The sequence below is a fragment of the Rutilus rutilus genome (genome assembly GCF_951802725.1).
Source record: "Rutilus rutilus genome assembly, chromosome: 23".
Taxonomy (NCBI): Eukaryota; Metazoa; Chordata; class Actinopteri; order Cypriniformes; family Leuciscidae; genus Rutilus; species Rutilus rutilus.
In genome coordinates, this window is record NC_140233.1 from 19,521,791 (window position 1) to 19,582,738 (window position 60,948).

The 60,948-nt window shown below is 38.3% G+C and overlaps 3 protein-coding genes and 3 long non-coding RNA genes across 7 annotated transcripts; 1 reads left to right on the plus strand and 5 right to left on the minus strand.

The window, feature by feature from the left end:
- Positions 1-6,541: 6,541 nt before the first annotated feature.
- On the minus strand, positions 6,542-7,930 carry LOC311283309 (dynein light chain roadblock-type 2; the record flags this gene model as incomplete). Its single annotated transcript, XM_084397662.1, has 5 exons — positions 7,879-7,930; positions 7,499-7,539; positions 7,283-7,358; positions 6,653-6,820; positions 6,542-6,558 (listed from the first exon to the last, which is right to left on the minus strand). Exons 2-5 carry the CDS (start codon positions 7,499-7,501, stop codon positions 6,542-6,544), a joined length of 264 nt encoding a protein of 87 aa, XP_084253788.1. The 5' UTR covers positions 7,502-7,539; positions 7,879-7,930.
- A 4,872-nt stretch (positions 7,931-12,802) lies between these two features.
- On the minus strand, positions 12,803-15,605 carry LOC311282924. The gene is made up of 3 exons (XR_014625993.1): positions 14,284-15,605; positions 13,564-13,623; positions 12,803-13,461 (listed from the first exon to the last, which is right to left on the minus strand). It is a non-coding gene; the product is annotated as an uncharacterized lncRNA (long non-coding RNA).
- Positions 15,606-21,625: 6,020 nt separating this feature from the next.
- On the minus strand, positions 21,626-22,713 carry LOC311282926. Its single transcript, XR_014625995.1, has 3 exons — positions 22,592-22,713; positions 21,859-21,918; positions 21,626-21,756 (listed from the first exon to the last, which is right to left on the minus strand). It is a non-coding gene; the product is annotated as an uncharacterized lncRNA (long non-coding RNA).
- A 4,377-nt stretch (positions 22,714-27,090) lies between these two features.
- Positions 27,091-28,196, minus strand: LOC311282925. Its single transcript, XR_014625994.1, has 3 exons — positions 28,065-28,196; positions 27,332-27,391; positions 27,091-27,229 (listed from the first exon to the last, which is right to left on the minus strand). It is a non-coding gene; the product is annotated as an uncharacterized lncRNA (long non-coding RNA).
- An 11,415-nt stretch (positions 28,197-39,611) lies between these two features.
- Positions 39,612-41,441, minus strand: LOC311282922 (dynein light chain roadblock-type 2-like). The gene is made up of 4 exons (XM_084397038.1): positions 41,329-41,441; positions 41,145-41,220; positions 39,822-39,989; positions 39,612-39,727 (listed from the first exon to the last, which is right to left on the minus strand). The coding sequence occupies exons 1-4, from the start codon at positions 41,329-41,331 to the stop codon at positions 39,684-39,686; spliced, it is 291 nt and encodes a 96-aa protein (XP_084253164.1). The 5' UTR covers positions 41,332-41,441; the 3' UTR covers positions 39,612-39,683.
- Positions 41,442-42,648: 1,207 nt separating this feature from the next.
- Positions 42,649-59,947, plus strand: fbxo31 (F-box protein 31). 2 transcript variants are annotated; one of them, XM_084397036.1, is made up of 10 exons: positions 42,649-43,153; positions 44,998-45,069; positions 48,757-48,843; positions 50,392-50,468; positions 51,383-51,550; positions 51,626-51,700; positions 53,743-53,852; positions 53,981-54,134; positions 56,584-56,909; positions 59,021-59,947. In XM_084397036.1, exons 1-10 carry the CDS (start codon positions 42,745-42,747, stop codon positions 59,241-59,243), a joined length of 1,701 nt encoding a protein of 566 aa, XP_084253162.1. In that variant the 5' UTR covers positions 42,649-42,744; the 3' UTR covers positions 59,244-59,947. The 2 variants fall into 2 exon arrangements, with proteins under 2 accessions (XP_084253162.1, XP_084253163.1); XM_084397037.1 differs by lacking the exon at positions 48,757-48,843 and having other exon boundaries at positions 42,650-43,153.
- The last annotated feature ends 1,001 nt before the right edge of the window (positions 59,948-60,948 follow it).

Here is a 60,948-nt window from a genome sequence, read left to right on the forward strand (position 1 = left end):
CATGCCTTTAGTCTGGGACTGTGTGCTGATAAGTGAACCTGTGAGGGTGTCACTTGTCTTATCTAAAGTCAACTAAAGCAAAGTCCTTTTAGGCAAGTCGTGCCACTCGGCCGCCATCTTGGCAACGCCTCCGGGCAGCTATTTCGGACTAACAAGACCAGGCTCCTATCTAAATGAATGGGCAGAGAGTCAGAACTGCACTTTAACTGGTCACCGGGACATAGAAACTGCATGTATAGAAACAGCAGTAAAATATGATAAAAATCGCTGAAAAAGTTTGATGACTTTGCCCCAAAATAAGGTTTAAAATGCCTTTTCCCCCACAGGTTATACTTTACTACGCATGCGCAAGAGTTTACGACACCAACTTCATTTACGTCTCTATCCAGAATGCCGGTGTTGTGCAATAATCAATGTCAATATTGTTCTCCATTATTTAAATATAAGCAGGTTTGCACTTTATCAGTAATAACAATGTATTGTATAGATAAATTGTTTTAACTATTCATTTACATGAATCGGTTCAAAAGAGTCATTAGTTCGCGAATTGGACGTGTCATACGGTTGTGTGATTATCTCATCAGTTAGGACATGGACATCCCACAAGGTTAGTGTCAACACAGAAAACATTACATCACTGGATAGGTTTTTTCGTTTATTTAGAGAGTAATTTTATGTCAGCTGAATGTGCGGAATGCATTTCAGAGAAGATAAGGCAACGTATTTAAGCACAAATCACACCCAGCGGTAATTCAGGGAAAAAAAATCTCAGAATGCTTCACATGAAACTTTGGTCTTCCGACCTTTTACCATAATGTCGTTTTATTTTGATTAATATGCGTGCGGGAGAGAGAGCAAGACAGCGCTTAATTTGGAGACGGTGAAGTCTTGTTTATGTTTACACTTTTGCCTGGCTCTGAGGAGAGAGAGAGAGAGAGAGAGAGAGAGAGAGAGAGAGCGCGCGCGCGCGACCGGGGCGCTCTCTCTCTCTCCGCTGTCGCAAAACCTCAACTGTGCGCATGCGCCAGTGGAACCAGACGATAGGCTTAAATGTTTCCTGGCTTGACTTTTAAAAGCAGATGATTGGCTTACCAGCGGGAGGGGCGGGACATGTGCATACAACCGCCATCTTTGCCGTTACGGGTTTTCCTTATATAGTTGTATTCATAGCTATATGATGTCTATGGTTGTATTGAGGATTGAGGAAGTGGCATGTCTCATAATAAATAGTCTCTGACTAAAGTCATCACAGAGAATCCTACACCCCTCGCCAGAAGGGTCAAGGGTCATTGCTTCTATTCTCAGAGCCATTATTCATGTTCTGCTTGTTGTTTTATCCATTTGAATACTGAAAATACATGTCTACATTTTCTGTGACAAGCTTTTGCCTGAATTTGGACAATTGTAAGTCGATCTGACTTAGTGATCTACTAAGTAGGGTTCCACATTACTTTGAGTATCATTCAGTGCGTTACACAATGAAGTTTAATCATTTTTAAAAATGAAAAAGTAATCATTACTCAAAAAAATAATAAAATAAATATAATAACAATGTAATAAATAAAATAATATAATATTTAATATGATTGACTAACTACATGATTACACAGTTACACAATAAAAGGGTCAAATCATTTTATTTATTAGATACATTTTTTATTATATTATTATTATAGAAAGAATAATATAAAATAATACAATAAATAGAACAGAATCTGACAACGCCAATTCATTTTATTTGATAAAACATTATAAAAAATATATTATACATTATATTATAAACAAACAAATGAAATGTAATATAATACATAAATAATATAATATTATAGTTTTAATATGACTGAATATTTCTACATTAGGTCACACCAATAAAAGTCACTTTAAGGGTCAAATTATTTTATTTATATACAGTATACATAATTTAAGGTAATAAGTAAATATTATAAAGAAATAGTTAATGTGACTGAATGTGACTACACTAATATAAGTAACAGAGTCAATTCATGTTGTTTACAAAATGAACAATTTATTACATCATTTTTATTTTAGAAATACATTAAAAATAATATAAAATAATAAATATTTAACATGACTGACTACATTAATAATACTTTTTTAATATGACTGAATCATAGTCCTATTTATTATTCTAAATTGAAAATCTAGACTAGGCTACATTAAGTTAGGATAATTAAGAAAGTCACTTTAAGCTTCAAATCGTTTGATTTATAATTCATTTAATTATTTTATTTTAGAAAATAAATGAATAGTATAAAATAATATTATATTCGATAATATTTAATAGTCACTTTAGTGGTCAAATTAGGTGCAAATTAGCTTATCCTTAAGCTAACAACTGCACTTGAAAATAACTTTAAACCAAATAAGATGTAGATAAGACGCTTTAAGACTCTGAACTTTCAGAGGAGGATGGAAACTTCATTATAATATGTACACTGAACTGAACTCCGAATACTTTCGGAGAAAGGACATAAAATACAAAGCCTTTGGTGGGATGATATTATACCTTCACACCAAGTCCACACAGAAAAAAACAAAACAAATTTGTTGTCTTTCAATGAAGCCGCGTCTAAAGCAGGCTTGCTTTTAAGTGCTGATATGTGACACACAAACAGACAAGGCCCCGTGCTGAGAGTGCCAATTGGCAGCGCTGGGCATGTAAAGCGGACAGATGGAAGCCGAGCGGAGGTCAGGCACTCCGGCAGTGGGGAACGCAAGCATCTCCAGAGTCTGACTCCATCATCTCAGGTAAGCTAGAAGAACCAGATAAATATACAGATATCAGTATGCAAAATAGGGCCTGGAACTGTTTCAAAATAGCCAAAAGTCATTAAAACACAGTATCATCACAAACTCAGTAAACTAAATATTAGGCCTATATATATTTATATTATATTTTTGCCGCTTCTTGCTTCTTCTTACTGGCCAAAAAGGACGGAGGTTTGAGGCCCTGCATCGACTACCGAGCGATCAGTGCTCAGACTGTTTAGTGCCACTGGTCCCTGAGGGGTGCACGCGTGTTCACTAAGTTGGGCCTGCGTAACAGCTACAACCTCATTCGGATACGGGGGGGGGTGATGAATGGAAGACTGCTTTCTGTGGATATCAGGTTAAGCCGTATACGTGCTGTCCAACTCACCCTCTATATTCCAGGGATTGATGAATGAGGTGTTCCGGGAGCTTCTCCATAATTCCGACGGCATCCTGATATACTCCCGGAACCGGGCCGACCATCGCCATCACGTTACGCAGGTCTTTCAGAAACTACGGGAACACCAACTCTACTAGAAATAAGCATTTCATCAACTTCTACAACTAATATTCTATTATACTCATTGTTGGATGCCATGAAAAGGACAAAACACAAGAGCTCTATTTAACTTGCTGGTTTTCATACCTCATTTTTGTGTTAGACAATTACTCATGAGAACATGAAATTTGTGCATTATTTATTTATTTATGTCATTGGATGCCACCCTATTCATAGAAAGTGCCTTTTATAGATTTCATGGGGTAAAGACCCGTAGAACTGCAACCATAAGGAAATGATTGTGTTAGAGTAATTAGAGCACAAACGTTCTGGATACACTGTTCCTTTCAGAAGACAACACTGACCCTCAGGCAAAAACACACACAAACACAACACAACAGCAAATCTGCTGCATGTAATGGAGCTTAAACATGTGAACCAGCCAAACCTGTAAATCCACCACACTGACCAAACTGAAGAACCATTTTTATCCAGCATATATTTCTATTAAATGTGCTTTCTGTTTTAGCACGGATGGTGTGATGTAGAAGATGCGCATAATACACTTAATTAGCTTAGCACTGCAGAAGAGCACAATAAACCAGACCACAGCTGTCACAAACCATTAAAGCAGCCATTTATCAGAGAAACTAAATGAGCAGCAATACAAAGCATCTACTTGAACTACTGCCATCTTCTGGAAGATATATAACTACATTTTGAAATAATAATAATAATAATAATAATATCATTTTATTATATATTAATATATATTTTAAATAATTAATTAAAATTTTTTTTGAATTAAATTAAATAATATTACATGGGCCTATATATAGTAATTAAAATACAATTTGTCATTATTATTATTATGTCACAATGATGAAGATGATGATGATGATAACAGGTTCCAGTATGAAATGTCTTTTAATAATAAAGTAAACTTACGTACAGACAGAAGGTGTAACAGTGTGTGCTTGCAACAATACAAACACAAACAACGAACGACTCACACAGAGAGAACAGGGAGGAACTTAAATACATGGTGACGAACTAAACGATGATCAGCTGTGATGATGAGGAGCGTCCATAGAAACAGATTAGTGCCATATTAGTAGAAGTTACTATATCAAATAATAGATTATATTACAATAATTTTATAAAATATAATATTAATTAAATCATTATTTTCATTATTAGTATTAGTAGTACTATATAAAATAATAGATATGTAATATAAGTATTGTATGAAATATATTATTATAAATAATATTAATTAAATAAAATGTTTCATTATTTTTATTAGTAGTAGAAACTATAAAAATTATAGATATATAATAATAATTGTATGAAATACAATAATAATATATATTATAAATAATATTAATAAATACCATTTTTCATTGCTATTATTATTAGTAGAAATATTACAATATAAAATAAAATATATATTATATAATGACTGTATAAAATATAATAGTTTTATATATACATAAACACACACACACACACATTTATACAGTATATATATATACACTCACCTAAAGGATTATTAGGAACACCTGTTCAATTTCTCATTAATGCAATTATCTAATCAACCAATCACATGGCAGTTGCTTCAATGCATTTAGGGGTGTGGTCCTGGTCAAGAGAATCTCCTGAACTCCAAACTGAATGTCAGAATGGGAAAGAAAGGTGATTTAAGCAATTTTGAGCGTGGCATGGTTGTTGGTGCCAGACGGGCCGGTCTGAGTATTTCACAATCTGCTCAGTTACTGGGATTTTCACGCACAACCATTTCTAGGGTTTACAAAGAATGGTGTGAAAAGGGAAAAACATCCAGTATGCAGCAGTCCTGTGGGCGAAAATGCCTTGTTGATGCTAGAGGTCAGAGGAGAATGGGCCGACTGATTCAAGCTGATAGAAGAGCAACTTTGACTGAAATAACCACTCGTTACAACCGAGGTATGCAGCAAAGCATTTGTGAAGCCACAACACGCACAACCTTGAGGCGGATGGGCTACAACAGCAGAAGACCCCACCGGGTACCACTCATCTCCACTACAAATAGGAAAAAGAGGCTACAATTTGCACGAGCTCACCAAAATTGGACAGTTGAAGACTGGAAAAATGTTGCCTGGTCTGATGAGTCTCGATTTCTGTTGAGACATTCAGATGGTAGAGTCAGAATTTGGCGTAAACAGAATGAGAACATGGATCCATCATGCCTTGTTACCACTGTGCAGGCTGGTGGTGGTGGTGTAATGGTGTGGGGGATGTTTTCTTGGCACACTTTAGGCCCCTTAGTGCCAATTGGGCATCGTTTAAATGCCACGGCCTACCTGAGCATTGTTTCTGACCATGTCCATCCCTTTATGACCACCATGTACCCATCCTCTGATGGCTACTTCCAGCAGGATAATGCACCATGTCACAAAGCTCGAATCATTTCAAATTGGTTTCTTGAACATGACAATGAGTTCACTGTACTAAAATGGCCCCCACAGTCACCAGATCTCAACCCAATAGAGCATCTTTGGGATGTGGTGGAACGGGAGCTTCGTGCCCTGGATGTGCATCCCACAAATCTCCATCAACTGCAAGATGCTATCCTATCAATATGGGCCAACATTTCTAAAGAATGCTTTCAGCACCTTGTTGAATCAATGCCACGTAGAATTAAGGCAGTTCTGAAGGCGAAAGGGGGTCAAACACAGTATTAGTATGGTGTTCCTAATAATCCTTTAGGTGAGTGTATATATATATATAGATAGATAGATAGATAGATAGATAGCCTCTCTCTCTCTCAATATATATATATATATATATATATATATATATATATATATATCAGCCATACCAAAACTGTCACTTTACATTCAGAAGACCTTAAAGACTTAGATACTCCATAATAAAGACAACAAATCTCTTATTTATTGATGACTTGACATGCAATCGATCACAATGCAAAGTAAATTTCTCCCTTCTTCCTCAAGATTTCGGACTTCCTTTCGGTTTCCGATGATATCTTTGGTTATGAGAGAACATTCTGCCTGGTTAATTGCCGTGCTGGCGGCCCACTTACGGCCAGATCTTGTTCTGACTCCTGCTTCCCTGGTGAGTTGGTCTTGAGAGTCCCTATATGTCAGGGACAGTCTGCATTTGGCGACTTTAAACTCCTCCACTACTGAAGACAGGGAAAGCTGGAGCTGGCCCGACCTTATGTAGAGCCCCAAGAATGTAAAGCTCGGGGGTATTCCCAACCATCTTCTAATGGAATTCTTTATCTGGAGGAAAATGGGGAAAAGGTGAGAGCTACAGGATATGAGCGTTAACAGCTTGATAAGATAAGTAAGACGGGCTGATAATGCGCTGACCCACCTGGCGCCACCATGATCTCGTGTTTCTTGGACCTGATGCGCAGAAACGTCAGGTCGTTCTGGGGGTCGATGTCTCTGATCGTGCTCCTGGTTTTCATAGTCAGCTGATGCAGCAGTCCCACATACTGCACCGTCGTCGAGTTGTCTAGTGTCGTTCTGATGGGAATGCCTGAAAATGACCAGGTTAAGATCAATGGAACTACGGCTTCTAGAAAACAAACTAGTTTCACACTTATAGCATTTATCATAAAAAAGCAGCTTAATTCTAATAAAACCTCATGCAAAATCAGTTTCTTCATCACTATTGTTGATTATTTAGTATAATTCTACCATATTATATTATATTTTATTATATTATATCCATTCTCTATACCAGTTTTGTAAAATATTATATTACATTATATTATATCCATTCTCTATACCAGCTTATCCTATGTAGGTTTGTAAAATATTATATTATATTATATTATATTATATTATATTATATTATATTATATTATATTATATTATGTCCATTCTCTATACCAGCTTATCCTATGTAGTTTTGTCAAATATGATATTATATTATAAATATAACAGTTAATATAAGTACAGTAAAACCATGGTAAATTGTGATTAGGCCTAAGGTTACCTTCTGCGTTAACGACTATTGAGCCAATAACACCATTATAGCCTTGAATCCTCTTTAAAGTGTCTTCTACTTCAGCCTTCAGAGATGAACAAAACAGTTAGGCAGATTAATACACGAGTCTAAGACATAAATATAATTTGTACGAATAATTGAACAAAAATATAAATCAATACAAACTACAATAAATACAAACTTTACTATGGTAAAGTAGTTTACCATATTGCAGCACAGGTGAGTCTTCCATTTGTTCCTCGTTGCTACGGAAACAGAAGTAAATAAAGTTGAAACATGATCATGATGAACTATATAGTTGGGTCATATATAGCAATTCCGTGACCGTGGAGAGGGAAGGTTCGTTTCTCACTGGATTTGTCATCTATAAAGGTTAAAGAAAAAAATTAGTCGCGGTGCCCCTGGAGAGGTATGATGATATCTGCAACCTCTTCCGAGAGCATGGCACGGCAGTTGATTAACGCATGCTTACGTTTAATCAGCAGATCACCTCTGACTTGCTGCGAGACGTAAGCTGCTTGGACATACACATCTGTGTCCTCGCAGTCTAGAACAACAGGCCCAGTGTACTTACTGGCTCTCACCTTTGCATAGGCAGAGAGAAGCATTGTATCTGCTTCTGGATGTCTGAAGACATAGTCCCCATTAGCCACACCAGTTCTCAGGTTGGTTGACGTTTCTCTCTCGTCTATCATCATACCTCTCCATGTGATCACTGGTAGTGACCACACCTCAGGGTTCTATGGGCATGGGAAGAAGAAGGTGTTGGAGAAGGTGAAGATCAATTCTGAGGCAAGAGAGCTCCTGGGACGAGTGGGCGAGAGTCTGGAATTAAAACATGAAGTCAGAGCAGATATGAAGGCATTTGTCCTCTCCATCATTTATGATGAGAGTGCAGATGTGAGCTGCGGGCAGGCCAGACTTTCCAAATGGCACAAACTGAAGAATAAGTATACAATCCGTCTCCCACTTGATGAGGATTCTTTGAATCTTCATATGGAAAGGACAAACTACCTTACATATACACAAATCCGGCGAAACACGGAAGTAAAGCAGTGCCGCCATTACTGCGTGCCTTGCTGCTAAGGAAGTAGTGTTGGTCCCGTAGGCGGCTGTAGCTGTACGAAATGTTATTTTTATCTATTCATCTTTAATTTTGTACAGTAACCCTGCTGTATGGCTACAACACTTCCCTCGGCTGGCCATGCAGTCACACACTGCTTCGAGAACTTTGCAGTTTTCTCTCTGTATTGTTACTGACACATTATGGTACGAGTTCACTGCCTGTGAAAACCTCACGACACCTTTTAATGTGATGAGCTCATCTGCGAAGGTATGCAGTATCTGGCCAATCCATACATGTAATTCTGACCTTCAATCAATGCCCTGTAGTTCAGGGTTCTGAAGCTCGCATGCCAGATGATTAATAAAATAATCTTGAATACCTGTATGCTGCCAACTCTCACGCTTTCACCGTGAGACACACGCAACTTTTCACACGCTCTCACGCCACACATCCATTTTCTCACGCACAGAAAAATCGCGAGGCAAAGAGGACACGGAGACCGACAGACTAGACAGAGCAAATTAGTTATGATATAAAAAAGCTCAGCTCTCAGATTCTGTCAATTTTATTACGAAATTCAAACAATAAATACCGTTTTGGTGTTTGTAAATGTGACGTGACGGATCTCTAGCGGCACGTGAACCTATCATCTCTAGCTAATAGTAAATAAACACGAATGAACAATGTTAAAAGAAACAGTACAACTTACCGAAATGTATATGCATCATACATAATATCGATCAATCAGTGTTTTTTTTAACCGTGGAAAGGGTCAATAAAACAGCTGGAGAACAATTATGTGCTATAACATTTACCTCAGGAAAGCCATTTAATGACCATAATGGGCTATAGCAGGTTAGTTGGCTATAAAAAAAAGAGCTATAGAGAGTATTTTGCTAAATATGTGTACTATATTACATATTTATTATATTTTTACTCATATCATTAAATAAAGTTGTTATTATAATAAAAAAAACGCATTATATTTAATTTGAGTAATACTATAAGGCTCTCTGTATGTTTAACTTACAGCATTAGGTGAGTTTTTTTTTTCTTGAGAAAAATTATGCCCATCTTGTGTACCTAATATTTATCCAAATTAGTCAATATTAAATCAAATCACAAGAATTGAACTGAATTGAAATCCTGAAATTTGTTTCAAGCAATAATAAAAAAAAACGTAGCTTACCAGAAATTGTACCATATAATATAAACATTGCAACATGTTGTCACTAAACCTAATAAAATTCAGTTTAGTTTCTAAAATGTTTTGACAATCACAATATTTAAGCCCCAGGATCCGCTTTCATTGAAATGTCATTAGAGGGCACCGGCAGGTGTCACACCGCCGTCACTTCGCAGGCACGCAGTAATGGCGGCAGGCAAGATGGCGGCGCCCATAGAGATCGCGGCGGATTTGTGTATTGCCAGCTCCATTACAACCTGCAAGAGCATCCTTCTCCCATTGGTCACGGCTGGGAGCAGTGAACGGAAAGTGTCGACCAGTGCGTCACACCCTGCCCCCCTTGCCCCTGCAGCTCACACCTCATGACTGCTCAGATGAGAATACGCTGATTTCACGCAGCCGTTATTTTGAAATCGAAAGCGAGGCTCCGGTGGGAAGAAAACCGGAAGTGTCGCCTTTAATCATAGGAGAGTCGTGAATGCGATGGCGTATTGTTGTGTTTAATGATGTTGTGTCAATTCTAAAACTGTACATACATTTCTTTCATACTTTAGACTATATACAGTGAAATTTATTTATAAATAAAATAATTTTTTTTATATATAATTCAGAGAGTAAAAAATGAAGCAGGAATGAACTATATACATATCCTATATTGAATATTATCTTCCAATAGTGTAAATCGCGGCAGCAGCTTCAGGTTGGTAGTCCAAGGCATTGTTGTTTATCTGTACTTCCGGGGTTCTTCCCACCGGAGCCTCACTTTCGATTTCAAAATGGCGACTGCGTGAAATCAGCGTATAGCAGTGATGATGATGAGAGGAGTCAGTGTGGAGATTCAACAGATTCAGATGAAGAGTCTTTTTGTTAAAATGTTAATAAAAAACAACTCCAAGCTAAATAATCTCCTTTGTCTTTTATAGGTGAATATACATACACCAAACTTTACAGTTGTATTCGCAACTATATTGTGGTTTATATGATTGATATGACATTTTATGGCTAAAAATAGAGCCGAAATGAATTTAAGGCTATTGGCAGTATTTTCTGATTTACAGGGTTCAAAAGGAGATATTCTTGTAATGTATCTTGTAATGTCTTTTCATTGAATATATCAACAAAATGCACAAATCATTTTGAACCTTGTTTTTTTCAATGGTCAGATTCGTCACTTCAAAATATATGCAAATTAGCGCATATTTAATTGGATATAGCCTGATTAGCATATTTAAACAAAAAATTACAGAAAACTTGCAATACATTTTTTCCTCCTATTCATGCGAGTAATCAACTGGCAAAGTTTCATGGTGATATCTGCAAGTTAAAAAATGTACCCTATACACCTGTAGTGTCTCGCCTTAAAGAGCTAAAAATTGGCGGCCATCTTGAATTTGAAAGTCAAAATAGGTCAAATCAATAAGATAATTTATGAATTGCATGACCCAAATAGCCTCAGAAACCATGTATTATGCAGAACTGTGGCCAAAACCATTAAAAAGTGTTTTTTTTTTTTTAACTTTAATTTAGCCGACAGCTAAATAATTTAGCCTACAGGATAATAATACAGTACTTTTAATCCCATTCGGTCTCAATCTCAATCTCATCAATTTTATTTCGCTATGACCGAATAACACACAAAAACAACGAATGCGTTTTAACAATTTAAAACTGATATCTACACTGTTATAACCTGTTAACTGCTTTAGTGTTTACTTTTTTTATAACTTAGTTGAAATCCAATCGTCTGATTTCTGAAGGATCAAGTGACACTGAAGACTGGAGTAACGATGCTGAATATTCAGCTTTACATCAAAGGAACACATTACATTTTAAAGTATATTCAAATAGAATCGTTATTTTAAATTGTTATAATATTTCACAATATTACAGGTTTTTTTTCTGTATTTTTGATCAAATAAATGCAGGCTTGATGAGGATAAGAGACTTCTTTCAAAAACATAAAAAATTAATTATGTTTCCAAACTTTTGACCGGTACACACTTACCGGTAGTTATAATCTTGATTTCCTCCCCAATGTTTACATTTCTGATAATCACAGTTGCGCACATTTGACCAGCAGATGTCGCTAGAATGCGGTTTTTCGAAACAAAATATCACGAGAAAAATATTCTTTCTTTTTAATATATATATTTTTGTCATTGCTTTTAAACCTAGCTTTAAATATTAAAAAAATATATTATGTTTAATGTAAATATTCTTGCTAACCTTCTGTAACCAATGACGTCAACAATGCAGCGCGAAGGCGTCACGTGAAGACGCGGATTTTATAAAGTAAGTATTATATATTAATATATATATATATATATATATATATATATATATATATATATATATATATATATATATATATATATATATATATATATTTTTTTTTTTTTTTAAATAATTAATTTAAAAAATTTAAAATACAATTTTTATTATTATTATTATTAATTTTAATTTTAATTTTCAGTCATTATTATTATTATGTCACAATGATGAAGATGATGATGATGATAACAGGTTCCAGTTTGAAATGTCTTTTAATAATAAAGTAAACTTACGTACAGACAGAAGGTGTAACAGTGTGTGCTTGCAACAATACAAACACAAACAACGAACGACTCACACAGAGAGAACAGGGAGGAACTTAAATACATGGTGACGAACTAAACGATGATCAGCTGTGATGATGAGGAACGTCCATAGAAACAGATTAGTGCCATATTAGTAGATGTTAGTAAATCAAATAATAGATTATATTACAATAATTTTATAAAATATAATAATATTAATTAAATAATTATTTTCATTATTAGTAGTAGTAGTACTATATAAAATAATAGATATGTAATATAAGTTTTGTATGAAATATATTATAAATAATATTAATTAAATAAAATGTTTCATTATTTTTATTAGTAGAAACTATATAAAATAATAGATATATAATAATAATTGTATGAAATATAATAATATATATTATAAATAATATTAATAAATACCATTTTTCATTGCTATTATTATTATTAGTAGAAATAGTACAATATAAAATAAAATATGTTATATGACTATAAAATAGAATAGTTTTATATATACATAAACACACACACACACACACACACATTTATACACTATATATAGATAGATAGATAGATAGATAGCCTCTCTCTCTCTCTCAGTATATATATATACAGCCATAGCAAAACTGTCACTTTACATTCAGAAGACCTTAAAGACTCAGATACTCCATAATAAAGACAACAAATCACTTATTTATTGATGACTTTACATGCAATCAATCACAATGCACAATCAAAGGTTTCAATTAAAAAAATTATTTGGATTATTTTAAAAGCTATTCACTTTACGAAATTTTATACTTGTTTAGGGCAGTGTACAAACAAATTTACATATTTTAAAGAACATAATTTAGTGAGTATGCCATCTAGTCAAGTCAAGTCAAGTCACCTTTATTTATATAGCGCTTTTTACAATACAGATTGTCTCAAAGCAGCTTCACATTGATAACATGAAAATAATACAACAAAGTTTGTTTCTAGAAGAAAATTGCATCATCGTCCACCCTAAATAAGGCAGATCAATAATATTGTTGAATATTAAATGTCTCCAACTAAGCAAGCCAAAAGCCAAGGCAACAGTGGCAAGGAACCAAAACTCCATCAGGTGACAGAATGGAGAAAAAAAACCTTGGGAGAACCCAGGCTCAGTCGGGGGCCAGTTCTCCTCTGGCCAACGAGCGAACAGTGTATGATTATGATCCAGGCAGCGTTACAGGTCAGAAGTCAGATTGGACGTGTTGATGAGGCCTTCACAGGGCTGATGAGGCTGGCACTTCAGGGATGCGTCATGGTTAGGTCCAGGTGCAGATCCACCATCTGATCTGGATACGGCCTGGATCCGGCGGAAGAGGAGAGACTTTATTTATTTATTTATTTGTTTATTTGAAAAGGGACAATGTACACTAATCAACTTTCAGAACAAATGTAAGCGTACCTGAGTTAGCCACAGGCTAGTTTTCATCGGCAGTCCCCTTGCCAGATGTTATTAGGCATCCTAAAATAGTAAACTGTTATAATACAATACAATTCTTTATACAATAAACAAAAGGTAAAAACTGTGACTTAGACTGTGTTAAAATCACAACCAATCGAGTAAACAAGATGAACAGATAAAATCAAAAAAATAGATGATAATAGATACAGTTATTGTTGGTGGATGGGACCAGCGTCAGTGTTGACAGTGTTGATTTTCAATAAGCCATTTCTTAACATTAATCTCAAATGAGTAATAGGATGGAGACTCTCTAATTAATGGTGGTACTGAGTTCCATTGATGTGATGCTGTGAATGAAAAGACGGCATGACTAAATGCAGTTTCTTTGAGTGGAATTGTGCAGTCCCTCCTAGCTGCACCTCTTGTAACTCTGTTTGCATTCGATTTAAAATTGATAAGGCCAAATAAAGGCGGAGGAGCTAAACTGTGCATGATCTTATAAACTAAACAGACATTTCTGTATTTTATGAGGTTTTCCCAACTAAGCAATTTATAGTTCTTTAGAATATGGCAATGATGGTAACGAATTGGTTTTTTGTCTAGAATTTTAAGTGCTTGTTTGTATAATTATTTCAGTGGTTTTAAGGCTGTAGAGTGTGCGTTGGACCAACTTATCAAACAGTAAGTGATGTGGGAGAGAACCAATGAGTGGAAATATACCTTAGCTGCCTCAGTTGATAGGAGGTTTCTGACTAGTTGACACTTCAGGACTGCGTTGTCGTCGCGTCCAGGCGCAGGTCCTTCATCGGATCTGGATACGGCATGGATCCGGCGGACTGTGGTAAACCTCGGTATAAACAGAGAGACTAATATTAGCGTAGACGCCATTCTTCTTAAGATGTAACGAGCAGTGTTGTGGGTAACGCGTTACAAAGTAACGCGTTAGAGTACTCTAATTACCTTTTTCGTGAAATGTGTAACTTAACGCGTTAGTTTCTTGCGTTAAGTAATCAGTAACTTCGTTATTTTTTTTAAAAAGTAATCCGTCATTTTAAGGAAAGGAAAATCCCGACTGCAGCCTGCTTTTTGTCAGACAGTAGGCTTAGGTCTACTTTGCCACCTGCGGGTATATCAGCGGAGCCGAAGCGCTGTGATCGTAAAGTCAATGGCTGTGATACGTCTGTGCCCTGCATGCGCCTGTGAGTCTGACCCTGTGTGTGTGTGTGTTTTTTTTTTTTTTTTTTTTTTAACTCCCGGCAAGATGGCAGAGAAGACAGCGTTTGGATTATGGAAGTACGCACATCATGTTCAATTTGTCAACGAAAAGGAAAAGAAAATGCACACTCTGCGTTGGTGAAAAGCTTCTGTCGACCGCCAAAAATTTAATTCGGTTTGTAATCATTTTTGTTTGACAGCCAGCTGTTAATTTCGGTTAGATCGACTGGTTGTTCATTTCTAAATGGATTTAAATCTGCAAGCCTGTTTACCTCAGGTTGTGTTTACAAGTAAGCACACTTGATACACTTTGATAACTGCATTAGATTTAAAGAAAAAAATCAGGAGTTATCTTGTATGGTGCTCATATACAGTAGCCTAGGCTACCCGGGCTGGGTAGGTGCGAATTTTGATTAATATGTTCTGTGATAATAAATAAATAAATAAAACGCCATGTGGAATAGCCTATTGCTGACTGTCTTTCCTGTTATTGTTATCCTGCAGTGTTAATTTAGTCGGATGACTGACGTTATTCATTGTCAGGAGTCACGACTTCTAGGTGCATTTAAAGGGGCCGGGGGCTGTGTCTGTCATGTGTGAGCCGCTGCAAACGGCTTTTAATTTTTGGTAACGCATGAGTACTCTAACGCGTTACTTTTATGAATAGATAACGCTGTAACGTAACTGATTCCTTTTTATTGATGGTAACGTTGTAACCTAATTAACTACTTTCCAAAGTAACTATACCCAACACTGGTAACGAGTACATCAGGATTTATGGGAAGTCTTCCCGGTTCCGGCTGGCCTAATCTATGCAGCCTAATATGGAATTATAAAAGTCTATAATGTGTATGCTAGGTCAAAGAGATGTTTTTAGTCTAGCTTTGAACTGACAGAGTGTGTCTGCTTCCTGGACAATGTTAGGAAGACTGTTCCAAAGTTTTGGTGCTAAATAGGAGAAGGATCTACCGCCAGCAGTCGATTTTGATATTCTAGGTATTATCAACTGGCCGGAATTTTGAGATCGCAATAGACGTGAAGGACTATAATGCGTTAAGAGCTCGCTCAAGTACTGCGGAGCTAAACCATTTAGTGCTTTGTAAGTAATCAGCAATATTTTAAAATGTATACAATGTTTAATAGGCAGCCAATGCAGTGTTGACAGAACAGGGCTAATATGGTCATACTTCCTGGTTCTGGTAAGAACTCGAGCTGCTGCGTTTTGGACCAGCTGTAATTTGTTTATTAAGCGTGCAGGGCAACCACCCAGTAGAGCATTACAATAATCTAGCCTTGATGTCATGAACGCATGAACTAATTGTTCCGCATTTGTGAATGAGAGCATATGACGTAATTTAGATATATTTTTAAGATGGAAAAATGCGGTTTTACAGATACTAGACACGTGACTTTCAAATGAAAGATTGGTATCAAAGAGCACACCCAGGTTCCTAACCGACGGCGAAGACTTAACAGAGCAGCCATCAAGTGTTAGACAGTATTCTAGGTTATTACGCAAGGACGTTTTTTGTCCAATAATTAGAATCTCTGTTTTTTAAGAATTGAGTAGTAGGAAATTACTAGTCATCCAATTTTTTATATCAGCTATGCATTCCGTTAATTTTGTGAATTGTTAAGTTTCGTCTGGGCGTGAAGAAATATAGAGCTGAGTATCATCAGCATAACAGTGAAAACTAATGCCATGCTTCCTAATGATATCTCCTAAGGGTAGCATGTACAGAGTGAACAGCAACGGTCCTAGTACTGAGCCTTGTGGTACGCCATACTGAACTTGTGATCGATAAGACATCTCTTCATTACTGCTACAAACTGATAACGGTCAGATAAGTATGATTTAAACCATGCTAATGCAATGCCACTAATGCCAACATAATTTTCGAGTCTATTTAAAAGAATGTTGTGGTCAATAGTGTCAAATGCAGCACTAAGATCGAGTAACACTAATAGCGAGATACAACCACGATCGGATGATAGGAGCAAATCATTTGTGACTCTAATGAGAGCTGTCTCAGTACTATGGTACGGTCTAAATCCTGACTGGAAATCCTCGCAGATATCATTTCTTTCTAAAAAGGAACATAGTTGTGAGGATACTGCCTTTTCTAGGATCTTTGACAGAAAAGATTCGAGATCGGCCTGTAATTGACTAATTCTGTATGATCAAGTTGCGGTTTTTTAACAAGTGGTTTAATCATAGCCAGCTTAAAAGTTTTCGGTACATATCCTATGGCGCTTTTCCACTGCATGGTACGGCTCGGTTCGGCTCGGTACGGTTCGACTCGACGCGGAACGGTTCGGCTCGCTTCGCTTTTCCACTGCGTGGTACGACTCGACTCAGTACGGCACGGTTCGGCTCGCTTTAGCTCAGTTGCTTTTCCACTGCAGTTAGTACCGCTTCAAAGTGGGTGGGACTGATCGTTATAGTTGCCGTCTTTACTACCATGACATCATCATATTAAATGCGAATTTTTCATTCCGTGTTTCCCCATCCACTCCTCGGCAACCAACGAGAGGAACGTCTGCACCTCGTCCACTGACCACGATTCAGCCATTTCTCTCTTTTTTTGAAGTTTATACTCTTTTTTTGAAACAAATACTTTTAAAACAGGTGCTACAGCGTTGGCTGTTGTCTACTGGCTATTTAAATCTAGCGGGTTTAAGTGTCTCGTGTCGTAAATACAATGACGCTGGTAGAGATGATTCTGTCTGACCAATCAGTGATCTGCAGTGTTTCACGTCACATTTTATGGCGCTTTTCCACTGCATGGTACGGCTCGGTTCGGTACGGCACGCTTTGGCGCTTTTCCACTGCATGGTACGGTACGGCTCGGTTCGGTACGACTCACTTATGGCGCATTTCCACTGCATGGTACGGTACGGTACGGCTCGCTTCGGCTCGCTTTAAATGGTACCACCTCTGTTGAGGTTCCAAGCGTACCGTACCGATACTAAAATGTGACGTAAAAACACTGCAGATCACTGATTGGTCAGACAGAATCATCTCTACCAGCGTCATTGTATTTACGACACGAGACACTAAACCCGCTAGATTTAAATAGCCAGTAGACAACAGCCAACGCTGTAGCACCTGTTTTAAAAGTATTTGCTTCAAAAAAAGAGTATAAACTTTAAAAAAAAAGAAGAAATGGCTGAATCGTGGTCAGTGGACGAGGTGCAGACGTTCCTCTTTGGTTGCCGAGGAGTGGATGGGGAAACACGGAATGAAAAATTCGCATTTAATATGATGATGTCATGGTAGTAAAGACGGCAACTATAACGATCAGTCCCACCCACTTTGAAGCGGTACTAACTGCAGTGGAAAAGCAACTGAGCTAAAGCGAGCCGAACCGTGCCGTACTGAGTCGAGTCGTACCACGCAGTGGAAAAGCAAAGCGAGCCGAACCGTTCCGCGCCGAGTCGAACCGTACCGAGTCGAACCGTACCGAGCCGTACCATGCAGTGGAAAAGCGCCATTTGTATCGGTACGGTGCGCTTGGAACCTCAACAGAGGTGGTACCATTTAAAGCGAGCCGAAGCGAGCCGTACCGTACCGTACCATGCAGTGGAAATGCGCCATAAGTGAGCCGTACCGAACCGAGCCATACCATACCATGCAGTGGAAAAGCGCCAAAGCGTGCCGTACCGAACCGAGCCGTACCGTACCATGCAGTGGAAAAGCGCCACTAGTGACAAAGATGAATCAATGATATTAAGAAGAGGATCTGTGACCTCTGGAAGCATCTCTTTCAGTAGCTTAGTCGGTATAGGGTCTAACATACATGTTGTCGATTTAGATGATTTAACGAGTTTAGTAAATATTTAAAAGAATGTTGTGGTCAATAGTGTCAAATGCAGCACTAAGATCGAGTAACACTAATAGCGAGATACAACCATGATCGGATGATAGGAGCAAATCATTTGTGACTCTAATGAGAGCTGTCTCAGTACTATGGTACGGTCTAAATCCTGACTGGAAATCCTCGCAGATATCATTTCTTTCTAAAAAGGAACATAGTTGTGAGGATACTGCCTTTTCTAGTATCTTTGACAGAAAAGATTCGAGATCGGCCTGTAATTGACTAATTCTGTAGGATCAAGTTGCGGTTTTTTAACAAGCGGTTTAATCATAGCCAGCTTAAAAGTTTTCAGTACATATCCTATGGCGCTTTTCCACTGGATGGTACGGCTCGGTTCGGCTCGGTCCGGTTCGACTCGTTGCGGAACGGTTCGGCTCGCTTTGCTTTTCCACTGCGTGGTACGACTCGACTCAGTACGGCACGGTTCGGCTCGCTTTAGCTCGGTTGCTTTTCCACTGCAGTTAGTACCGCTTCAAAGTGGGTGGGACTGATCGTTATAGCTGCCGTCTTTACTACCATGACATCATCATATTAAATGCGAATTTTTCATTCCATGTTTCCCCATCCACTCCTTGGCAACCAAAGAGGAACGTCTGCACCTCGTCCACTGACCACGATTCAGCCATTTCTCTCTTTTTTTTCAGTTTATACTCTTTTTTTGAAGCAAATACTTTTAAAACAGGTGCTACAGCGTTGGCTGTTGTCTACTGGCTATTTAAATCTAGCGGGTTTAAGTGTCTCGTGTCGTAAATACAATGACGCTGGTAGAGATGATTTTGTCTGACCAATCAGTGATCTGCAGTGTTTTCACGTCACATTTTATGGCGCTTTTCCACTGCATGGTACGGTACGGCTCGGTTCGGTACGGCTCGCTTTAAATGGTACCACCTCTGTTGAGGTTCCAAGCGTACCGTACCGATACTAAAATGTGACGTGAAACACTGCAGATCACTGATTGGTCAGACAGAATCATCTCTACCAGCGTCATTGTATTTACGACACGAGACACTAAACCCGCTAGATTTAAATAGCCAGTAGACAACAGCCAACGCTGTAGCACCTGTTTTAAAAGCATTTGCTTCAAAAAAAGAGTATAAACTTAAAAAAAAAAAAGAAATGGCTGAATCGTGGTCAGTGGACGAGGTGCAGACGTTCCTCTTTGGTTGCCGAGGAGTGGTTGGGGAAACACGGAATGAAAAATTTGCATTTAATATGATGATGTCATGGTAGTAAAGACGGCAACTATAACGATCAGTCCCACCCACTTTGAAGCGGTACTAACTGCAGTGGAAAAGCAACTGAGCTAAAGCGAGCCGAACCGTGCCGTACTGAGTCGAGTCGTACCACGCAGTGGAAAAGCGAAGCGAGCCGAACCGTTCCGAGTCGAACCGTACCGAGCCGTACCATGCAGTGGAAAAGCGCCATTAGTATCGGTACGGTACGCTTGGAACCTCAACAGAGGTGGTACCATTTAAAGCGAGCCGAAGCGAGCCGTACCGTACCGTACCATGCAGTGGAAATGCGCCATAAGTGAGCCGTACCGAACCGAGCCGTACCATACCATGCAGTGGAAAAGCGCCAAAGCGTGCCGTACCGAACCGAGCCGTACCGTACCATGCAGTGGAAAAGCGCCACTAGTGACAAAGATGAATTAATGATATTAAGAAGAGGATCTGTGACCTCTGGAAGCATCTCTTTCAGTAGCTTAGTCGGTATAGGGTCTAACATACATGTTGTCGATTTAGATGATTTAACGAGTTTAGTAAATTCTTCCTCTCCTATAGCAACGAATGAATCTAATTTTTCTTCAAGAGGACTACAATGCACTGCCTGATGCGATACTGTAGTAGACGGTTGCATAGTTATAATTTTCTCCCTGATATTATCAATCTTGTTAGTAAAGAAGTTAATAAAGTCATTACTGCTGTGTTGCTTGGAAACGTCTGGGGTTGAAGATTTATTTTTCGTTAGTTTAGCCACTGTTTCAAATAAATACCTAGGGTTTTGTTTATTTTCTTCGAATAGGTTTGAAAAATAAGCAGATCTAGCAGCTTTTAAGGCCTCTCTGTATGCAATCGAGCTCTCTTTCCATGAAATGCGAAATACCTCTAATTTTGTTTTCTTCCAGTTGCGCTCCATTTTTCTGGCTGTTCTCTTAAGTGCCTGAGTGTGCTCATTGTACCGTCACGGCGTTGGACTATTTTCTTTAATCTTCTTTAAGCGCAAAGGAGCAACTGTGTCTAAAGTGCTGGAAAAGAGAGAGTTAAAAGTTTCTGTCGCAATTTCTAGTTCTTCTAAGCTATCTGGGATGCTGAGATGATGAAACTGATCAGGAAGATCATTAATAAAGCAATCTTTAGTGGCGGAAGTGATAGGTCTAACATATTTGTAACACGGAGTCGACTTTGCAGCCTTGGCTAAATGAAGTTTACACGAGACTAAATAATGATCTGAGATGTCATCGCTCTGCTGCAGAATTTCAACGGCATCAACATTGATTCCATGTGATAATATTAGATCTAGAGTATGATTACGAGAATGAGTAAGTCCTGACACGTGTTGTCTAACTCCAATTGAGTTCAGAATGTCTTTAAATGCCAATCCCAATGCATCTTTTTCGTTATCTACATGTACATTAAAATCTAAAGTCTAACATCATTAGTGACGACGTGAATAATAATTTTAGAGAATTTACAATTAGCATTAGCCAGCACTTTTAAATTTGCTTTGATGTCAGGTGCTCTGGCTCCCGGCATTGCATCATCGTCCACCCTAAATAAGGCAGATCAATAATATTGTTGAATATTAAATGTCTCCAACTAAGCAAGCCAAAAGCCAAGGCAACAGTGGCAAGGAACCAAAACTCCATCAGGTGACAGAATGGAGAAAAAAACCTTGGGAGAACCCAGGCTCAGTCGGGGGCCAGTTCTCCTCTGGCCAACGAGCGAACAGTGTATGATTATGATCCAGGCAGCGTTACAGGTCAGAAGTCAGACTGGACGTGTTCGATGAGGCCTTCACAGGGCTGATGAGGCTGGCACTTCAGGGATACGTCATGGTTAGGTCCAGGTGCAGATCCACCATCTGATCTGGATACGGCCTGGATCCGGCGGAAGAGGAGAGACTTTATTTATTTATTTATTTGTTTTTTTGAAAAGGGACAATGTACACTAATCAACTTTCAGAACAAATGTAAGCGTACCTGAGTTAGCCACAGGCTAGTTTTCATCGGCACTCCCCTTGCCAGATGTTATTAGGCATCCTAAAATAGTAAACTGTTATAATACAATAAAATTCTTTATACAATAAACAAAAGGTAAAAACTGTGACTTAGACTGTGTTAAAATCACAACCAATCGAGTAAACAAGATGAACAGATAAAATCAAAAAAATAGATGATAATAGATGATAATAGATGATACAGTTATTGTTGGTGGATGGGACCAGCGTCAGTGTTGACAGTGTTGATTTTCAATAAGCCATTTCTTAACATTAATCTCAAATGAGTAATAGGATGGAGACTCTCTAATTAATGGTGGTACTGAGTTCCATTGATGTGATGCTGTGAATGAAAAGACGGCATGACTAAATGCAGTTTCTTTGAGTGGAATTGTGCAGTCCCTCCTAGCTGCACCTCTTGTAACTCTGTTTGCTTTCGATTTAAAATTGATAAGGCCAAATAAAGGCGGAGGAGCTAAACTGTGCATGATCTTATAAACTAAACAGACATTTCTGTATTTTATGAGGTTTTCCCAACTAAGCAATTTATAGTTCTTTAGAATATGGCAATGATGGTAACGAATTGGTTTTTTGTCTAGAATTTTAAGTGCTTGTTTGTATAATTATTTCAGTGGTTTTAAGGCTGTAGAGTGTGCGTTGGACCAACTTATCAAACAGTAAGTGATGTGGGAGAGAACCAATGAGTGGAAATATACCTTAGCTGCCTCAGTTGATAGGAGGTTTCTGACTAGTTGACACTTCAGGACTGCGTTGTCGTCGCGTCCAGGCGCAGGTCCTTCATCGGATCTGGATACGGCATGGATCCGGCGGACTGTGGTAAACCTCGGTATAAACAGAGAGACTAATATTAGCGTAGACGCCATTCTTCTTAAGATGTAACGAGTACATCAGGATTTATGGGAAGTGTTCCCGGTTCCGGCTGGCCTAATCTATGCAGCCTAATATGGAATTATAAAAGTCTATAATGTGTATGCTAGGTCAAAGAGATGCATTTTTAGTCTAGCTTTGAACTGACAGAGTGTGTCTGCTTCCTGGACAATGTTAGGAAGACTGTTCCAAAGTTTTGGTGCTAAATAGGAAAAGGATCTACCGCCAGCAGTCGATTTTGATATTCTAGGTATTATCAACTGGCCGGAATTTTGAGATCGCAATAGACGTGAAGGACTATAATGCGTTAAGAGCTCGCTCAAGTACTGCGGAGCTAAACCATTTAGTGCTTTGTAAGTAATCAGCAATATTTAAAAATGTATACAATGTTTAATAGGCAGCCAATGCAGTGTTGACAGAACAGGGCTAATATGGTCATACTTCCTGGTTCTGGTAAGAACTCGAGCTGCTGCGTTTTGGACCAGCTGTAATTTGTTTATTAAGCGTGCAGTGCAACCACCCAGTAGAGCATTACAATAATCTAGCCTTGATGTCATGAACGCATGAACTAATTGTTCCGCATTTGTCAATGAGAGCATATGACGTAATTTAGATATATTTTTAAGATGGAAAAATGCGGTTTTACAGATACTAGACACGTGACTTTCAAATGAAAGATTGGTATCAAAGAGCACACCCAGGTTCCTAACCGACGGCGAAGACTTAACAGAGCAGCCATCAAGTGTTAGACAGTATTCTAGGTTATTACGTGAGGACATTTTTTGTCCAATAATTAGAATCTCTGTTTTTTCAGAATTAAGTAGTAGGAAATTATTAGTCATCCAATTTTTTATATCAGCTATGCATTCCGTTAATTTTGTGAATTGTTAAGTTTCGTCTGGGCGTGAAGAAATATAGAGCTGAGTATCATCAGCATAACAGTGAAAACTAATGCCATGCTTCCTAATGATATCTCCTAAGGGTAGCATGTACAGAGTGAACAGCAACGGTCCTAGTACTGAGCCTTGTGGTACGCCATACTGAACTTGTGATCGATAAGACATCTCTTCATTACTGCTACAAACTGATAACGGTCAGATAAGTATGATTTAAACCATGCTAATGCAATGCCACTAATGCCAACATAATTTTCGAGTCTATTTAAAAGAAAGTTGTGGTCAATAGTGTCAAATGCAGCACTAAGATCGAGTAACACTAATAGCGAGATACAACCACGATCGGATGATAGGAGCAAATCATTTGTGACTCTAATGAGAGCTGTCTCAGTACTATGGTACGGTCTAAATCCTGACTGGAAATCCTCGCAGATATCATTTCTTTCTAAAAAGGAACATAGTTGTGAGGATACTGCCTTTTCTAGTATCTTTGACAGAAAAGATTTGAGATCGGCCTGTAATTGACTAATTCTGTAGGATCAAGTTGCGGTTTTTTAACAAGCGGTTTAATCATAGCCAGCTTAAAAGTTTTCGGTACATATCCTATGGCGCTTTTCCACTGCATGGTACGGCTCGGTTCGGCTCGGTACGGTTCGACTCGACGCGGAACGGTTCGGCTCGCTTCGCTTTTCCACTGCGTGGTACGACTCGACTCAGTACGGCACGGTTCGGCTCGCTTTAGCTCAGTTGCTTTTCCACTGCAGTTAGTACCGCTTCAAAGTGGGTGGGACTGATCGTTATAGTTGCCGTCTCTACTACCATGACATCATCATATTAAATGCGAATTTTTCATTCCGTGTTTCCCCATCCACTCCTCGGCAACCAAAGAGAGGAACGTCTGCACCTCGTCCACTGACCACGATTCAGCCATTTCTCTCTTTTTTTTCAGTTTATACTCTTTTTTTGAAGCAAATACTTTTAAAACAGGTGCTACAGCGTTGGCTGTTGTCTACTGGCTATTTAAATCTAGCGGGTTTAAGTGTCTCGTGTCGTAAATACAATGACGCTGGTAGAGATGATTCTGTCTGACCAATCAGTGATCTGCAGTGTTTTCACGTCACATTTTATGGCGCTTTTCCACTGCATGGTACGGCTCGGTTCGGTACGGCACGCTTTGGCGCTTTTCCACTGCATGGTACGGTACGGCTCGGTTCAGTACGGCTCACTTATGGCGCATTTCCACTGCATAGTACGGTACGGCTCGCTTCGGCTCGCTTTAAATGGTACCACCTCTGTTGAGGTTCCAAGCGTACCGTACCGATACTAAAATGTGACGTGAAACACTGCAGATCACTGATTGGTCAGACAGAATCATCTCTACCAGCGTCATTGTATTTACGACACGAGACACTAAACCCGCTAGATTTAAATAGCCAGTAGACAACAGCCAACGCTGTAGCACCTGTTTTAAAAGTATTTGCTTCAAAAAAAGAGTATAAACTTCAAAAAAAGAGAGAAATGGCTGAATCGTGGTCAGTGGACGAGGTGCAGACGTTCCTCTTTGGTTGCCGAGGAGTGGATGGGGAAACACGGAATGAAAAATTCGCATTTAATATGATGATGTCATGGTAGTAAAGACGGCAACTATAACGATCAGTCCCAGCCACTTTGAAGCGGTACTAACTGCAGTGGAAAAGCAACTGAGCTAAAGCGAGCCGAACCGTGCCGTACTGAGTCGAGTCGTACCACGCAGTGGAAAAGCAACTGAGCTAAAGCGAGCCGAACCGTTCCGCGCCGAGTCGAGTCGTACCACGCAGTGGAAAAGCAAAGCGAGCCGAACCGTTCCGCGCCGAGTCGAACCGCACCGAGCCGAACCATGCAGTGGAAAAGCGCCATTAGTATCGGTACGGTACGCTTGGAACCTCAACAGAGGTGGTACCATTTAAAGCGAGCCGAAGCGAGCCGTACCGTACCGTACCATGCAGTGAAAATGCGCCATAAGTGAGCCGTACCGAACCGAGCCGTACCATACCATGCAGTGGAAAAGCGCCAAAGCGTGCCGTACCGAACCGAGCCGTACCGTACCATGCAGTGGAAAAGCGCCACTAGTGACAAAGATGAATCAATGATATTAAGAAGAGGATCTGTGACCTCTGGAAGCATCTCTTTCAGTAGCTTAGTCGGTATCGGGTCTAACATACATGTTGTCGATTTAGATGATTTAACGAGTTTAGTAAATTCTTCCTCTCCTACAGGAACGAATGAATCTAATTTTTCTTCAAGAGGACTACAATGCACTGCCTGATGCGATACTGTAGTAGACGGTTGCATAGTTATAATTTTCTCCCTGATATTATCAATCTTGTTAGTAAAGAAGTTAATAAAGTCATTACTGCTGTGTTGCTTGGAAACGTCTGGGGTTGAAGATTTATTTTTCGTTAGTTTAGCCACTGTTTCAAATAAATACCTAGGGTTTTGTTTATTTTCTTCTAATAGGTTTGAAAAATAAGCAGATCTAGCAGCTTTTAAGGCCTCTCTGTATGCAATCAAGCTCTCTTTCCATGAAATACGAAATACCTCTAATTTTGTTTTCTTCCAGTTGCGCTCCATTTTTCTGGCTGTTCTCTTAAGTGCCTGAGTGTGCTCATTGTACCGTCACGGCGTTGGACTATTTTCTTTAATCTTCTTTAAGCGCAAAGGAGCAACTGTGTCTAAAGTGCTGGAAAAGAGAGAGTTAAAAGTTTCTGTCGCAATATCTAGTTCTTCTAAGCTATCTGGGATGCTGAGATGATGAAACTGATCAGGAAGATCATTAATAAAGCAATCTTTAGTGGCGGAAGTGATAGGTCTAACATATTTGTAACACGGAGTCGACTTTGCAGCCTTGGCTAAATGAAGTTTACACAAGACTAAATAATGATCTGAGATGTCATCGCTCTGCTGCAGAATTTCAACGGCATCAACATTGATTCCATGTGATAATATTAGATCTAGAGTATGATTACGAGAATGAGTAAGTCCTGACACGTGTTGTCTAACTCCAATTGAGTTCAGAATGTCTTTAAATGCCAATCCCAATGCATCTTTTTCGTTATCTACATGTACATTAAAATCTAAAGTCTAACATCATTAGTGACGACGTGAATAATAATTTTAGAGAATTTACAATTAGCATTAGCCAGCACTTTTAAATTTGCTTTGATGTCAGGCGCTCTGGCTCCCGGCATTGCATCATCGTCCACCCTAAATAAGGCAGATCAATAATATTGTTGAATATTAAATGTCCCCAACTAAGCAAGCCAAAAGCCAAGGCAACAGTGGCAAGGAACCAAAACTCCATCAGGTGACAGAATGGAGAAAAAAACCTTGGGAGAACCCAGGCTCAGTCAGGGGCCAGTTCTCCTCTGGCCAACGAGCGAACAGTGTATGATTATGATCCAGGCAGCGTTACAGGTCAGAAGTCAGATTGGACGTGTCGATGAGGCCTTCACAGGGCTGATGAGGCTGGCACTTCAGGGATGCGTCATGGTTAGGTCCAGGTGCAGATCCACCATCTGATCTGGATACGGCCTGGATCCGGCGGAAGAGGAGAGACTTTATTTATTTATTTATTTGTTTATTTGAAAAGGGACAATGTACACTAATCAACTTTCAGAACAAATGTAAGCGTACCTGAGTTAGCCACAGGCTAGTTTTCATCGGCAGTCCCCTTGCCAGATGTTATTAGGCATCCTAAAATAGTAAACTGTTATAATACAATAAAATTCTTTATACAATAAACAAAAGGTAAAAACTGTGACTTAGACTGTGTTAAAATCACAACCAATCGAGTAAACAAGATGAACAGATAAAATAAAAAAAATAGATGATAATAGATGATAATAGATGATACAGTTATTGTTGGTGGATGGGACCAGCGTCAGTGTTGACAGTGTTGATTTTCAATAAGCCATTTCTTAACATTAATCTCAAATGAGTAATAGGATGGAGACTCTCTAATTAATGGTGGTACTGAGTTCCATTGATGTGATGCTGTGAATGAAAAGACGGCATGACTAAATGCAGTTTCTTTGAGTGGAATTGTGCAGTCCCTCCTAGCTGCACCTCTTGTAACTCTGTTTGCATTCGATTTAAAATTGATAAGGCCAAATAAAGGCGGAGGAGCTAAACTGTGCATGATCTTATAAACTAAACAGACATTTCTGTATTTTATGAGGTTTTCCCAACTAAGCAATTTATAGTTCTTTAGAATATGGCAATGATGGTAACGAATTGGTTTTTTGTCTAGAATTTTAAGTGCTTGTTTGTATAATTATTTCAGTGGTTTTAAGGCTGTAGAGTGTGCGTTGGACCAACTTATCAAACAGTAAGTGATGTGGGAGAGAACCAATGAGTGGAAATATACCTTAGCTGCCTCAGTTGATAGGAGGTTTCTGACTAGTTGACACTTCAGGACTGCGTTGTCGTCGCGTCCAGGCGCAGGTCCTTCATCGGATCTGGATACGGCCTGGATCCGGCGGACTGTGGTAAACCTCGGTATAAACAGAGAGACTAATATTAGCGTAGACGCCATTCTTCTTAAGATGTAACGAGTACATCAGGATTTATGGGAAGTGTTCCCGGTTCCGGCTGGCCTAATCTATGCAGCCTAATATGGAATTATAAAAGTCTATAATGTGTATGCTAGGTCAAAGAGATGCATTTTTAGTCTAGCTTTGAACTGACAGAGTGTGTCTGCTTCCTGGACAATGTTAGGAAGACTGTTCCAAAGTTTTGGTGCTAAATAGGAAAAGGATCTACCGCCAGCGGTCGATTTTGATATTCTAGGTATTATCAACTGGCCGGAATTTTGAGATGGCAATAGACGTGAAGGACTATAATGCGTTAAGAGCTCGCTCAAGTACTGCGGAGCTAAACCATTTAGTGCTTTGTAAGTAATCAGCAATATTTAAAAATGTATACAATGTTTAATAGGCAGCCAATGCAGTGTTGACAGAACAGGGCTAATATGGTCATACTTCCTGGTTCTGGTAAGAACTCGAGCTGCTGCGTTTTGGACCAGCTGTAATTTGTTTATTAAGCGTGCAGTGCAACCACCCAGTAGAGCATTACAATAATCTAGCCTTGATGTCATGAACGCATGAACTAATTGTTCCGCATTTGTCAATGAGAGCATATGACGTAATTTAGATATATTTTTAAGATGGAAAAATGCGGTTTTACAGATACTAGACACGTGACTTTCAAATGAAAGATTGGTATCAAAGAGCACACCCAGGTTCCTAACCGACGGCGAAGACTTAACAGAGCAGCCATCAAGTGTTAGACAGTATTCTAGGTTATTACGTGAGGACATTTTTTGTCCAATAATTAGAATCTCTGTTTTTTCAGAATTAAGTAGTAGGAAATTATTAGTCATCCAATTTTTTATATCTGCTATGCATTCCGTTAATTTTGTGAATTGTTAAGTTTCGTCTGGGCGTGAAGAAATATAGAGCTGAGTATCATCAGCATAACAGTGAAAACTAATGCCATGCTTCCTAATGATATCTCCTAAGGGTAGCATGTACAGAGTGAACAGCAACGGTCCTAGTACTGAGCCTTGTGGTACGCCATACTGAACTTGTGATCGATAAGACATCTCTTCATTACTGCTACAAACTGATAACGGTCAGATAAGTATGATTTAAACCATGCTAATGCAATGCCACTAATGCCAACATAATTTTCGAGTCTATTTAAAAGAATGTTGTGGTCAATAGTGTCAAATGCAGCACTAAGATCGAGTAACACTAATAGCGAGATACAACCACGATCGGATGATAGGAGCAAATCATTTGTGACTCTAATGAGAGCTGTCTCAGTACTATGGTACGGTCTAAATCCTGACTGGAAATCCTCGCAGATATCATTTCTTTCTAAAAAGGAACATAGTTGTGAGGATACTGCCTTTTCTAGTATCTTTGACAGAAAAGATTCGAGATCGGCCTGTAATTGACTAATTCTGTAGGATCAAGTTGCGGTTTTTTAACAAGCGGTTTAATCATAGCCAGCTTAAAAGTTTTCGGTACATATCCTATGGCGCTTTTCCACTGCATGGTACGGCTCGGTTCGGCTCGGTACGGTTCGACTCGGCGCGGAACGGTTCGGCTCGCTTCGCTTTTCCACTGCGTGGTACGACTCGACTCAGTACGGCACGGTTCGGCTCGCTTTAGCTCAGTTGCTTTTCCACTGCAGTTAGTACCGCTTCAAAGTGGGTGGGACTGATCGTTATAGTTGCCGTCTCTACTACCATGACATCATCATATTAAATGCGAATTTTTCATTCCGTGTTTCCCCATCCACTCCTCGGCAACCAAAGAGAGGAACGTCTGCACCTCGTCCACTGACCACGATTCAGCCATTTCTCTCTTTTTTTAAAGTTTATACTCTTTTTTTGAAGCAAATACTTTTAAAACAGTTGCTACAGCGTTGGCTGTTGTCTACTGGCTATTTAAATCTAGCGGGTTTAAGTGTCTCGTGTCGTAAATACAATGACGCTGGTAGAGATGATTCTGTCTGACCAATCAGTGATCTGCAGTGTTTTCACGTCACATTTTATGGCGCTTTTCCACTGCATGGTACGGCTCGGTTCGGTACGGCACGCTTTGGCGCTTTTCCACTGCATGGTACGGTACGGCTCGGTTCAGTACGGCTCACTTATGGCGCATTTCCACTGCATAGTACGGTACGGTACGGCTCGCTTCGGCTCGCTTTAAATGGTACCACCTCTGTTGAGGTTCCAAGCGTACCGTACCGATACTAAAATGTGACGTGAAACACTGCAGATCACTGATTGGTCAGACAGAATCATCTCTACCAGCGTCATTGTATTTACGACACGAGACACTAAACCCGCTAGATTTAAATAGCCAGTAGACAACAGCCAACGCTGTAGCACCTGTTTTAAAAGTATTTGCTTCAAAAAAAGAGTATAAACTTCAAAAAAAGAGAGAAATGGCTGAATCGTGGTCAGTGGACGAGGTGCAGACGTTCCTCTTTGGTTGCCGAGGAGTGGATGGGGAAACACGGAATGAAAAATTCGCATTTAATATGATGATGTCATGGTAGTAGAGATGGCAGCTATAACGATCAGTCCCACCCACTTTGAAGCGGTACTAACTGCAGTGGAAAAGCAACTGAGCTAAAGCGAGCCGAACCGTGCCGTACTGAGTCGAGTCGTACCACGCAGTGGAAAAGCAACTGAGCTAAAGCGAGCCGAACCGTGCCGTACTGAGTCGAGTCGTACCACGCAGTGGAAAAGCAAAGCGAGCCGAACCGTTCCGCAACGAGTCGAACCGCACCGAGCCGAACCATGCAGTGGAAAAGCGCCATTAGTATCGGTACGGTACGCTTGGAACCTCAACAGAGGTGGTACCATTTAAAGCGAGCCGAAGCGAGCCGTACCGTACCGTACCATGCAGTGAAAATGCGCCATAAGTGAGCCGTACCGAACCGAGCCGTACCATACCATGCAGTGGAAAAGCGCCACTAGTGACAAAGATGAATCAATGATATTAAGAAGAGGATCTGTGACCTCTGGAAGCATCTCTTTCAGTAGCTTAGTCGGTATAGGGTCTAACATACATGTTGTCGATTTAGATGATTTAACGAGTTTAGTAAATTCTTCCTCTCCTACAGGAACGAATGAATCTAATTTTTCTTCAAGAGGACTACAATGCACTGCCTGATGCGATACTGTAGTAGACGGTTGCATAGTTATAATTTTCTCCCTGATATTATCAATCTTGTTAGTAAAGAAGTTAATAAAGTCATTACTGCTGTGTTGCTTGGAAACGTCTGGGGTTGAAGATTTATTTTTCGTTAGTTTAGCCACTGTTTCAAATAAATACCTAGGGTTTTGTTTATTTTCTTCTAATAGGTTTGAAAAATAAGCAGATCTAGCAGCTTTTAAGGCCTCTCTGTATGCAATCGAGCTCTCTTTCCATGAAATACGAAATACCTCTAATTTTGTTTTCTTCCAGTTGCGCTCCATTTTTTTTTTTGCGCTCCAAGTGCCTGAGTGTGCTCATTGTACCGTCACGGCGTTGGACTATTTTCTTTAATCTTCTTTAAGCGCAAAGGAGCAACTGTGTCTAAAGTGCTGGAAAAGAGAGAGTTAAAAGTTTCTGTCGCAATATCTAGTTCTTCTAAGCTATCTGGGATGCTGAGATGATGAAACTGATCAGGAAGATCATTAATAAAGCAATCTTTAGTGGCGGAAGTGATAGGTCTAACATATTTGTAACACGGAGTCGACTTTGCAGCCTTGGCTAAATGAAGTTTACACAAGACTAAATAATGATCTGAGATGTCATCGCTCTGCTGCAGAATTTCAACGGCATCAACATTGATTCCATGTGATAATATTAGATCTAGAGTATGATTACGAGAATGAGTAAGTCCTGACACGTGTTGTCTAACTCCAATTGAGTTCAGAATGTCTTTAAATGCCAATCCCAATGCATCTTTTTCGTTATCTACATGTACATTAAAATCTAAAGTCTAACATCATTAGTGACGACGTGAATAATAATTTTAGAGAATTTACAATTAGCATTAGCCAGCACTTTTAAATTTGCTTTGATGTCAGGCGCTCTGGCTCCCGGCATTGCATCATCGTCCACCCTAAATAAGGCAGATCAATAATATTGTTGAATATTAAATGTCCCCAACTAAGCAAGCCAAAAGCCAAGGCAACAGTGGCAAGGAACCAAAACTCCATCAGGTGACAGAATGGAGAAAAAAACCTTGGGAGAACCCAGGCTCAGTCAGGGGCCAGTTCTCCTCTGGCCAACGAGCGAACAGTGTATGATTATGATCCAGGCAGCGTTACAGGTCAGAAGTCAGATTGGACGTGTCGATGAGGCCTTCACAGGGCTGATGAGGCTGGCACTTCAGGGATGCGTCATGGTTAGGTCCAGGTGCAGATCCACCATCTGATCTGGATACGGCCTGGATCCGGCGGAAGAGGAGAGACTTTATTTATTTATTTATTTGTTTATTTGAAAAGGGACAATGTACACTAATCAACTTTCAGAACAAATGTAAGCGTACCTGAGTTAGCCACAGGCTAGTTTTCATCGGCAGTCCCCTTGCCAGATGTTATTAGGCATCCTAAAATAGTAAACTGTTATAATACAATAAAATTCTTTATACAATAAACAAAAGGTAAAAACTGTGACTTAGACTGTGTTAAAATCACAACCAATCGAGTAAACAAGATGAACAGATAAAATCAAAAAAATAGATGATAATAGATGATACAGTTATTGTTGGTGGATGGGACCAGCGTCAGTGTTGACAGTGTTGATTTTCAATAAGCCATTTCTTAACATTAATCTCAAATGAGTAATAGGATGGAGACTCTCTAATTAATGGTGGTACTGAGTTCCATTGATGTGATGCTGTGAATGAAAAGACGGCATGACTAAATGCAGTTTCTTTGAGTGGAATTGTGCAGTCCCTCCTAGCTGCACCTCTTGTAACTCTGTTTGCATTCGATTTAAAATTGATAAGGCCAAATAAAGGCGGAGGAGCTAAACTGTGCATGATCTTATAAACTAAACAGTAGGGCTGTAATCAACCAAAGAAAATCTTGGTCGACTGAAGTCCTAAAATTTTCGACTAAAAATCGACTAAAAATTATGTAAAAAAAAAAGTTAAATTAATTAGCTGTGCACTGTGCGCAGTACTTGGTAGCCTTGTTGTCCGCCTAAATGAATTATAAATAAACATAAAAAACTAGTACGCTATTTGCAGTATATTAAATCGTTTTTGACCTAATTATTTTGCACTGAAATGAGTCTGACACGAGTCTGTCGGCTCTGACAGCGTTGCATCACGTGCACCTGCACAATATCATAGCCTATAATTTCCGAAAATAGTACTATGTTGTCAACTAGTGATATCATCACAAGAACTTTTGAGGAATATGCAACATAATTTAGACAATTGTTTTTGTCATATGTATTATAACAACTGACAGACACTATCATTTCAGCCGTTCTGTGCAGCTCGCACACGCCGCTGCATAGGAGCTCAACTTCGCGGCTGAGACACGAATAGATTATTAACTTTTTTTTAAATGCTGCCACACTGCCGATGTCTTTGTTGACATGGTAGAAGAGGACTGAACGACAATGAATTAAACGCTCTCACAAATAAATAAATAATATTCAGCAAACCTTCTAGTAGCCTACTTTCTTCAATCTGTCTCTCTTCTCCAGTGAGTTGGGCTAATCCAAAAGAAGTGAAATCAAGGGGGGGTGTTCTGAAGACAGACTGTTACCTGTGAAACAGGGGTGCTCTGAAAACACCCCCATTAGCAATTAGTGCTTTCCACCTGATGAAATGAACGCGGCAAAACTGATGAAATGAACGCGGCAACACTAAACGCGGCAAAAAATCCACCAATCAGAATTTTGGTCGAGCCAGAACGTATCGACCAAATAATCGACTAATCGACAGGGAGATTACAGCCCTACTAAACAGACATTTCTGTATTTTATGAGGTTTTCCCAACTAAGCAATTTATACTTCTTTAGAATATGGCAATGATGGTAACGAATTGGCTTTTTGTCTAGAATTTTAAGTGCTTGTTTGTATAATTATTTCAGTGGTTTTAAGGCTGTAGAGTGTGCGTTGGACCAACTTATCAAACAGTAAGTGATGTGGGAGAGAACCAATGAGTGGAAATATACCTTAGCTGCCTCAGTTGATAGGAGGTTTCTGACTAGTTGACACTTCAGGACTGCGTTGTCGTCGCGTCCAGGCGCAGGTCCTTCATCGGATCTGGATACGGCCTGGATCCGGCGGACTGTGGTAAACCTCGGTATAAACAGAGAGACTAATATTAGCGTAGACGCCATTCTTGTTATGATGTAACGCAGTGATCTCAAACTCAATTCCTGGAGGGCCACAGCTCTGCACAGTTTAGCTCCAACCAGCTCCAACTCACACCTGCAAGGAAGTTTCTAGTAATCCTGAAGACCTTGATTAGCTGGATCAGGTGTGTTTGATTACGGTTGGAGCAAAACTGTGCAGAGCTGTGGCCCTCCAGGAATTGAGTTTGAGATCACTGATGTAACGAGTACATCAGGATTTATGGGAAGTGTTCCTGGTTCCGGCTGGCCTAATCTATGCAGCCTAATATGGAATTATAAAAGTCTATAATGTGTATGCTAGGTCAAAGAGATGTGTTTTTAGTCTAGCTTTTAACTGACAGAGTGTGTCTGCTTCCTGGACAATGTTAGGAAGACTGTTCCAAAGTTTTGGTGCTAAATAGGAAAAGGATCTACCGCCAGCGGTCGATTTTGATATTCTAGGTATTATCAACTGGCCGGAAATTTGAGATCGCAATAGACGTGAAGGACTATAATGCGTTAAGAGCTCGCTCAAGTACTGCGGAGCTAAACCATTTAGTGCTTTGTAAGTAATCAGCAATATTTGAAAATTTATACGATATTTAATAGGCAGCCAATGCAGTGTTGACAGAACCGGGCTAATATGGTCATACTTCCTGGTTCTGGTAAGAACTCGAGCTGCTGCGTTTTGGACCAGCTGTAATTTGTTTATTAAGCGTGCAGTGCAACCACCCAGTAGAGCATTACAATAATCTAGCCTTGATGTCATGAACGCATTAACTAATTGTTCCGCATTTGTGAATGAGAGCATATGACGTAATTTAGATATATTTTTAAGATGGAAAAATGCGGTTTTACAGATACTAGACACGTGACTTTCAAATGAAAGATTGGTATCAAAGAGCACACCCAGGTTCCTAACCGACGACGAAGACTTAACAGAGCAGCCATCAAGTGTTAGACAGTATTCTAGGTTATTACGCAAGGACGTTTTTTGTCCAATAATTAGAATCTCTGTTTTTTAAGAATTGAGTAGTAGGAAATTACTAGTCATCCAATTTTTTATATCAGCTATGCATTCCGTTAATTTTGTGAATTGGTAAGTTTCGTCTGGGCGTGAAGAAATATAGAGCTGAGTATCATCAGCATAACAGTGAAAACTAATGCCATGCTTCCTAATGATATCTCCTAAGGGTAGCATGTACAGAATGAACAGCAACGGTCCTAGTACTGAGCCTTGTGGTACGCCATATTGAACTTGTGATCGATAAGACATCTCTTCATTACTGCTACAAACTGATAACGGTCAGATAAGTATGATTTAAACCATGCTAATGCAATGCCACTAATGCCAACATAATTTTCGAGTCTATTTAAAAGAATGTTGTGGTCAATAGTGTCAAATGCAGCACTAAGATCGAGTAACACTAATAGCGAGATACAACCACGATCGGATGATAGGAGCAAATCATTTGTGACTCTAATGAGAGCTGTCTCAGTACTATGGTACGGTCTAAATCCTGACTGGAAATCCTCGCAGATATCATTTCTTTCTAAAAAGGAACATAGTTGTGAGGATACTGCCTTTTCTAGGATCTTTGACAGAAAAGATTCGAGATCGGCCTGTAATTGACTAATTCTGTATGATCAAGTTGCGGTTTTTTAACAAGCGGTTTAATCATAGCCAGCTTAAAAGTTTTCGGTACATATCCTATGGCGCTTTTCCACTGCATGGTACGGCTCGGTTCGGCTCGGTACGGTTCGACTCGGCGCGGAACGGTTCGGCTCGCTTCGCTTTTCCACTGCGTGGTACGACTCGACTCAGTACGGCACGGTTCGGCTCGCTTTAGCTCGGTTGCTTTTCCACTGCAGTTAGTACCGCTTCAAAGTGGGTGGGACTGATCGTTATAGCTGCCATCTCTACTACCATGACATCATCATATTAAATGCGAATTTTTCATTCCGTGTTTCCCCATCCACTCCTCGGCAACCAACGAGAGGAACGTCTGCACCTCGTCCACTGACCACGATTCAGCCATTTCTCTCTTTTTTTGAAGTTTATACTCTTTTTTTGAAGCAAATACTTTTAAAACAGGTGCTACAGCGTTGGCTGTTGTCTACTGGCTATTTAAATCTAGCGGGTTTAAGTGTCTCGTGTCGTAAATACAATGACGCTGGTAGAGATGATTCTGTCTGACCAATCAGTGATCTGCAGTGTTTTCACGTCACATTTTATGGCGCTTTTCCACTGCATGGTACGGTACGGCACGCTTTGGCGCTTTTCCACTGCATGGTACGGTACGGCTCGGTTCGGTACGGCTCACTTATGGCGCATTTCCACTGCATGGTACGGTACGGTACGGCTCGCTTCGGCTCGCTTTAAATGGTACCACCTCTGTTGAGGTTCCAAGCGTACCGTACCGATACTAAAATGTGACGTGAAACACTGCAGATCACTGATTGGTCAGACAGAATCATCACTACCAGCGTCATTGTATTTACGACACGAGACACTAAACCCGCTAGATTTAAATAGCCAGTAGACAACAGCCAACGCTGTAGCACCTGTTTTAAAAGTATTTGCTTCAAAAAAAGAGTATAAAAAAAAGAAAAAAAAAGAAATGGCTGAATCGTGGTCAGTGGACGAGGTGCAGACGTTCCTCTTTGGTTGCCGAGGAGTGGATGGGGAAACACGGAATGAAAAATTCGCATTTAATATGATGATGTCATGGTAGTAGAGACGGCAGCTATAACGATCAGTCCCAGCCACTTTGAAGCGGTACTAACTGCAGTGGAAAAGCAACTGAGCTAAAGCGAGCCGAACCGTGCCGTACTGAGTCGAGTCGTACCACGCAGTGGAAAAGCAAAGCGAGCCGAACCGTTCCGCGCCGAGTCGAACCGTACCGAGCCGTACCATGCAGTGGAAAAGCGCCATTAGTATCGGTACGGTACGCTTGGAACCTCAACAGAGGTGGTACCATTTAAAGCGAGCCGAAGCGAGCCGTACCGTACCGTACCATGCAGTGGAAATGCGCCATAAGTGAGCCGTACCGAACCGAGCCGTACCATACCATGCAGTGGAAAAGCGCCAAAGCGTGCCATACCGAACCGAGCCGTACCGTACCATGCAGTGGAAAAGCGCCACTAGTGACAAAGATGAATCAATGATATTAAGAAGAGGATCTGTGACCTCTGGAAGCATCTCTTTCAGTAGCTTAGTCGGTATAGGGTCTAACATACATGTTGTCGATTTAGATGATTTAACGAGTTTAGTAAATTCTTCCTCTCCTACAGGAACGAATGAATCTAATTTTTCTTCAAGAGGACTACAATGCACTGCCTGATGCGATACTGTAGTAGACGGTTGCATAGTTATAATTTTCTCCCTGATATTATCAATCTTGTTAGTAAAGAAGTTAATAAAGTCATTACTGCTGTGTTGCTTGGAAACGTCTGGGGTTGAAGATTTATTTTTCGTTAGTTTAGCCACTGTTTCAAATAAACACCTAGGGTTTTGTTTATTTTCTTCTAATAGGTTTGAAAAATAAGCAGATCTAGCAGCTTTTAAGGCCTCTCTGTATGCAATCGAGCTCTCTTTCCATGAAATGCGAAATACCTCTAATTTTGTTTTCTTCCAGTTGCGCTCCATTTTTCTGGCTGTTCTCTTAAGTGCCTGAGTGTGCTCATTGTACCGTCACGGCGTTGGACTATTTTCTTTAATCTTCTTTAAGTGCAAAGGAGCAACTGTGTCTAAAGTGCTGGAAAAGAGAGAGTTAAAAGTTTCTGTCGCAATATCTAGTTCTTCTAAGCTATCTGGGATGCTGAGATGATGAAACTGATCAGGAAGATCATTAATAAAGCAATCTTTAGTGGCGGAAGTGATAGGTCTAACATATTTGTAACACGGAGTCGACTTTGCAGCCTTGGCTAAATGAAGTTTACACGAGACTAAATAATGATCTGAGATGTCATCGTTTCAACGGCATCAACATTGATTCCATGTGATAATATTAGATCTAGAGTATGATTACGAGAATGAGTAAGTCCTGACACGTGTTGTCTAACTCCAATTGAGTTCAGAATGTCTTTAAATGCCAGTCCCAATGCATCTTTTTCGTTATCTACATGTACATTAAAATCACCAACAATTAGTACTTTATCTGCAGCCAATACTAACTCTGATAGAAAATCAGCAAATTCTTTGATAAAGTCTGTATGGTGCCCTGGTGGCCTGTATACAGTAGCCAGCACAAATGTTAAACGTGATTTATCATTTACACTAGATAGTGTTACATTTAGCAACAACACTTCAAAAGAATTATATTTAAAACAAGACTTCTCAGTAATTCTAAAGATATTACTATAAATTACAGCAACACCTCCCCCTTTGCCTTTCAGACGAGGTTCATGTTTATAACAGTAATCTTGCGGGGTGGACTCATTTAAAGTAATATAATTGTCTGGTTTTAGCCAGGTTTCTGTCAAACGCAGCACATCTAGATTATAATCTGTAATCATATCATTAACAATGAGTGCTTTTGAAGTAAGGGATCGAATATTCAGCAACCCAAGCTTTATCATTTGTTCATCCGTATTATATCTGTTTTTTATTTGTTGAACATCAATAAAAATTTTACATTTGGTGGCTGGTGTCTCTATTTTCACGTTCCGTGTAATAGAATCGCCAATAACTAGGGCACAATCAACAGGATTCTCAGTGGGTGTTTCACTGAGTGGGGAGAATCTGTTTGATGTTGTAATCGGAACGGAAGAGCGGTTTTTTGTCCCGCGACTATAGCGTCTCACCGTCACCCAATTGCCCTGCTGCACGGGCTCTACTTCAGCCGGAACCGAACAGTGTACAGAGTTCACTAAGCTAGTCGCATCCAAAGCAGTATCTAAAACCCTTGCACTCTTACAATTAACCTCGATTAAAGTTTGGATTCGTGTCTCTAGTTCTGAAATCTTCTCCGCCAGCCTGACTATCTTCCTGCATTTATCACATGTAAAACCTGTGCTGGCAGAGAAGGCTATGCTATACATGTTACATGAGGTGCAGGTGACAATAAGAGGAGAAGATGACGTGACTCACCGTGTTTGTTTGTTTGTTCAGTTGGGCTCTATTCAATTGTGTTCTGGATGACGATCATCAGGAATTCTTTATCTGGAGGAAAATGGGGAAAAGGTGAGAGCTACAGGATATGAGCGTTAACAGCTTGATAAGGTAAGTAAGACGGGCTGATAATGCGCTGACCCACCTGGCACCACCATGATGTCGTGTTTCGTGGACCTGATGTGCAGAAATGTCAGGTCGTTCTGGGGGTCGATGTCTCTGATCGTGCTCCTGGTTTTCAAAGACAGCTGATGCAGCAGTCCCACATACTGCACCGTCGTCGAGTTGTCTAGTGTCGTTCTGATGGGAATGCCTGAAAATGACCAGGTTAAGATCAATGGAACTACGGCTTCTAGAAAACAAACTAGTTTCACACTTATAGCATTTATCATAAAAAAGCAGCTTAAAGGGATAGTTCGGCCAAAAATGATATTTAACCCATGATTTACTCACCCTCAAGCCGTTCGAGATGTATATGTCAATCTTTTTTCAGACGAACACATTTTCAGTTATTTTAGAAAATGTCTTAGATCTTTCAGTGGTTATAATGTGAAGCTATGGGGTCCACCTCCTTCAAGTCCCAAAATGTGCATGCATCCTTCACAAAAGTAATCCATCCGGCTCCAGGGGGATAAACGAAGGCCTTCTGAGGGTAATCCGTGCGGTTTTGTCGTAAAAATATACATGACGTAGGACGTAGCGTAGGAAGCGTCGTGACGTAGAACGAACGTGACAGTGACAGACACCCACTGAGAGCCAGAGAGCAGAGCAAAACAAAACTCTACGTTCGTTCTACGTCACGACGCTTCCTACGCTACGTCCTACGTCATACGCCAGCATCCATCTCCGTGAACGCGCGTCGACCGCTACCGGAAGCCAGTTATTTTCGTTTATAAAGTTTTAAATATGTATCTTTTACGACAAAACCGCACGGATTACCCTCAGAAGGCCTTCGTTTATCCCCCTGGAGCCGGATGGATTACTTTTGTGAAGGATGCATGCACATTTTGGGACTTGAAGGAAGTGGACCCCATAGCTTCACATTATAACCACTGAAAGATCTAAGACATTTTCTAAAATAACTGAAAATGTGTTCGTCTGAAAAAAGATTGACATATACATCTCGAACGGCTTGAGGGTGAGTAAATCATGGGTTAAATATCATTTTTGGCCGAACTAGCCCTTCAATTCTAAGAAATCCTCATGCAAAATCAGTTTCTTCATCACTACTGTTGATTATTTAGTATAAATAAGTATAAAATAAGTATACCATATTATATTTTATTATATTATATCCATTCTCTATACCAGTTTTGTAAAATATTATATTATATTATATTATATTATATCCATTCTCTATACCAGATTATCCTATGTAGTTTTGTAAAATATGATATTATATTATACATATAACAGTTAATATAAGTACAGTAAAACCATGGTAAATTGTGATTAGGCCTAACGTTACCTTCTGCGTTAACGACTATTACGCCAATAACACCATTGAAGGCTTGAATCCTCTTTAAAGTCTGTTCTACTTCAGCCTTCAGAGATGAACAAAACAGTTAGGCAGATTAATACACGAGTCTAAGACATAAATATAATTTGTACGAATAATTCAACAAAAATATAGATCAAATAAAGTAGTTTACCATATTGCAGCACAGGTGAGTCTTCCGTTTGTTAGATTAACTGTTGAAATTAAGTTGTCTGTCTGAATAAACCAATGTCTGAATAAACCAATGTCAATGGCAATGTTTGTTCCTCGTTGCTATGGAAACAGAAGTAAATAAAGGTGAAACATGATCATGATGAACTATAACACGTCTTCAAGAATAAACTTTTTTTATTCCGTTATTATATTGTTTCTGTTAATGTTGCGGACTCACTCGACAGGCAGAAATGATATAAGCAGGCTGTTAAAACTGGTGTGCACAGTTGTGTTACTTTTCTCAGCGCTGATGAGTCATCATGAGTTAGTTGATGACGATAGACCAATTACAGTCGTTTGTGGTGGCAGGATATTTTAATCAATGTGCAGTAATCACTTCAGTAATTATTTAAACGGCAATGTGTTTTATATTATAACACATTTTGACAAACAAACGTATCCAGTGAAAGTAAAATAAATAATAAATAAAAATTCACGAATTGTTATTCGTGTTTTTTTTATTCATTTGACTTTAATTTAGCAGACAGCGCTCCCTACAGGATAATAATTGTACAGTACTTTTAATCCCATTCGGTCTCAATCTCAATCTCATCAATTTTATTTCGCTATGACCGAATAACACACAAAAACAACGAATGCGTTTTAACAATTTAAAACTGATATCTGCATTGTTATAATAACCTGTTAACTGCTTTAGTGTTTACTTTTTTTATAACTTAGTTGAAATCCAATCGTCTGATTTCTGAAGGATCAAGTGACACTGAAGACTGGAGTAACGATGCTGAATAATAATCTTTACATCAAAGGAACAAATTACATTTTAAAGTATATGTAGGTATACATTATAAGTACAGTATAAGTTATATTCAAATAGAAAATCGTTATTTTAAATTGTAATAATATTTCACAATATTACAGTTTTTTTCTGTATTTTTGATAAAATAAATGCAGGCTTGATGAGGATAAGAGACTTCTTTAAAAAACATAAAAAATAATTATGTTCCCAAACTTTTGACCGGTACACACTTACCGGTAGTTATAATCTTGATTTCCTCCCCAATGTTTACATTTCTGATCATCACAGTTGCGCACATTTGACCAGCAGATGTCGCTAGAATGCGGTTTTTCGAAACAAAATATCACGAGAAAAATATTATTTCTTTTTAATATATATATATTTGTCATTGCTTTTAAACCTAGCTTTAAATATAAAAAAAATATATATATATATGTTTAATGTAAATATTCTTGCTAACCTTCTGTAACCAATGACGTCAACAGTGCAAGGCGTCACGTGAAGACGCCCAGGCACGTGCACGCGCACGCACACGCACGGAGGAGCTCTGCAGAACAGGTGACTGACTGACAGCAGTGGTTGTGCGGTGATGATGACGTAATGTTGCTACAGATGGCGGTGTGTGCCAGGCTCTGTGGAGTGGGTCAGTCGCGGCGGTGCCGGAGGCGCCAGAGGCACAGCCAGGATCAGAACAGCGACTCCGAGGTGGACATGGACGAGGAGGAGGAAGAGGAGAGGGTCGTGGGCAAAATGAAAGACGAGCCCAATGGCAGCAGCAGCTGTCAGAATAGGCGCGGCGCGGGGCCTAGCGCAGCCGGAGGACTCTGCGGTTCTGCGGGCTCTGCTGGGCCTCCACACCCGCAGTCACTGCTGGATCTTCCGCCGGAGCTTCTGGTGCAGATCTTCTCTTCTCTGCCCGGCACTGCGCTGCCCAACCTGGCGCTGGTGTGCAAGAAATTCAGGCAGATTCTGAACACGGAAACAATCTGGAGGAGGAGATGCACAGAGGGTAATAATGTGTAAAACCATTTGGGTTTTATATTGTGGCTTTCTTCTTTACAGTCGACATATATGAAGTGGCACCGACTCATAAACACAAACAAACACACACACACATACATATGTGTATATTATGACACCGACTCATACACACACACACACACACACACACACACACACACACACACACACACACACACACGTGTATATTATGACACCGACTCATAAACACATACACATTGATTATGACACCGACTCAAACACACACACACACATTTCTAACAGATAATGACTTGAATGGACATCTATGATGAGCATGTTGTTGTTGTTGTTTTCAATCAAAACATTAATTTGGATATTTTTTTGTGGGACCTAAAGTCAGAAATGTTTTGGTGGTGTAATCAACCAGAAATTGTCAAATTTGCTAAGTGAGACATGATCCTGGATCAACATATTTTGTTGATACATGAACAACACTCATATTTGTATGTGAGTTGTGTGTGTATAAAACCTGACATTCCTGAAAAAAGAGATGTTGTAAGGAGTTTTTTCATAATCTTAAAAAAATATTATTATTTCTTATTTGTAATTGTTTATTATTTATACAATATTTCATTTCATATGATCAGAAAACCATATAACAGAAACAGAAATGACCTTTTTTGAACCTTGACTAAAATGTCATAATTTGTTTTACATATTTTGACCGTCTCACATAATGATTGAGTTGTGTACACTCACATGTAATCACTTATAGAGTCATTCAAATAACTTTTTTTTTTTTAGAAAATCTTATATATGTTTTGTTTTTTTAGTATGACACCAACATTAATACAAATATTAAACCATTTTGAGCCCGATTCAGACCCTGACAGTGTCAACGAACAAGAGGATTGTGCTGAACGGATTTCAAGCACAGACTTTACAAGCACGGATTTCACAGGATGTTTAATGTTCATGAAAAAAAAAAAAAAACATTTTAACCTCTTAAGTTCGTCAGCCTAAGGAGAAAGTTTTCTCGGGGTGTAAAAAACAAAGACGACAACTCTTCCTCTTCTCTAAAGCAGCCTGTTTATGCTCAAACAGCAACATTACACACTAACTAAAGTAAAAAAAAAAGTGGAATCATAATCAAGGACCCCTTTAAAAGGCTGTCTAGATATGAAATATCTCAAAAAGTAGCCAATGCACACGTAGTAAAAATTCATTTAGTTTAATATGTTTGCCTGTCAGTGTGTTGCTATGGAATGAAATGCATGATGTACACACTGGACTGGTGCATAAGTCGAGCGATTGGCCAAAACTGTTGGTGGGAAAGTCCTGATAAAATATTCAGGGTCTGGATTCACAGACATGGCTTAGATTAAGCCAGGATTAGGCTTTAGTTCGATAAGGACATTTAAATAGCTTTTATAAATGTGCCTTAGAAAAAGAAAAACTGGTGTGCGTCTTGAAACAAAACATATATTTAATTTTTTATATATTCACATATTTTAAGATGTGTCAGTGCAAGTTGCTTCCAGCTCAAACATGCCTTTTAGTCTGGGACTGTGTGCTGATAAGTGAACCTGTGAGGGTGTCACTTGTCTTATCTCAGTTCTTACAGTTATTACACCACCATCTGTTTAACAGGCCCTAACACCACTGCAATAATAGAATAAAGTTGAATAGAGTACAGTGGGACAGAATACTGTAAACTTGTGTATTATGTTGATCATCAGCTTAAAAGTTTGCACAGGAAATATGTGCATTCAATTTTATTCTGAAATGTAAGATACTAAATAGACCAGTAAGTTAGTTGACATGTTTTTGGTCTAGAGATGATTGTTTTATTTGTTTTCCCTCTTCTTTCAGAATTCGGGATGAGGGATGACCTGCGGAAGATGGAGACTGTGGGTATGTCGAGTCGAGATCTGTATGTGAAACGTAAGTAAATCTACTGTAACCACAAAAGCCTCCTATTTTGCCGGTCCCAATGAATTTGAGGTAATTAAAGAATAGTTCACCCAAAAATAAGCATTCCGTCATCATTTACTCGCCCTCATGTCGTTCCAAACCCATAAGACTTTCGTTCATCTTCGAATTTCATAAAGAGATCGTAAAACTAATCCATATGATTTGAGTGGTTTAGTCCAAATTTTCTGAAGAGACTCTATCGCTTTATATGATGAAGAGATTTAATTTAGGCTTTTATTCACATATAAACATTCATCAACGCACACATCAGTTGTGATAAACGGAAACTCAAGCATGTTCGCTTGACGTGCGAGAACCAATGAGGTTCACTCTCGTGTTACGCAGCACGTTTGAGCTTCTGCGAGAACCAATGAGGTTCATTCTCGTGTTACGCAGCACGTTTGAGCTTCAGCAAGAACCAATGAGGTTCATTCTCGTGTTACGCAGCACGTTTGAACTTCTTCAGGAACCAATGAGGTTCATTCTCGTGTTACGCAGCACGTTTGAACTTCTTCAGGAACCAATGAGGTTCATTCTCGTGTTACGCAGCACGTTTGAGCTTCTGCGAGAACCAATGAGGTTCATTCTCGTGTTACGCAGCACGTTTGAACTTCTTCAGGAACCAATGAGGTTCATTCTCGTGTTACGCAGCACGTTTGAACTTCTTCAGGAACCAATGAGGTTCATTCTCGTGTTACGCAGCACGTTTGAGCTTCTGCGAGAACCAATGAGGTTCATTCTCGTGTTACGCAGCACGTTTGAACTTCTTCAGGAACCAATGAGGTTCATTCTCGTGTTGTGCAGCACGTTTGAGCTTCTGCGAGAACCAATGAGGTTCATTCTCGTGTTACGCAGCACGTTTGAACTTCTTCAGGAACCAATGAGGTTCATTCTCGTGTTACGCAGCACGTTTGAACTTCTTCAGGAACCAATGAGGTTCATTCTCGTGTTGTGCAGCACGTTTGAGCTTCTGCGAGAACCAATGAGGTTCATTCTCGTGTTGTGCAGCACGTTTGAGCTTCTTCAAGAACCAATGAGGTTCATTCTCGTGTTGCGCAGCACGTTTGAGCTTCTGCGAGAACCAATGAGGTTCATTCTCGTGTTACGCAGCACGTTTGAACTTCTTCAGGAACCAATGAGGTTCATTCTCGTGTTACGCAGCACGTTTGAGCTTCTTCAAGAACCAATGAGGTTCATTCTCGTGTTGTGCAGCACGTTTGAGCTTCTGCAAGAACCAATGAGGTTCATTCTCGTGTTGTGCAGCACGTTTGAGCTTCTGCGAGAACCAATGAGGTTCATTCTCGTGTTACGCAGCACGTTTGAACTTCTTCAGGAACCAATGAGGTTCATTCTCGTGTTACGCAGCACGTTTGAACTTCTTCAGGAACCAATGAGGTTCATTCTCGTGTTGTGCAGCACGTTTGAGCTTCTGCGAGAACCAATGAGGTTCATTCTCGTGTTGTGCAGCACGTTTGAGCTTCTTCAAGAACCAATGAGGTTCATTCTCGTGTTGCGCAGCACGTTTGAGCTTCTGCGAGAACCAATGAGGTTCATTCTCGTGTTACGCAGCACGTTTGAACTTCTTCAGGAACCAATGAGGTTCATTCTCGTGTTGCGCAGCACGTTTGAGCTTCTTCAAGAACCAATGAGGTTCATTCTCGTGTTGTGCAGCACGTTTGAGCTTCTGCAAGAACCAATGAGGTTCATTCTCGTGTTGCGCAGCACGTTTGAGCTTCTTCAAGAACCAATGAGGTTCATTCTCGTGTTGTGCAGCACGTTTGAGCTTCTTCAAGAACCAATGAGGTTCATTCTCGTGTTGCGCAGCACGTTTGAGCTTCTTCAAGAACCAATGAGGTTCATTCTCGTGTTACGCAGTGAGTTTGGGCTTCAACAAGAGTTTTGTTTTTGCGTGTCAAGCAGGTTCAGTTGAGCTTCTGTTTATGTTCGCTGATCAATGTTTAAATGTGAATAAAACCCTAAGGCCTAGTTTCACAGACAGGGCTTAGATTAATCCAGGATTAAAGCTTAGTTCAATTAGGACATTTAAGTAGCTTTTATAAACGTGCCTTACTGATGCGCATCTTGAGACAAAACAATGGCGCTGATATATTTTAAGATATATCAGTGCAAGTTCCTTTCAGTTAAAACAGCTCAAACATGCATTTTAGTCTGGGACTAGACTTAAGCCTTGTCTGTGAAACCAGGGGTAAATCTGTTCATATAAAGCGATCGTGTCTCTATAGAAAATGTGGACTAAACCGCTCAATTCATATTGATTAGTTAGTTTTACGATCTCGTTATGAACTTTTTGAAGCGTGAAAGTAGTTGTGTAGCTGTCAATGGAGGGACAAAAATATCTCGGATTTCATTAAAAATATCTTGTTATAATTTGTGTTCCGAAGATAAACAAAAGTTTTACAGGTTTGGAATGACATGAGGCCGAGTACATTTTCACTTTTGGGTGAATAAATCTTTAAATACACAAGTTTGGGGTCAGTAAGATTTTTTGTTTGTTGTTTTTTTTGGGAGAAAGTAAATATTTTTATTCAGCAAAAGTGACAGTAAAAACATTATAATGTTACAAAAGATTTCAATTTCAAATAAATAATGCTGTTCTTTTGAACTTTCTATTAATCAAAGAATCCTGAAAAAAAATCTATCACTTTTCCACAAAAGTATTAAGCAGCACAACTGTTTTAAACATTAATAATAAAAACAATATTTTGAATTAGATTTCATTTTTATATTTTCTGTTTTTCATTTTTTAGTATGGTTTAAATTTGAGTAATTTTGTTATGTGCTTTTGTCATTTTCTTTAACAGATGGAGAGTCTGTTGTGATTTTCGTCTATATAGCTTTCATTTAGTCTTATATTTCAGTTTTATTCATTTTAGTACTTCAACGTATTTTATTACAGTTCGTAGCCAAAGCAACATTTCTACATTTTTTTTTTTTAGTTTAAGATTTTCATGTAGTACAAATGTTTCATATTATATCAGCTTTATTTCAATTAACGATTTGTAATAGTTTTAGTTTTAGTAAACACTGGAACTCCCGTCTGCCATTGTTTGGTCAAACAGTTAATCAACTATAATCAACCTAGTGATCTGCAAAAATCCTGATTCCTGCATCTAGAGCCTAATGTCTTTCTTTCTAAATGCCATGTAGACTTTTCAACAAAAAACAGATCTGTAAATGTAATGTTGTTGCTCCACCTCATTCCATGCCATTTGTCATGTCATTTTTCTCAATGCATTTTACGTTTACTTTAGTTCACAAAAGACAGATTTATGGTCAGTTAAACCAACTTTGTTTGGGTGGTTTGTTTAACTTTAGTAACTATGTTGGTTTAAACCAAAAATATTTCAGCAGGTGAAAACATGCATGCTTAGTGCTTATAGGGAGAGATTCCTTAGTTTGACGTTTGTATATAATTCAGTTGATTTAAAATTGTAACCATGCCAGGTGTATTAAAATATAATAAATCATATCCCCCAAGATGGCAGACGAAGGTTCTAAAGAAGTCTTATCACACTCTTGGCCGTATAAACATTCATTTTCACTTGCGTATGCGAGTGTCATTCTCACACTGTCAGCTATTGTCCTCCTTTGCCTCTCCTCTCTTCCTGTGGCGCACTCACCTGCGTACCTCTCCAGGTGTGAACCCGCAGGTGAAGTCGGGACGCTTTATGAAGCTCCTCCCTGATTATGAGCATATGGACTATCGGGACGTGTACACACACTGTATGTACTGTTTGTGTGAGAAGCTTTGTGGTGGGGGATCCAAATCACTGCCTGTGAAGGTGCTGGTTGAAGATGCTCTTTGCTAATGGTGTTTTGTTCCAGGTTCATTGCAAGTTAAACTGTCGGAACATGCTATCCATCAACAAGTGCCCCTATTATGTTCCTCTAAAGGTTCCTAATTTAGTTTTAAAGGTCTCCTACAATAGGTTTAAATGCATCCAAGGTAAAAAAAATGCTTTAATTTTCTCATAACATATTGCAGCATCACCTCTTTTTTCTCTTATCTGTTCTGATTGGTCAGATGACCCAGTCTGTTGTGATTGGTCTACTCTGCTCCAATCAGATGGCCCCTTGAGCAGGAGGTTTCTAAGTAGTATGTTTTTATTTAGTTTGTCTTGCATATTAAATGAGATTTAAGGCTGGGTGAAAGTACATGTTGTTCGCGTGCAGCCAATGGAGACCACAGGCTAGCATTATGCAAATTTGTTACAAACCTACACAGGTTTGTGCAGGAAATGAGACTGGAATTGCTGAAGACTCGTTTCGGGCAGTTCAGAATCGTAATTTTAGTACTTCAACTTCAAAATATTCATTTTAGTTAGTTTCCAAGGCAACATTTTGAATTAAGGACAGTATTTCAATAACCAAAAACAATTTTTAAGTTTTGTAGTTATTCAACAGTGTGTCACAGATTCTTAACTTATTTTGAACATGGAACATTCCTTTAAGGCTGAATCCCAGTTTGCATAGTTCTACTGCGCACTGAAAGTGTTTACTTCACTGGTGATGGGGAAAGTGCATACTTTTAAGTGTGTAGTCACCGCTATCAGGACCGACTGTGGCTTATTACATCATACATGTTGTAACCTTGTTACATTATTCATTCATCTATTGAAATTCATTGCATTTAGACACATTATTACTTTTTATATGCATTTAAATTCTGGTTTAGCATTACATTTCCTGCCATTTTTTTTTTTTTTTTAAGTTTTCTGTAGCACAAGGATTTGTGGTTAATATTAGCTACAAGCATATATTATTCCACTGGAGATAATACTTCATGTATGTTTGGCTATTTTTTGCAATGTACCAATTTGGAACGCACTAATGCTAATTTCACAGATTATTTAGTATGGATAGTATGCATATTGGGACACTGCCTTGTTTGGGACAAATTGATCTGATAGCAGCACAAGGGCAGCTTCTGCCGAGCGCCTTTGCATGTGTGTGTCCTGCATGCGTGTGTGATAGACACAGGATGGCAAAGGCTGCGCTAACATCAGCTGACTGTGTGAGATGCAGATGAATTAAAAGTGACCAAACATGGATACGGTTTAGCCCTCTAACTCCGGGTATTTTTTATTTGGTTTCCAAGTTGCATGGCAAAAAAAAAAAGTTGCATATACTCACACACTCAACATGAATTCATGAGTTCATGCAGAAATGCCCTTGCGGTGATATCACCCCATCTAACGTTCTTCTGGGTTTGTTCTGTGTTGTATGCATATTTGTGACACACAAATGTCATGATTTGTATTTGTTTTCTAGTGTTACATCCCTATAGACACATCCTGGGTCTCTGGCAGCCTGATATCGGCCCCTATGGAGGACTGCTGAATGTGGTGGTAAGACTAAGATCACAAACAAAACAAAAAATTACAATTTGTAATTATACTTGCAGATAATATAATATTAATGAAATAAAGGCCACTTAAAGAGAGTAGACTTTCATGACTTTGTTTCTTAACACACTTAAGTACAATTTTAAAAAGTCGACTTGTCAGTCAAGTTAAAAGTTTTACTTTAAAATACTTTTTAAATCATTGTTTTATTGATCTACATTTTAAATATGGACAATACAACTATGAAATTATAAATAAAAATGTCCTTAAGTCCCAAATAAGTTGGTAAAAAAAAAAAGCACTACTAAATGTAATTGAATTGCAAATTAACATTGTCTAATTGTCTGAAAACATTACAATTATATCACACTTAAGTATATTTTTTGAAAGTATGTTATTTCTATAAAAAGTATGCATAAGTGTACTACCTTTAACAAGGGATTGTCGGACAAAATTTAATTTAATTTAATACTGTGAAGCTGCTTTGATACAATCTGTATTGTGAAAAGCGCTATACAAATATACTTGACTTGACTTGACTTGACAAATGAAAGTAATTTATTACCTTACGTTTCATTCTCACCACATTTGTTTTGGTCTGTGCATTTCATACTTGCCCCGTTGAGGCTGCTTTGGTTCATTTCAGAGTCTAAAAATCATGTATGGATGCATATTTTGAAAATTCACTTGGAATAGGATAGTATTTTTAATGTATGATTTGGGACATACTGCATAGTATATAGCACCCAATAGCTTGTCAAATATAAAACTGTAAATTGTATATATATATATATATATATATATATATATATATAAAGCTCTGAATCAATATATATATGACCATACACATTAAATGTACAAGTGACAAGTGTACCATATTTTAGATGTTTAACTCTTTCTTGCTTTGATCATTTTAGGTTGATGGTCTATTCATCATAGGCTGGATGTATTTACCACCCCATGATCCCCGTGTGGAGGACCCCATGCGTAGACGGCCCCTTTTCCGTATACATATGTGGGAGAAAAACAAAGCCACAGTAGAATGTATGTACGGACACAAGGGCCCTCATAAAGGAGACATTCAGGTAAAACGTACCATAATCAACCATAATGGACAAATTTTGCCACAGTTTTTACAAAATATTGACCTTTTTTTCCAGACTGTGAAGAAAGATGAATTTTCCACCAAATGCAACCAGACCGATCACCATCGGATGCCTGGAGGAAGGCAAGAGGTACAGTAGGAAACTGGTGCTGGTCCGACAGATTTATATTGACAGAAACCTGTCAAAATAAAAGTTTTATGGATTAACACTTGAAAATGAAGAAATTAAGACATCGACATTAGTAGGGCTGGGTAAAAAATATAGTTTATTTTTTTTTTTTCGATTTAAAGGGGTGGTTCAGGATTTTAGACATCGGACCTCATTTCCAAGTTAGCCTGGGTGTTATTTATCAGTGGAGACAGTTTGAAAAAAATTTCACCCAGTCCTTCCAGTTGCATAGTTCGCCGGTGCTAGGATAGCGCGAGTCAACGGTAACTGCTAGCCTGCCATTAAAACAGTTTTACCCACTCCACAGTACACCAAAAGCAAATAAATGATAACGCCAAACTATCGATGTAAATGTCTGTTGAGAGAATAATGTTAGAAATCAAACTCGCGCTAGCCTAGCACCGGCGAACTATGCAACTGGAAGGACTGGGTGAAAATTTTTGGAAAACTGTCTCCACTGATAAATAACACCCAGGCTAACTTGGAAATGAGGTCCGATGTCCAAAATCCTGAACCACCCCTTTAATCTATTCTCATTTTGAACCGTTATCATTTTTCAAATCCCAAGAATCGATCTTTACGGTCTGTGCTGTTTTCAGTTGACAAATGAACAGAACTTTTTCTGGAGCACACGTGATATCTTCCGTTTTACTACTGCACAAAACGAAAATGAATGAACATCAGAAGGTATGTTTAAAGATCAAGTACAACTTACCAGAATCCATATCCATTTCACATGTGATCACTCGATCAGTGTTTCAACCACGGAAAGACATCATTAAAACAGCTTGTAAACAATATAACATAATGTTACCTCAGAAAATCAATTAATGTCCAAAAACTTGTTAGTCAGCTAAAAAAAAATGCAGCATTTTGCTAAATATATGTATCGGATTGCATATTCCAGGGCTCCAGACTGTGACCAAATGGTCACATTATGCTACCTTTTTTCTTGCCGGTGCATCCATTTCTATTGCACATGAGAAACATCAAACGGCAAACTAAACAAAAGTGAAAAGAAACCAGCGCAAACTCAGAACTGGTACTTGCAGGCCGATCACGATCATGCAACACTGTTACTACACTGTTCTGGGAGATCCAGTGAGAAGCATTAAAATTCGGCACAGAATTCTATGTTATAAACAGATATCAGATCAAATAGCACTGACCTTGAAACCAGGAGAATCATGAACGAAGTAATGGAAGGCTTTTCAATCCACAAATCACCAACATTCACCATGGATTTAATGTAGCAATGCTAAATGTAACCATGGTATTGTGGCTGAAACCTTTTTTTTTTTTTTTACACTTTTGAGAGTGAAATTCAAGCACTTTTCAAAGGGCTTTCAAGTGTTTCCCACCTTTTTACGCACTTCGAAGCACAAAGTAAAGACAGCAACACAAAGCAAGAAACATAAGGCAGTTTTGATTTATATGCTGTTTAATGTTGACGATCGCATTATTTTACATATGCATCTGCTTGCATATAAAATCGCTCGTTTCTGCTTCTTCTTTGCCTGTGTTTTGATCTGGAGATACTGCACTCGTTCGGAAGATGTGTCACAGCGCCTCCTACCGTATAACAGTGAAAACACGGAAAGCCGTTAAATCTCGTCAATGGCAGGGAAGCGTTTACTCATTAAAGTCGAGAACTCGTCAATGGAGGAGAAGAGTTAAATTACCTTAATGATGACAAATACTGAATACTAAACATTAGTAATGTCATTTTACAGTTGTACTGTAAAATAATATTTTCTTTAAAAACTCTTTGATTTCTTATTTTACAGTACGAGTTACAATTCTCATGTTTTTACAATAATAATCGGTTACACTTTATTTTAAGGTACTTATTTCAAATAAGTACTGAGTAATGTTAATTAACTGCATGTAATTACTGTTATGGTTAGGGTTAGTTACTTGTAATTATGCATACTCTCCTTTATTTCTTCATATCACACGATATGTATGTAAATATGGCGCACCTCGTCCGTGTGCTTGTGCAGGAATTCAGAACGTGGTTGGAGGAGGAATGGGGACGAACGCTGGAGGACATTTTCCACGAGCACATGCAGGAGTTGATCCTCATGAAGTTCATTTACACCAGCCAATACGAGCAAGTCTTCTTCATGACCTCTTCTCACCCCAAAATTCTCTGTGTTGCAACTAACACATTCATCTCCCCAGTTACGTTTCCGGCCAGATGTGTTTCGTGTGTTTTAAATACATGTTTGTTGGTTTCAGTAATTGCCTGACATACCGGCGGATCTATCTGCCCCCGTGCCTCCCCTCAGACCTCCTGCAGCCGGGCCTCTTCAAAGGGACGTATGGCAGTCACGGCCTGGAGATCATCATGCTGAGCTTCCATGGCTCCAAGGCCAAAGCCACCAAACTTACTGTGAGTTTGATATCCATAGGTATAGCTGTCATGATGCCAGGCAATCATCACAGGACAGGAGGAAATTGTATTTGTTGTTCATTTATTGTTGACTCTAAGCATGGAAACATAATGAAGATTCAAGTTTCTGGGCATAAAGTTTGAATTAGCACAAGCCGTTGACACACTAAGGCTGCGTCAGGTAATTACTGCACAACCGCTAAGAAAGTTTGTTCTATATAGTATGAATGTGTGTTGGACGAATGTATATCTGGACGTACTATATTTGGCATGCTGTCACTCTCATGTGACCTACCAGCGTCAGTTACGCCGCTTCACCTTACATTTATAAAACCCTCACCCTTTTCGCCTACTATTTTAAGAGGACTGCGAATTCATACATGCCTCTTTTGTCACATACTATTTTCCACCTGTAATATAGGAGGCAAGTATGTGATTTTGGTTTTTATGACGTTTTGTTATATATATGAAGAAGCATGTTTAATTTAATAAGAGCAAGCATTAACTACTTACATCTTTGGGTCTACAATTTAACATTTATGTATTTAAGCAATAATATTTAAATTGCAAATGTTTGATGCACAATTTCACTATTGGAAACTATATACAGTGCTATGCATAAGTTTAGACACCCATACTAAAGTTGACTAAAAAGAGGAATAAAAAATCATCTTTTGGAAACTGAACTTAATGCCTTAATTTAAAAAATTTGGAAAAATCCAACCTTTAAGGACACCAATTTTCTTTGTGAATGAATAATGTATCGTAAATAAATAAATGTTCTTCCTTAAAATACATGGTGCATAAGTGATGACACCCCTATGTTAAATTCCCATAGAGGCAGGCAGATTTTTATTTTTAAGTGTTTTTTTTGTATTTATTTTTTAGGATACTATGCATCCTGATAAAGTTCCCTTGGCCTTTGGAATTAAAATAGCCCCACATCATCACATAGCCTTCACCATACCTAGAGATTGTCATGGGGTACTTTCCATAAGATCATCTCTCAATGCAAATCAAACTAGCTATTAGGCTAACTGAAATAAACCCATGCCAATCTCTAGGTATGGTGAAGGCTATGTGATGATGTGGGGCTATTTTAATTCCAAAGGCCAAGGGAACTTTATCAGGATGCATAGTATCCTGGATCCATGAAGTAACTGGCCTTTAAAAATAAAAATCTGCCTGCCTCTATGGGAATTTAACATAGGGGTGTCCAAACTTATGCACCCTGTATTTTAAGGAAGAACATTTATTTATTTACGATGCATTATTCATTCACAAAGAAAATTGGTGTCCTTAAAGGTTGGATTTTTCCTAATTTTTTAAATTAAGGCATTAAGTTCAGTTTCCAAAAGATGATTTTTTTATTCCTCTTTTTAGTCAACTTTAGTATGGGTGTCTAAACTTACGCATAGCACTGTATATATATATATATAAATCTTTCAAAATACTGTTTTTCATACTTCTACTACTAATAATATTATCTAAAGTAATATTATTTTAAAAAAGTTATTATGAATGGTTTATAATTTAAATAATAATAAACAGTAATTTTATATAAATAAAAATGTAGCCTATTCAATTCTGAATAATCTATTTAAAAAATATATAAAAACAAAATTAAGCATTTTTACTACATTTTAACATTTAAATATATGTTTTTTTTATACATTATCATAGTTTATAAGTTTAACAGTTAATAATTAATCATTATTTTGTTGTTGTTATATATATATTAGATTAGACATAAGAAATAAAACATTTAAATACAATTAATCAATTATTTGTTAGTATTTGTTAAATGTAATATCCGCATATACAAAATAAATAAATTGATTTAAACATTATTTTTATTATTTTTCATAAGTAATAATAAAAACATACTTATTTATAATTATAAGAATTCTATTTATCATTATTTTTCCACAATATTAGTGGTTGAAATTATTTCAATAGTTGGACATTTATTTGACCTTTCACATTCAGGAATATCAGGAGAAAAAGTTGAGTGCCAGTGCTGCCAGATTTTACCAGTAGGTGTACGATCAGGTGTTCATGATAAAAAGTGATGAAATTGTCGATTTTTCCAAATCATTTCTTGTTAAGCCGTCTCTCTCTCTCCTTGTTGCTCTTGGTCTTCAACACTCAGTTTAATGTTAATGACAAAATGATGTCTGAAATGTTTTCAACTCTAATTCAACTATTCAATGCTTAAATGTGTGAAATGAAGGCCTCCAATACAAGCACTGTATTTACAATGTTCACTTTTATGTTTCCATATTGTCTCTAAACCGAATAATACATAATAAATGAATAAATAACATAAATACCATATTTTCCCCAAAGTGTCCAGCTCTAAAACTTTACAAAGGTTCAAGCTAAGGTTCGAACAACATCTACATTGTCTTATTTTGCTTGTTGATCACCTCACTTGTTTGTTTTCTAGGGGGATCCCAATGTGCCAGCAGGTCAGCTGACGTTAGAAATAGACCTGAACCGTCCGGTGCGTCTACCAGACCTGGAGACCCAGCGCAACATGGAAGAGCTGTCTCGTCTGGTGCGGGGGGTGCACGAGGAGGCCCAGGGCGGTCCACAGGGCCGGGACGCCCCAGCAGAGGCAGCAGAGGCTGCAGAGGGGGCGGAGGGCTCAGATTCAGCGCCCCCTGCTGGAGCGGAGGGGGTCGAGCCGGGAGAACCTGAACCTCAGCCTTTTGTGCTGCCTCTGGGAGTCATGGCCCGTAATGAAGTGTACCCTCGCACCTGCAAGATGTGGTGAGTGCCGTATCGTACGTACGTAAGTAAGTAAAGATTTATTTATAAAGCACCTTTTAAAACAGTGTTTACAGAAGAGAAATACATGATACAAGACAATACATACACGTATAGAAATAAGATAGTCAAGTCACCTTCATTTATATGGCGCTTTTAACATTATAGACTGTTTCAAAGCAGCTTTACAGTGATAAAATATCGAACTAGTAAAATGACTAAGTTTGTGGTACCCCGTCTAAATGGAAGAGTCAGAGAGCCTCTAATTTCTAATTTCATTTAATCTTAAACATTAAATATTCTAAACATTATATCAGGATTATTAATTCAGGCAGGCACCAATATATTAACTTAATTTACATTTTAAAGTTAATGTACATTTTTATTTTAATAATATTACTCATTTGATTATATTTATATATTGTAAATACTTATATTTGATAAAAATAGGCGAACTACTAAAATCAATTTACAATTTTAATTTGTTAAAGTGAATAACTTTATATTTTTATTTTATGTCTATACAATATTAAATATTATTTATGACAATTTATATTATTATAATATCTACTTCTATAATCTATACCAATTTTCTTTTTTTTTATTAAACAATTAAAATATATTTTAATTGTTAATGGATAATTATTATAGTCCATATAAAAATAATAGAAAATAGAAAAGAAAATGATTCAAAATCTATTCATTTAAACATTTATATTACTTAGTATATTATTATATTCATTTTTAGATAATATATTATTATAATTTATATGTGATATTTTAATAATCTGTTAAACTGAATAATTCTATATTGTTATTTTATGTATATACAATATACAATTTTATTTATATGACATAAGTATATTGTTATATTATATATTTCTATACAGAAATGCTACCCCCAAAAAAACAAAAACAAAAAAACAATTTAAATAAATGTAAATTGTAAATAGTTAATTATTATATGAAATATAAAAATGATATAAAATATAAAAGAAAATTATTTTAGGTTTAATTAAATTAAAATATTATATTAATTAGTATACTATATTAATTAATTTTTAGATAATTATATTAAGTAATATATTACATATACAAAAAATGTGTGTATGTATATACAGTGCTATGCATAAGTGAATACACCCATGCTAAAGTTGACTAAAAAGAGGAATAAAAAATCATCTTTTGGAAATTGAACTTAATGCCTTAATTAAAAAAATTAGGAAAAATCCAACCTTTAAGGACACCAATTTTCTTTGTGAATGAATAATGTATCGTAAATAAATAAATGTTCTTCCTTAAAATACATGGTGCATAAGTGAGTACACCCCTATGTTAAATTCCCATAGAGGCAGGCAGATTTATATTTTTAAGTATTTTTTTTTTTTAAATTTAGGATACTATGCATCCTGATAAAGTTCCCTTGGCCTTTGGAATTAAAATAGCCCCACATCATCACATAGCCTTCACCATACCTAGAGATTGGCATGGTTTTATTTCAGTTAGCCTAATAGCTAGTTTGATTTGCATTGAGAGATGATCTTATGGAAAGTACCCCATGCCAATCTCTAGGTATGGTGAAGGCTATGTGATGATGTGGGGCTATTTTAATTCCAAAGGCCAAGGGAACTTTATCAGGATGCATAGTATCCTAAATTTAAAAAAAAAAAAATACTTAAAAATAAAAATCTGCCTGCCTCTATGGGAATTTAACATAGGGGTGTACACACTTATGCACCATGTATTTTAAGGAAGAACATTTATTTATTTACGATACATTATTCATTCACAAAGAAAATTGGTGTCCTTAAAGGTTGGATTTTTCCTAATTTTTTAAATTAAGGCATTAAGTTCAATTTCCAAAATATGATTTTTTATTCCTCTTTTTAGTCAACTTCAGCATGGGTGTATTCACTTATGCATAGCACTGTGTATATATATATATATATATAACATTAATATAAAGTACACTTGAAAATGATTTAAAATGTAATAAATATAATTAACTTTATAAATATAATTATTAAATTAATAATATTAATTAGTATGAATTAAATCGAGGCAATCGTTTTAAATAGTTTTATTCAAATCTGGATTTTCTTTCCTTCCTTCAGTTTTTATGGAACAGGCTTGATCGCTGGCCACGGCTTCACGAGTCCGGAGCGCACGCCGGGTCTGTTCGTCCTGTTCGACGGCGACCGCTTCGGCTTCATCTGGCTGGAGCTCAAGTCCTTCAGCCTGTACAGCCGGCTGAGCGACCAGCTGACCCACGCTCAGGCTCCCAGCATGCAGCGCTTCGAGGCCATGCTCCGCAACATGCAGTCGTGGACGTCCTGATAGCCAACCTCACACTACTGTAGCCATCAGGCACACACTCTGGTATTACGCTCTCCGCCAGACACACACACACACACACACACACACTCCCGCTTGCATCCGCACAGCTGTATCCACAGCCACACGCCCATACGGTTGTATTATATTAGGCCTTTCTTATCAGCTTTTTAATTAAGTTATTTTTGTAACCTGGAAATGGCGACGAAGATGACGACAATGTGAAACTCACCCGTATACTCTGCTGAGCGTGCCTCTGATACCTTTATCAGACTCTAAATCCTGTGGTTCTGTGCTTTAGAAAAATACTTTAAGCGCTCGTCTTCAGTGTGGCGACATTTTATCCAGTTTACTTCTTCAGTTTTTCTTTATTTACAACTGCTTCCATTCTTTCGCCAACTTTCATTGAAAACGAATGACTTCCAGACGCTTTGTCAATGTTTTCACCCCATGTATGTATAACATTCAAGAAAACAGCCAGAATCTCTTTACTTTATATTAATCACACCGTTAAAGTTCCAAGCGAGTAGCTGATTGGTTATCCGCCAAATTTTACGACCATGACGACTGTCTCATTTCCTCATGATAGTGATTCTGTTCATCTAGCTGTGCAGCTCTCTTCCAAGTGCTCTTCCCTACGCAGACGTTTATCAGAGGCAGAATTCCTCTGAATATACTTTTGTATTTGACTGCAGCATTACTAGCAATTGAAAATGGAAAAAAAAGAAATCACTATAATGTAAAGTGAATATATATGTAAATGCATTGGAAATATTTAAACATTTATCAATATATTTCAGCTTTGTTTAAGGATGATTGTATATATGATCGATGAACTAATTTAAGTATTATCGCCTGTGTTTACAAGTTGAGTGATAATTGTTTTAAGTGGAATATTCTCCTAGAATTGGCTGTTTACGTGGACTGATATCGTACAACTATTGATTTTATTCCAAATAAGATGTCATTTAAGCTGTTTGCGTAACTATTTTAATCATATTTCAAAGCATTTGTGGAAACATGCCAATTTAATCAATCAAAATTGATCCTATGTACCTCAGTTTCTCAATTCCCAGTGGATAACATCAAGTCCCGTCCCCTTTTTCTTCTTGCTCAGTGTCCTGATTCTTTGATTCGCCAATTGATTTTATTCTAAATATGTGATTTTAGCTGCTTAAGTTGGCTGCTAAGTATTCAAATTATATTTCAAATGGATTTGTGGAAACATATCCTGATTAATATATATAAAAAAAAATCTTGTTTACTTACATTTTTCAATTCCCAATGCATAAAATCATCTTCTGACTAGGGTTACAAAATTCCAGGAATTTTCAAAGTTCAAAACTTTCCATGGGAATTAACAGGAATTAATAGAGGAGAACTGGAATTCTGCTAAATTGCAGGTTAGCCTGTAATAAGGGAATTTAAATGTAGTTGAAAACTTAATCTGAAAACCAGATTAAATCCAAATTCAGTTGAATTTTTAACTTGTGCATTCCTGAATCTCAATCACATGCACACAGTTCATTCATGCACACTACCAGTGATTTTCTGGAATCTGTGTGTGCGTTCACCCACATCCCGTAAAGGCACGTGACATCGCTGTGACGTGTAATGTCTCTGCCGCGTCTTAAGTTTGCTTATGATCTGCGATTTCTCTCTCGACCACGCTTGTGCATTTTTTTGCTGAATCGATCATAAATTAGCG

Excerpts from the sequence above, each read along its gene's own strand:
- LOC311282922 (XM_084397038.1), bottom strand. Across the intron at positions 39,990-41,144 it reads AATAGTCGTTAACGCAGAAG|GCATTCCCATCAGAACGACA; the intron begins GTAACGTTAGGC and ends GGTCATTTTCAG. Across the intron at positions 39,728-39,821 it reads CGACATCATGGTGGTGCCAG|ATAAAGAATTCCTGATGATC; the intron begins GTGGGTCAGCGC and ends ATTTTCCTCCAG.
- fbxo31 (XM_084397036.1), top strand. The coding sequence starts at position 42,745 with ATGTTGCTACAGATGGCGGTGTGTGCCAGGCTCTGTGGAGTGGGTCAG. Across the intron at positions 51,701-53,742 it reads TGCCTGGAGGAAGGCAAGAG|GAATTCAGAACGTGGTTGGA; the intron begins GTACAGTAGGAA and ends GTGCTTGTGCAG. Across the intron at positions 54,135-56,583 it reads CCAAAGCCACCAAACTTACT|GGGGATCCCAATGTGCCAGC; the intron begins GTGAGTTTGATA and ends TTTGTTTTCTAG.